Here is a 72,089-nt window from a genome sequence, read left to right on the forward strand (position 1 = left end):
TTAACCCAGCATAATCAGTATTGGGGGTTTTTCCCCCTTAGTTTCTAAAAGATTTGCATCCTCAGCAGTGTGAATAACTATCTGAAAAGACCTGGGATTTTACCCATCTCTTGGCAGCTGCCGGCTCCAAGGAGCAGTGGGAGACATTGCCACCACTGTCACTGCCTTGAAATGACCAGCTGGGGACAGTTTCTCCCAGGGTCGCCAGCACCTGGGGGGGGGGGGAGAGAGGCACAGGATTGGCAAGCATAGAACATGGAGAGATGCAAAGTGATGACGTTTCAATGAAAAAGCAGTGTGAATAACAAACCCAGAACACGTGAGTTGGCTTATTTGCATCATCCCACTAAATAAAAAGAATCACTGACTGAATGACTCCTAAGATCTCATTGTGTAAGCAAAAAGTCACATCTTCCAAACCAGGAGCACCACTTGCCACAGAGCAAGCAACAGAGCTCCTGTGATGCCTTCTGCTTTTCCACCCTTCAGCCTCCAATAGAACTTTGGCTCATAAGTGTAATCATATATCCTTTGTGCCAAACTCTGTCTAGTAGGGGCTCAGCTGTCAAGTCCATTTAAAGCCAAGAACCATAGAAAGGGAGAGCAGGGCTTTCAGGCTGCTGATCAACAGTTCTTTGACAAAAGACTGAACAAGTACTTCACACTCTTCCCCATTTAGGTAAGATCTTCTAGGGGTACAAATGGTTGTATTTGCTTAAAGGCTGCATAAATGCAGTCCTTTATGCAGGCAATAGGTTGTGCAGCTGTAGGATACAGCACACTGATACACACCTACATACACACACATGTGTGTGTGCTACATTAAAAACACATAGTGTCTAAGCCATTGTATTTCTACATACACTGGCCTTCTCTTTTGTCCTCTGTTTTGCTCATAAATTTTCTCTCATCTAAGTGGCCATCCTATTCGGTCCTCTTTCTTGACTTCTTTCTCAACTTTCCATCTTCTTGACCGCAACCATAAACAAACAGTCCACGTTTAGCATTTAAAAGTTGTGTCTTATGTATGTCTCATCTTCATGATGCCTTAGATCTTTTAAATTGCAATACAGCAACTTCGTTATACCATTTTGGAACGAATTGAAGTTTTGGGGTTAATTTCCATTGCCCATACAAGATTCATTCAGCTCCCACTACTGCTAAATGAATGTGGTTTCCCACTATGCTTCTGCACCCACACCTAAGAAAATGTTTCTCCCTTCATCAGCACTTAACCTCTTGATGCAAATTGTGTTGGGATTTTTCCTTTTAAGGGGAAGATGGAAATTACATTAGCAAAAGCAGAGAACATCCCTGGCTGTGCAGATGGACTCAGGGTTAATGCTTATCTGAGTAGTGTCGAGATTGGCAGATTCATGTACCCCTCTGTAATGGACATGAAAATTGTTCAGATTCTGCAGTCTGGCACAAGACATCATAAAGATTTTAGTTCCCTCAGGACATTGCTATAAAGATGATTGTATAGTTCTTTTAATTCCAAAGGGCAAGATAGTCACAAAATGGTCGCTTTTATAGAACCAATATGAATTGGTGTAGGAAAATGGACATGTTAGATCATACAAAAGACTTCATCAAACAAGACAGTCAATTTATGTGGAACCATACCAAGCCGTGGCTCAGCCTACACGCATTAGACTTGCACTCACATGCGCCATCCTCCCCTTCATTTCAGCTTCTTTGTGCATTCTGTCTAATTAATTCCTTCCTGGTTTACAACAAACATTTTATTATTGAACTAGCAAACTTTGGCTTGTGGTTGTCCCATAAAACTGGATCGCAACCCCCTTTTCTGAACTACTATCAAAATATCTCTTTTTGTTTTCTTTTGCCTCATTCCCATTGGTGTGACCCACATTCTTAGCTGAACTTTATTGCCCATTAGTCAATATCCTTTGATGAATCTTGTACATTTTGGTTTGTCTCAGTTTCATTTTTGAAATCCTGCTTCATTCCCCTCCTTCCCTATCAGTTTGTAATCTTATGTTTTGTCTTTTAAAGTCTTGATTTTCAAAGTAGTATTTATTTTCCTGCACATTTCTCTTAATATTCTTTCTATATGTTTTAATCTAATACAGGAATAATACAGGAGGTTTTCCCACATCTAAAAAACCCAGCTTGCCTTTCCCAGTTTGAATCCTCTTCTGGGATGCAGCTGGATATTATCACTCACATTTTGTCGCTGATGTCGCCTCCTGCCTAAAACCTGACTAGAAGCCGAGCTCATATGGCTGATTTGCAAAGCCAGGAAGCTCCCAACTTTGCAAATCAGACAACTGACTGCGGCTGGGAGCTGGGATTTAGGCAGGTTTTCGGTGGGAGGTGGCATTGGCAGCAAAATGCAAGCAATAATATCCGTCTGCATCCTGGAAGAGGATTCTAACCGGGAAAGGTAAGGTTTTTTTAGCTGTGCAAAACCTCTGACATAGGAGCTACTTTTTGCAAAGTCTCTTCAAGCCCCTGCCTCCTCCCCCATTTTTCTGCTTGTCATCTGTCTAATTGGAAATGTTTTAGCAGCAACATCATTGGGAGAGTGGTGAAAAGGGGCTGGAGAAACCCAGGCCTCATTCACCCTATGAAAATAATCTGTGATGAATCCAGATTGAATCCTTGTTGTTCACACACATCCTGAATGCACTCGATGCACTTGGGGCTGGGAGGGCTGGCAAAAAAACCACTTAACCTGGGATATTCGATACCGTTTTTTCCCCCGGAAGATCCACATCGATCTGCATCTTCGGCAGTGTGAATAAGCTTCCAAATCAATTCGGATCACTTTATGTCATTCAGGGGAATGGAGGCTCCTCCATTTTATCCTGAAATGATGGCATGTATGGATAGCAAAGGGGTTATAATGATTCAAAGGGATCTGTGAACCCAAAACAAAATGGGAACAGTAAACCTGATATGCATCAGCATGGTGATCTACAACTCCTTGGGACAAAAAATTGAGTATGATTGCCCCTCCCACCACACTTTCACTGATGGGTTGCAGCAGCATGCCAGCAGGAGACAATTCAATAAAGCTTGGACTGGGAAGTATTGGGCTTCTCCTTTGTCAATTCTCCTATAGACATGTCTGCCTATGTACAACAGGCAATGTAAACAGCAGCTACCTCCAGAGCCCCATTTTGCCTGAAAACAGGCTGCAGACTGGAGTAGGGCAGTTGACACGATAGCTCCTAAGCATCCTGTCTCACAAAGTGGTTCTGTAAAGAGCTGGTAGCAATGAAGCGAACAAGTGGCAGAAAACTCTGAGTGAATCCAACTGAAAGCAGGCTAAAATCTACCTGAAGATACATGGTGGTGCAATAGGGGCAACAAAAAAGGCTTTTTTGACTACAACTATTGGGACTGCACAGAATCGTTCAGCTGAGCTGTTTCTAGTGGTCTGGGATCTGTTACGATCTGGTCCTGAGGAGACCTTAAGCCACTCAACAGTTCACTGTGAGGAATTTGCCCACCATTTTGCTGATAAAATTGCTTGGATTCACTCTGACTTAGATGCCAGAGTTGAAACAGGTTCAGTGAATGTAACCTTGGCTCCCACTTGTCCAGTATTGTTGGATACCTTTGATGATGGGACAGGATCCTTGGAGAGGTGAGAACCACCACATGTATACTCTTCCCCTTCCAGGCTTATTAAACAGGCCAAAGGAGGACTGGTGGAGTGGGTAAGGGAAGTGATTGATGCCTCTCTACAGTAAGGCAGGGTTCCAACATGCCTAAAAGAGGCTCTGGTAAGACCTCTTTTGGAAAAAACTTCCCTGGATCCTACCATACTAGATAATTGCAGGCCAGCCTCCAATCTTCCATTTTTGGGCAAGGTGATGGAGCGTGTGGTGGCTTCCCAACTCCAGGCATTCCTGGATGAGACAGATTATCTAGAACCATGTCAGTTTGGTTTTAGGCCTGGTTATGGGACAGAAACCATTTTGGCTGCCTTGATGGATGACCTACACAGAGAACTGGACAGGGGGGGTGTGTCCCTGTTGGTTTTGCTGAACCTCTCAGCAGCTTTCGATACCATCGACCATGGTATCCTTCTGAGCCGCTTCTCTGGGATGGGGCTTGGAGGTAATGTTCTACAGTGGCTCCATTCTTTCCTGGAGGGAAGTTCTCAGAAAATGGTGCTGGGGGATACCTGTTTTACTCCTTGGCCATTGGCCTGTGGGGTCCCCCTTTGCTTTTTAATATCTCCATGAAACTGCTGGAAGAGGTCATCCGGAATTTTGGAGTGAGGTTTCACCTGTATGCGGATGATACCCAGCTCTATCACTCCTTTTCACCTAATTCCAAGGATGCTGTTTCTGTCCTAAACCAGTGTCTGACTGCTGTAATGGACTGGATGAGGGCAAACAAATTGAAGCTTAATCCAGACAAGACAGAGGTGCTCCTGGTCAGTTGAAAGCCAGATCTGGGAATAGGGATTCAGCCTGTGTTAGATGGGGTTACACTTCACTGAGTTTTAGCTGTGCAAAGACACTTCTGGTCACTTAGGTTCATAGATTTGGGGTATTTCTGGATTCAGCACTGAGCCTGGAAGCCCAGGTATCGGCAGTGACCAGGAGTGACTTTGCACAGCTAAAACTTGTGTGCCAACTGCACTCATTCCTGGAGAAGTCAGACCTGGCCACGGTGGTACATGCCTTGGTTACATTCTGTTTGGACTACTGTAATGCGCTCTATATGGGGCTGCCTTTGAAAGGTGCTCAGAAACTTCAGCTAGTCCAAAGAGCAGCAGCATACAACTCCCTTGTTGCAGCAGCTGCATTGGCTGCCAGTCCATTTCCAGGCACAATTCAAAGTGCTGGTTTTGACCTATAAAGCCCTATATGACTTGGGTCTAGGCTATTTGAAGGACTGTATCTCCCTGTATAAGCCCACCAGAGTACTGAGATCATCTGGAGAGGTTCTTCTCTCTGTCCCACTACCCTCTCAGGTGCATTTGGTGGGAACAAGAGAAAGAGCCTTCTCTTCTTCTTTTTTTAATATAAATTTTATTGGGTTAAGACAAAAATTACAACATAACATACATAACATAACAACATAACACTACTACTTCAGAATCATTCAAAAACAACAACTTCCTATACACATTAAAGCAAAACAGAAAACAAAACAAAACACTAAGCAAAGTTACGACCTCTTGACACATATCTTGTCGAAGACTTATATATAGATTGACTTCCTGAATTCCAACCAAGTCATTTTTTAACTTATATTAAATAGCATTTCTGCTTTGTTATAGGTTATTTTGTCCACATCAAAACTTAAAGAATGCTTTAGTATAAGCTTTATCCATTATCTCTTTGTATTAACATTGGTTTACTGTCTTACCCATTTGGCATCTCCTTTACTTCTTGTCCTGTGCAACAGGTAGAAAAATATCTTGGGCTGGTCTTGCATTGTAATAATATTTAGCAAGAAGGACCTCAGTCAGAATGGTTATATTGCATCCATTGCATGCTCTTCATGTATTACAGCATCCTTGAAATCTAGAATCACCTCCTCTTTTTTTTTTTTTAGACAACCTGCAAAAAAGTAGGGTTAACACACCTGCCAAATAGCTGAAATTCGCAAATGACATGACTCAATTTAAACAGGTCTTGGCTAAACAAAACTCTGCTGCTGATCATTTCAACAGGAAGGTCTGGAAACCACACCCTTTGAGGAGAGACTTAGGGAGCTGGGTATGTTTAGCCTGGAAAAGAGAAGATTAAGGGGTGATATGATAGCCCTGTTTAAATATTTGAAGGAGTGACATATTGAGGCTGGAGCACGCTTGCTTTCTGCTGCTCCAGAGAAGAAGACCCAGAACAACGGATACAAGCTATAGGGAAAGAAATTCCATCTAAACATTAGGAGGAATGTCCTGACAGTTAGACCTGTTCGACAGTGGAACGCACTCCCTCGGAGTGTAGTGGAGTCTCCTTCCTTGGAGGTCTTTAAGCAGAGGCTGGATGGCCATCTGTCTGAGGGTGCTTTGAGACTTTGAGTTCCTGCATGGCAGGGGGGTTGGACTGGATGGTCCTTGGAACCCCTTCGAACACTATGATTCTACTCTCTGCAAAGATGGAAAGCTCTGCATCTGGACTTGCAAAGAGTGTGTTATCAACTATGCAGCGTTTTCTACTGGAAAGCTAGCTTGCATTCAGAATGTGGCTCTCTTCTCCTTACATGTGATAAAGAGTCCTGTGACTCTTGATAACTTGTGTGCTCCAGTCCTATAGCACAAGGACCGTGAAAGATATCATTTTTACCCACTTTGCATCTCCAAAACAACACTGCAAATTTGGACTTTAGAACGGGGACTTGTTAGTCACAGGGCACCAGCTGAGACTCAAAAACTCTCTCTCTGTTTCAGGAAATGCCAGCAAAACCAATCTCATTCCACTTGACACTCCCTTCCTCTTCCCCACATTCTCTCTCGGCTGGGGCAGGGCTGTGAGAGAGCCACTCTTTGATCTCAATGAATCCCAGCTCAGGCGGCTGCCCAGCCTTCAGTAAACAGAAATAAACAAGCTCATGTTTTGCCATAAATATGTATCTTGCAATACACACAAATGCCAGAGGGGCTTTCTTCTTTGGTGCCTGCTGGTTTATTTTCCCCCCACTGGGATCACTACTCAAGCAAGCTCTTTGAACTCTTTTTGCTTCTGAGTCCATGACGGAGGCTGCTTTCCCATTCCATTCCTTTGCCACCATCCAAGCTCAAAATTGGATCTTTGTTGTCTCTCTTTCTCCCTCTCCTTCCCAGCCCCTTCACATTATGAAAAGAAATTAATACCTCACTCACAAACACCCCCCAAAACTCCACAGTTTAAGCTTAATGGGCTGGTTTATAGAAGAAAATGCCTGTACCTCACACAGTTTTACACAGCAACTGCCTGTTTCCGGAGCTTGGAAAATTTATTGTTTTAGACCATGACTTTCAGCATCCGAGCCAACACCCGAATGACAAGGCCATTGGGTAAGAGGTTTTCCAACTCTGTTGCCCTCCACTTCTTAGAGTCCTGTCTTCCCATCAGTGGCAGAGGTAGAGAAACAATAGGTCAAAAGGCCCATGTTCCCCCAGGCCTGGTGTCATCCTATCCAGAGGATTCAGGCCATTAGCCCTGGACCAGGACCAGCCAGTCCAGACTCCAATCCAACATCCTAGACCAATCCCAGCCCAAGAGGGCCTTATTCTACCCCCAAAAGACTGGTTGTTTGCCATGGAGTTTCTAGGAAACTCTGTGGTAACAGACAGCAGATCAGACATCCCCATGTGCCCTTTACCTGCCACCACAGTTGCATCTTCTCTGAAGGCCCCCACCATGGCATCTGACATTAGAAGGGGGCATCTGGCCATGTGGGTGTAACCAGGTGTTGCATTTCTACCCTTATGGGCCCACAATGGAAACCTCCAGTGGTGACAGTGGCAACAGATAAAACGCACATGGCGGCAGTGGGTGCATGGTGCAGCAGCAAGTGGGTGTGTAAATGCCCATCCGTCAACATGCCAGCTCAGGGAGTGACCTGGGTATCCTGCCCATCTGCTCAGGGCCAGGAATTGCCATGGTTTCAGTATAGGGTGTGGTAGCCTTCCACTTATATATACCAGTAGGGAAGTATGTTTGTGGGTTATGGGGAAGAGTGAGTGTTCACCACCCCAAGGCAACAACGCCATGCTGTTCTCAGCTTGAAAAAGTTTCCCAGCCTTGAAATATATTCTTACTGAAAAGCTCAACTGTGGTTTCCTGGGTCAGTTTGACCAACATCTTGGCTATTGGTTTTTCCTGACCAGGAATGACCTTCATTATCTAGGCTTGTGCTTTTCCTGAGCAACAACAGATTTTGTTGTGTTTGATTTCTGGCTTCGCCCTGATCCAACTCAGACATCCACGCACCAGAAATAGTAAGTCCCTTCTGAGCATACATACACACCATGCCTTGAATCCTGTTGCTTAGTTCTAACTAGAGTAGACCCACTGAATCAATTATTGAATAGTGAATCAACATTTATGTAAATCCAATTGATTCAATGAGTTACTCTAGTTAGGACTATCAATAAGGTTCAGACCAGTATGTTTACACATGCATGATAGATCTCCAAGGCCCTTAAATCTTTCTGCCTTCTTTCAGGACTGTGGAACAGACATTAAGCTTAAAGAACTCTTCGGCTGACATAATAAAACCTGACCTATTCCATGATGAGTTGGAGATTTCTCTCTGTTGTTAATGAGTCTGTGAGAGAAGCACAGAGGAACTAAAGTAATTTAAAATGGGGCTCTGGGTTTACAGGTCTACTCCCACCTTTTATTCTCACCGTTTTGCCAGTGCAGCTTCTAGGACATTTACGATTTTGACATCTGAATCACATGCCAAGCAACACTGTACAACTTCTTTTTACTAAATAATCCAACATTATGGCATTTGTGAGAGAGACATTGTGAAACTGGAAACCCACAACCAGCATGTTGGCTACTTAGCTGGCATTAGTATGTGAATTTCAGACATGTACACACATCTGGGCTTTTCTATTCACTCAGACCCTAACCTAATATTACTTAGCTTTCAAAGTTCCCTTGCCCAGAGCTTGGAAGGGTTTCTTTTTAGATTACAAGAATGTTCCAGCCAGCATAGCCAGGTACTGGGAACTGGACTCCAAAAAATGTTACGTTTCCCAGAACTTTCCCTGCCTGGCCATGTGCTTCCTACAAGCAACGTTCAACTCTTCCTCTCTGTAGATGAGGTTATTCCTAAATTACTCCAGTTTCATTGCTCAAAATGTGGAGGATACAGTAAATAATGCTTTATGAAATACATCACCCTCTCAATATTAGTAAAATCATTATCGTTCTATAAACAATAGATAAGAGGGCCACTGTAAACAGGTAAGGAAACCACACATGTTCAGTGTCTGCTATAATGAAAGGTCCCTCCTCTCCAAAAACGCCAGGGGTCTCTTCTCAATACACTATTATAGTGCTATTCTTCCATTGACTGCCATGTTTTCATTCTATGGGATCCCAGAGTTTGTAGTTTGGTGAAATACTAGAGGAGCTTCTGGCTGATAAACTGCAAATCCTAGGATTCCCTAGAATGCAACCATGGCAGTTAAAGTTGAGTCAGGGGTAGGCAACCTTTTTGAGCCGGGGGCGGGGTTGCTGTCCCACAGAAAGGGGGGGGGCCAAAGCCGGGGGTGGAGCTTCCACTCCCGGGGGTGGGGCCACGTGCCAGAGGGTGGAGCCTCCACCCTCTGGGGGCGGAGCTCCCACCCTCGGGGCAGAGCTTCCACCCCCAGGGGCGGAGTTCCCACCCTCGGGGGCGGAGCTTCCACCCCCAGGGGCCAGGCCACCTCCTCTTTGCCGGCCCCTGATGAGGCCCCAGGCCCTGTCAGAGGCTGGGAAAGAGCCGGCGGGGACCGCCAGCGCTGGAGGCCTCCCCCTCTTTGCTGACCCCTGACGCCAGAGGCCTGCTGCCGGAGCCCTCCTGGAGGACCCCAGCGAAGGCAACGGGCCTCTGGGAGGGCCCGCTCGCTATCGAGGAGCCTCCTGAATGGGCCCCAGCGGATGAACGTGACTCCCAGTGGCCCGATTCCCCGCCGAAACCCCTCCTGGAGGAACCCAGCGAATGGCAGGGCCTTGGGAGGCCCGCTGCTGTCGCGGAGCCCTCGCTGAAGGGGGCCCAGGGAGGTCAACGGGCTCCCAGTGGCCCGCTGGCCCCGGGCGAAACCCGCTTGGAGTAGGCAGATGAAGGCACGGGGACTCTGGGAGGCCGCCTGCTGTCGCAGGGAGCCTCCTGAAGGGGCCCCAGCGGGGCAACGGGCCTCCCATGGCCCGCTGCCACCGCCGGAAACCCCCTTTGGAGGAACCCAGTGAGGCAACGGGCCTCTTGGGAGGCTGCTGCTGCCGTCAGGTAGCCTGCCTGGAGGGCCCACACGGGCAACGGCCTCCCAGGGGGCCCGCTGCCGCTGTCGGAGGCCTCCTGGAGGGGCCGCGAGCAACTGGCCTCCGCAGAGGCCTGCTGCCGCCGTCGGGAGCCCTCCTGGAGGGCCCTGCGACGTGCAACAGGCCTCCCAGATGGCCCAGCTGCCGCCGTCGGAGCCTGGGCGCCACCATTTTCCCCCCCCCCCCAAATGGCGGCGAAATCTCGCTCAACCCTCGGGGAAAGTCATGTGAGATTTCGCTACCATTTTTTCCCAAAAGGCGGCACCCAGAGCGGCGAAAAGCCGCAACCGTCGGCGGCAGCGGTGGCGGCAGGAGCAGCCGGGGGCCGGCTCAAAGGCCTCTGCGGGCCGCATCCGGCCCACGGGCCGGAGGTTGCCGACCCCTGAGTTGAGTCATAGCACTATAACTGCATAGCATGAATGGACCACAGGACTGGTGCTACCATCTGGCACAGTGAGGCAACTGAGTCATGCAGCAGATGTTAAGGAGCAGCAGACATAGCCTCTTAGCTGTTTCCCTCTGAAGACAGAGCTGTAGGAACCTTACAAACAGACCATGGCACCTTAAAGGCTCTGATGTGATGAATGACACCATTTGTTAAGCAGTTTTCAAGATCCAGCTGCCAATCTTCTGTACATGAAATGGGGAAGGGATGCCATCTTGTCTGGCAGCAAAATATAGTGAGCCAGCCCTGAGAACCACTCATCATCCAACAACTTATTATTATTATTATTAATGGTATTTATACATCGCCCTTCAGCCCTAAAGGCTATCAGAGAGGCTTAGAACAGAGATGGTGAACTTTTTAGAGGCCGAGTGCCGAAACTGCAACCCAAAGCCCACTTATTTATCGCAAAGTGCTGTGTCCCTCTGGCTTTTTAGTAACAAACTCTGTGCTGGGGTGATGGCACCCATGCCCACAGAGGGCTCTGAGTGGCACCTCTGGCACGCGTGTCATAGGTTCGCCACCACCGACTTAGATGAAATGGCAAGACCAACCTGAAGAGGAAGGCTTTATAGTCCTTACTGTAGGAGTGGTCCAATGAGAAGCTCCTGTTGGCAGAGATGCAAAATGCTACAGCCTGGAAGACTGTTGTAAAGGTGTTACAATTCCTTTAAGACAGGAGTAGGCAAAGCATGCCTCATGGGCTGCAAGCAGCTCCATTCCCTCGAGCCTCCAGGGATCAAAAATCTTTTGTTTCCAAATGCCTTCTAGGGGTGTTAGAGGGTTTTTGGTTTTGGTTTTGTTTTTTTCATTTTTGGGGACCCTTTCCGTTATTAAAAGCATGGTCTAAAAGCATGGACCTAAAAGCTCAGTCAGTATGCTTTCCACACCCTTTAGAGCAATGGTTCTCAACCTTCCTAATGCCACAACCCTTTAATACAGTTCCTCATGTTATGGTGACCCCCCCAAACATAAAATTATTTTCATTGATACTTCATAACTGTAATTTTGCTTCTGTTTTCCTATGATCTTAGGTGACTCCCATGAACCCCCAAAGGAGTCACAACCCACAAGTTGAGAGTCACTGCTTTAGAGAGTATTTGGAAATGTCTGGGAGCAAAAAAAAAAATGTTTGCAGGGGGTGCAGTAGGAGCATGGCCTCCATGTTCTCTCCAGCCTCCTTCTGCCTCCCACAGTTCTTCAACCTTACTTTAAGCCTTATCATACTACTCCAACAGAAGGCTTATTTCTTACACCTGAGGAGGGAGGGTTGGCTCTCAGGAAGAAAGTTTGCAGCAGGAACCATTTTGTCTGTTTGGTGAACATCATAAAGGAGCTTATCACTTGGGCAAATACACCGGCATACTTCTTCTGGCTTCAGTTCTGGATCCAAGATGCCCCCGGATGTTCTCAGACCTAAATTGCCTCCAATCTAGGCAAGATGTCGCCTCCCGGATTAATCCTAGGTTGAAGCCTCACTCAGCCAGCACTTTTTCGAAGTCAGGGAGTTTCCAACTTCAAAAATTGGCCAGCTGTGTGAGGCTTCAACCGGGGTGCATCCGGGCAGCAGCATTGCAGCTAGATCGGTAGCAATTTAGGTATGGTAACATCCCAGGGCATCCCAGATCCAGAATTGAAGCCAGAAGAGATAAGCTGGCTTGTTTGCCTAAGCAATAAACTCCAAAGCACACAGACCTACAACTCCCTTAGAGTCACTCACAACACTTGACCAAAACCTCATAGGATCATAGAACAGGAGCATGAGTGCACTGAAAGTATAGAAGCAAATAATCCAGAGGGGGTCCTGGAACCAAACCCGAGAGGATACCAAGGGCCCATTGTAACTCTTATTAACAATATACAGTACAGTGGTGCCTCGGGTTACGAAAATAATTCGTTCCGCGGCCGCTTTCGTAACCCGAAAAGCCTTCGTAAGCCGAAAACCCATAGGCGCTAATGGGGAAAAAAGCCGCGGCTCTGCCGCGGCTCCATTTAAAATAGCGCCGGAGTTTTTTCGTAACCCGAAAAAACTTTCGTAACCCGAAACAATAAATCCCTATGGGATTTTTTCGTATCCTGAAAAATTCGTAACCTGGGTATTTCGTATCCCGAGGTACCACTGTACTTACATTTTTATCCTGGTTTTACTCCAATGAATTCAAGGTGACATAGTTGGCTCTTTCCTCTCCAGTGTATTCTTACAACAATCCTCTGGCATAAATCAGGTTGAGAAAGACTGACTGGCCCAAGGTCACCCAGTAATTGTCATACCTCTGTGGGAACTGGATCCCCCAAGGTCTGATGTAACACCTATACCAGGTGAGATAAACAGAGAGAGGGAGACATGCATTGAGATTTCATCCCCATTTTTATCTTTACAACACAAGGGTTGTGTATCTTGCATGGCAAGGAGTTGAACTGGATGGCCTTTGTGGTCTCTTCCAACTCTATTATTCTAATAACCCTGTGAGTTAAGCTAGGCTGTAAGATAGTGACCTGGACCAAGGTTTGTGGCTGAGTGGCCGTTTGAACCTACAGTAAGTCTCCAATCAACCACTGTAATCATAGAATCATAGAGTTGGAAGAGACCACAAGGGCCATCCAGTCCAACCCCCTGCCATGCAGGAACTCTCAATCAAAGCATCCCCGACAGATGGCCATCCAGCCTCTGTTTAAAGACCTCTAAGGAAGGAGACTCCACTACACTCCGAGGGAGTTTGTTCCACTGTCGAACATCCCTTACTGTCAGGAAGTTCCTCCTAATGTTGAGGTGGAATTTCTTTTCCTGGAGCTTGCATCCATTGTTCTGTGTTCTAGTCTCTGGAGCAGCAGAAAACAAGCTTGCTCCCTCCTCAATATGACATCCCTTCAAATATTTAAACAGGGCTATCATATCACCTCTTAACCTTCTCTTCTCCAGGCTAAACATACCCAGCTCCCTAAGATGTTGTACTGGATGGATGGATGGATGGATGGATGGATGGATATATGGATGGATGGATGAACTGATAGATATAGGCAGATAGCTAGACAGAAATAGACAAGCAGACAGACCAACATGTTTTAAAACATTGTGTTTTCCTACTCTAAATCTTTGGGATGACATGGGTGACAAATATAGCTAAACTGTCCCACCATTAGCTGTTTTGGGAGTTGAAGAACTGTCACCATTAGGATAGAACAACACGGAGTGAAAGCTGTTGCTGCCTTTTATGTTCCTTCCTTTTGCAGGCCTGTCATTTGCATGAGATATTTATTGCTCTTTCCACATAACAAGGCACTTAAAATTCCACAGTGTTCTCCACTAGCATTGGAAAGCAAAGATTTACCTCTGGCCATACATTAAGCATCAAAGGAAAAGTATTGTAAGGAAGATGAAAATGACTGCACATAACTCCTGTTATTATGTCTCTGTGTCTCTCCCCGCACCCCCACAATCATTTGACTTGTCGGTAATGAGCTTTTGCACATCAGGGCCAAAAAAACAAAATAAATGCAAAATGCTCCTCTTGCCAACAAAAAGAATGTGCACTTATGTGCAACTGTGCCAGAGGGAGCAAGTCGCTCGGGCTGCAACCTTCAAACTACTCCAGTCAGGCCAGGGAGATTCAGATGGTGTCAAAAATGCATGTGGAAGAGGAGGGGGCAGGCAACAGCTCCCAGTTTCCTGACATGAAGCATGTCATCCACAGGCTTCAACATCCACAAAGAGAATGCCAAATGTGCCTCCATGTCGCTTACCTGTCATCTCCAGTAGCCATCGGCCCAACAGAATGCGACACTCCAGTGTCTGATGTAAGGCACGAGCCTGCACACATAAACACCTTCATCAACATCTAGCAAAACTTTCTAGGGATTTCTGAAAGGTTTGACAATAATAGTAACTGGGTGGCAGGGAGGGGGAAGAAGGCAGGCTGCCAGAAGAGCTTTTCATGCCTTCTCCAACTGAAGCGGCAGGAACAAATCAAACCATTTAGTCAGCCATTTGGGCAGCTTAGGGAAACTCAGACCAACCACAATCAGGTAGGATATGGAAGCACTCGATCACATCCTGGGGAAGCTTGGCTTCATCTGCTAGGCCCTGTGGCTTGTGTAAAAAGTTGTCTCTTTAATACTGCCGCTACAATAAAGGAGCAGGTGCTTAACACAACAGAGCAACGTGTTATTTCTTCCCCACAAGGAATACAAGGCTCCACCGTATACCAAGTCCAGGCCAGACTATTTCATCATCCTGCCCAAAATAGTCCACTTTGACTGGCAGCAGCTCTGCAGGGCATTAGCAGAACTAAGCAGAACATCGTAATGAGCTGCAGCGCACAGAGATACCCATAAAGAGTTGTGGTTTGGATGGTAAGGGTATAATGAAACTAAATTTCTGAACTGACCTTATGACTTTGCAATAACATTGCTTTATTGGTGCAATTCATAAACCTTTTGAAGTTACAGGTATACCTCAGTCAACAAAGCAGACGTATTCCTGAGCATTACTACTTTAACAGAAAAATTGGCACCAGAGGTAGAAATGACATGAAATGAATAGGGATAGGTTCCTACAACACAAAAAAAGAATACATGTTTCAGCAATCTTCTATTCAAAACTAAGAATATCCACCTTTAAAATGAAACACATGTCAGGTAAACCTTGCATAAACAAACAAAAACATTTTCAACCTTCTAGAGACCACTTGAAAGCTTCTTCCCAAATGTATCCAGGGAGTGTTATTTATATTTCACTAGCCTTCACGTTTCTTCAAACATGGATCTGTGTTCCTCCTCCAGTGTGCCTTCACCAGTGACAATGCTGCTAAAAAAATCCCACCTAGACAGAGGATAAGAAGGAAAAGAGCAGCCAGGTGGCCATGAAAAGACTTTGGGAAAAAGAGCTTCTTGTCAGAGGCCTTGTTAACTGAAATACATCTGTATTCTTGAAGAAGTCTTTGGGCATTTTGACAGGAATTGTTCAATTTTTATGTCATCAATCCTTTTTTAAAGTAATAACTAGAAGTATGAAAAAAACAACTAGAAATGTAACAAGTAAGATGATTTACTTTTTGACATGATAAAAAGCAAAAATGTTGAATTACTTCTTTCAAGCACTATAATGAGTAATGGGACAATTTACTTTTCAAAACCATGCAGGGTCTGAGCCACTGGCAACAATTTTTGCTATCATCTCATGCTTATGGGATGTGCATCGTGCGGACGCCATGCCCCCACTCTGCCCCAATGCCCACCCTTATGGCCTGTCTGTCGAGGCCCTTAATTCATTTGAGATGTAGTGCTGGAGAACAATGCTGAGGATTCCATGGATAACCAAAAAGCTAAACAAATGGGTCCTAGAGATCAGAAGCCAGAAATCTCCCTGAAAGCCAAGATGGCAAAATTTAGGTTGTCATACTTTGGGCATATTATGGGATGGCATGACTCACTAGAAAAAACAATAATGCTAGGAAAGGTGGAGGGAAGTAGGAAGAGAGGAAGGCCCCATGTTAAATGAATGGACTCTTTTACAGAGGTCATGGGTATGACTTGCAGGAACTAAGTAGAGCAGTGGAGGACAGGGAGTCTTGGAGATGCTACATCCACAGGGTCTCCATGGGTCAAGATCAACTCAAGGGTGGTTAACAACAAACAAAAAACAAAAAGAACAGCATGGTGTAGTGATTTGAGCATTGGACTATGACTCTGGAGACCAGGGTTCAAATCTCTGCTCAAGCATAAAAACCCACTGGGTGATCTTAGGCAAGTCACACTCTCTCAGCCTTGGAGGATGGCAATGGCAAACCTGCCCTGAAGAAACAAAGAAAAGCAAGAAAGCAAGAAACCCTATGCTGTCCCATGAGCCACCCAAAGTCCCCAAGAAGGTGGTCCAAGAAAACCTTATGCCTTAGGGTCACCATGAGCCAAAAATGACTTGGACACACAAAACAATCACAACAAATGAAAACCCAATGAAATCCATGAGGGAATTCATGGGGACACCGTAAGTCAGCAGGTGACTTGAAGGCCCATATACATTCTCACAAGCATAATGGTAATCACCTCTGGGGGGGGGGGGGGGGGGGGCTTGGAAATGAATGCAATTCATTACTTTAAAAAGAATCCCTGCAAGTTCTGCTCGTGCTTCAATTCTCTAATACTTTGCCAATAGCAAACATATAAGTAATGGGACTTACATCCACATCAATATATGTAAGGAGTGGGCTCTTGGGCTGCAATTATCCTGTGACTCTAGAGAACTGCTACCCATCCAGGTAGACAAAACTGGGCAAGATAAATTAATTGTCTGACCCAGGAATAAAGCAGCTTCCTATCTGTGTTTCTCGAATCTATGAACAAAAATAAATAAACTTCCAAACTGCCTGCCTCTACTCCTACTCCCTTTTTCCACCATACATAATGTCAAATGAAGGAGTGTCACACTTGGTCCCATTCACAAACAATCATGGTATTTATGTGACTCAAAGAAAAAGAGGGAGACAGCCTGTTTCTATTCCACTTGCATGGCATCTTTCTTCCCTGCAAAAGGATCTCTTTGCTTTATTGTCATGAGCCTACAATAATTTGTGTTTCTTTTTTTTTTTTTTTTTTTTTTTTTTGAAAAAGCATCCTGAGCTCTGGCAGGTATTAATGCAAAGTGTGCTTTCAGTGGCATTAAAGAGTAAGAGACAGTGCCAGTGATGGCCCATCAGCATCCGGAATCACTTTCAATAATTACAGCTCCATCCTCTTTCAGAGTAAATACATTGCTAATACAGCCAAATAAATCACCCCACTCCAGCCTTTCCTTCCAATAAATAAATAAATAAATAAATCACAATCTCAACTCAACGAACAGCATCCATTTGCCAGAAAGCAATGCCTCACCTTAAAAGTTCACTTCATAAAAAATCATACAAGGAGCTGATGAGAGCCAGCATCTTGCAGCAACTTCATTATACTGAAGTCTTTCATTAACGCCTTCAGTGCCAGCTCACGCTTTCTAACAGATGGAAGATAAAAGGAAGGCAAAAAGAAAGGTAAACAGTATTTGACTGCTACATTTCAGCATAAGAAACCACTCCAAATAGCATGATTTTGTGTTGTTGTTTTTCTGTCATTGCTCCGCTGACATTCAGAGATGTAGCAGGTCAAATTTTGCCTGTTGCTCTATTTCCATATGGGAGAGTGGGAAGTGGCATCTGTTAATATATGTACAGCATGGAGATCTTACAACTGGGAGTGGGCAACCTGCAGCACTCATCCTTTTTTCAGAATCCCTCTGGAAGAGATTAGTTTAAAAGTGGGGCAGCAGCAATGTGACACACTCCTGGCAATCCATTGCAGGGGCGGGTGGGAAAAAAGCAAGAGGAGGAGGGAATAGCAACCACTTTGGACTCATCGGCCAACATGCCTAGGAATTCTGGGAGATGTGGTCCAAAGTACTTTATCCAAACTTTATGCTTATGCAGGGTGAGACTGACTAGCAGCTGAAGAACTACTGAGCCACTCTCTGTACTGCAGGAAGGTGCCAACAGAAGTGGCCAACAGAACAGGCTTTCTTGGGACAAAGGAGAGTAGGAAGGGCCAGGCCAAGGGACAGCTCTGCAGATACTTGTGGCATAATGGAAGATCTTGGGTGAGCCATGCCAGGTTGAGGCCTGCATATAAATATGAATGCATCATTGGAGAGGTTTCCTGGTGTCATCTTTTTTCTCATATGCTTTTATCCCAAATGCTCTTGCACTATAATTATTTCATAACTTTTAATCTGCACAATTTCTGGCAACTTTTCAGAAGGTGTCCTCTTTTTCTCACAAACTATATTCCAGGAGCACATCCATTAAGCCAATTTATAGTGCAGTTCTGGGCATGTCTACTCAGCAGTAATACCTACTGAGTTCAATGGAACTTACTCCCAGGTAGGTGAAAAAGGAATTACACCCGTAGCTTCTTTCTTACATTTCGCACCTTTCCCTTTAATCTTTCCCATGAAAAAAGCACACTCTTTGTGGTACTCGCAATGTATTTCCCCATCATTTCAAACACTCTTTTGAAAGAATATTGATCTTAATTGCCGGATTCGAGGAAGTCTCTCCACTTTTGTTTCAAGGAGACAGCTTTGACTATCTGCTCTGCTTCCTGCTCCAGTTTGACCTGGTTCTCAGTTTTTAATGATGAGACCCACAAAAGTTTTTGACCACGGCCAACCTTAACAGAATTTCTGTGGAGCATTTCTTTTGTTTGATCATCTTTGTCAGTGTTAACAAGCCTATCTATTATCTCTGAATTCAGTTACACCAGCTTAAATCAGCTTTATGTCATTTGAATCACCATTTTTTGTTTGTTTTTATTACACTTGGCTTCCAAAGATGTGCTTGCAAATTGGTCATATCAAGCCTAAAAATTCCAGTACAAATTTTACAGTCTTTTACCTTGGGGAAGGGGCTTTTTCATTTACGATGTACTATAAAGCATCATACACACTGATGGCAGGACATCATAAGCAGCTAAGGCCAGCTTTACCATTTGGAAGAATGATCTGGGGATTTATTTTGTTGCATTATGCAGTAGTTTCTGGGATGCCATTCCTTTAAAAAGAAGGTGGCTAATGGCCAGTGCTTTCCAGTCCCAACCTGTGCATGTTTACTCCAATAAGTCCCACTTTATTCAATGGGGTTTGTCACATCTTATGCTTGTCTAGGATTGCAGCTTTCCCAGGCAATTCTGTACATAACATAGAATCTTTTTTTGTGGGTTTTTTCAGGCTATGTGGCCATGTTCTAGAAGATTTTCTTCCTGACATTTCACCAGCATCTGTAGTTGGCATCATCAGAGAATGCTTGCCTGGAAAAAAGGGGCTCTATATATACTGTGTGAGCCTGGGAATACAGGAGTTATCTGCATGTGTATTGTTCTATGCTCATGGCAAGCCTCAGGCTGGGAGGCTAATGCAAAAGTAGCAAACATTAATCCTCTTTTGCATTAGCCTCCCAGCCTGAGGCCGGCCATCAGCACAGAACAATACACATGCAAATCACTCCTGCATTCCCAGGCTCACACAGTATATATAGGCCCACTGTTTCCAGGCAAGCATTCTCTGAAGATGCCAGCCACTGATGCTGGCGAAACGTCAGGAAGGAGCTCTTCTAGAACATGGCCTCATAGCCTGAAAAAACCCACAAAAAACTTTGGATGCCGGCCATGAAAGCCTTCGACTGCATACGGAATCTTTCGTTTGCTGGACATGCATTCTATTAAAAGTATACAAAGTAAAATAAAGGAAGCAATCCCAAACCAAACTTTTAAAAAGGTGAGTAGGATAAGGTTACTGGACAGCACTATCCCATACCATTTGCCCTCCTACCTCTTTTGCTCTTTTGTTGTGACCTGAAAGGGAGACACAAGAGGCATGAAAAATAGTGGTTTTGGTTCAGTAGGTCAGGTTGGAGTTTCAGGACCTTGGATAGATCTGATCAACTTTTGCTTTCTTTCTCTGCTCTTCTCCCCACTCCACTTACTTTACATTGAAGCAAAATGAACATATCTAAATCAAAAATGTAAACTTATACAAATGCATATAGAGGAAGGCATAAATCCATACATTATACATTAATAATGAAATAAAATAATGAAAACAGAAATGGCACACTGTACATTCATCATCTCATGAGGACATATCAGAACATATTTTATAAACATTGTGTATTAATAAATATTAATAATACATAAATAGGACACTTCAAGTCTCTTGTTTTTCCTGCTATTTGTTTAGGCTTTTAAAATAATATTGTATAATTAGATATATTATATTTAGGCTAGACAGCTGAACAATACTTGTCTAATATTCTTTGGCCAGATGTTAGAAAGTTACTTTCCAAAAGTAATTTTTTTCTCTTATTTTTATAGCATTTTAAAGTTATTGACTAGTCTTACCCGTTACTCATTGCATTACCAATTATTTTTGTGTTTTTTAGAACTGATAGATATAGAATTTGAAGCATTCCTATCAACATTCCTCTAGAATGCCTCGTAAAAATAACATTGAAAAGTAACCAGAAAATGTTACTCATTGCATCATAGAATAATAAAATCATAGGGGCTTCATGGGACATCAAATCTAACCCCATGTTTTGTGCAAGCTCTCCAGCCAGCCATCCCCAGCAGGTAGCTGCCCAATCTCTTTTTGAAGATGTCCAAAGAAGGAGACCCCACCACCCTTCCAGGCCATTGGTTCCATTGCTGAAGCACTCTGACTGTCAAGATGTTCCTTCCAATGTTCAATTGAAATCTGCTCTCCTGCAGCATGAAACCATTAGACCTGGCACTACCCTCTGAAGTGGAAGAGAACAGCCTTGCCCTCTCCTCTCTGTGACAGCCCTTGAAATGCTTAAAGAGTGTAGTCGTGTCACCACTCAACCTTCTCTTCACCAAGCTGAGTAAGCCCAGCTCCTTCAATCTTTGCTCGTGTTTTGTTCTCCGTGCCTCTAATCATCCTTGTTCCCTTTCTCTGAACCTGGACCAAATTGTCTGTATCCTTATTAAAATGAAGTGGATGCAGTACTCCAGATGAGGCCTGACCAGCACAGAATATAGTAGGACTATTACTTCCCTCAGCTTGGAAACTATGCTTTTATTGACGCAGGGTTAAGTAGCATTCACCTTCTTTGCTGTAGCATCACCCTGTTGGGTCATGTCCAATTTATAATCAACAATCATCCCAAGGTCCTGTCGGGATCCTGACAAATCCTGTTATGAATAATGGTTTGCAGTTGTTTTAATTACTTTTCATATTCATAATGCATACAATCTATAAAAGTTTTGGGCTGAAAATTAAACATGTTAAACTGGGCATGGCATATTATAGAAGCTTGGTAATTTAGCAGATGGGAGTTATAGTGTTTGTTCTGGGGAAAATAATTGCCTGGTTAGAGAATGAACAGATGCACAGAATGCACCAACAGATCAGGACCAACAATCCACTCAGGCCGCCCAACCACTGGGACAGTTACTGTTGTTAGATTGTCTTACACACATCCCACTATACCCAAACCACCCCTCTTGTGGCACACCTCTGCAACAGATGGGGCTACAGTGGCAGGGCATCACTTGGGGGTGAGATCTGATGAAAATGCTGAAAAGCCACCCTTTTTCTTCACCCAGATGGCTAGATTTATGGGCAAATGGGCAGCAACCTAGCCAACTGAGAAATCTAAGGTGAAACTGATCACCACCCATCTGGGGAGGGAGGCACCACACTGGTTGGTTCATCTTTACAATGAACAGCCAGTGCTGAACAGCCTGCAAGCATTTATGATCCTCCTGTATACCCATTTTGAAGACCTTTCTGACAGGAGAAAGCCCGCACCCATTCACTGATGCTGCAACAAGGGGCACAGTTGGTCACTGAATATGCTGAAAAATTCAGGTAGCTGGCTGCCCAAGTTCCAGAATGAACTGAGGCCACAAAAATCTCATATTTTCAAGATGGCCTGCATCCAGATATCTTAGAGTGGTCACCGTCATGGGACAACCCTGTAATGCTCATGGGCTGGATTCTCCCAGCTGGGGAAGGAGAAATGGTAAAGAAATGCTCCCAGTTTGCTGGCCACTGCTGCTGCTGCCTCTCATTCCAGTAATTCCATGACTGAATTCTCCTCCTCAATCAGCAGGTGCTGGCCCAAGCTGTTATCTGTTAACTTTTAGATTTTACTCTGGTCCTGGTGCATGGTGCATCAGCTTGGGAGAGTACAAAGAGGAGTTTGGACGATCTGTCAAATCTATCAGTAAACCAAGTTCAGAAAACTGGGCTGCAGCAATTAAAAAGTCAGTAAACCTTTATTCAGTAACTACAGTTCCACACCAGAGACATTCATTGTCAGAACTAGACAGCAAGTGTTAGCAATCCATAATTACACTACACATCATTTCAAAATATGTTGGGGCTCATTATTCATAGAACCATAGAGTTGGAAGAGAGCTCAAGGGCCATACAATCCAAACCCCTGCCATGTAGGAACACACCATCAAAGCCCTCCTTGTGACAGATGGCCATCCAGCCTCTCTTTAAAGGCCTCCAAAGAAGAAGATTCCACCACTCTACAAGGGAATATTCCACTGTCAAACAGCTCTTACTGTCAGGAAGTTCTTCCTAATGTTGAGGTGGAATCTCTTTTCCCGTAGTTTGAATCCATTGTTCCGGGACTTATTCCCTGAAGCAGCAGAAAACAAGCTTGCTCCATCCTCAGTATGACACACTTTCAGATACTCAAACAGGGCTATCACACCACCTCTTAACCTTCTCCTCTGCAGGCTAAACATACCCAGTTCCCTAAGTTGCTCCTCATTGGCCATAGTTTCCAGACCCTTCACCATTTTAGTTGCCCTCCTTTGGACACACTCCAGCTTGTCAACAGCCTTTTTGAATTGTGGTGCCCAGAACTGGACACAGTATTTCAGGTGGGGCCTGACCAAAGCAGAATAGTGTGGCACTATTACTTCCCTCGATCTAGACACTATACTTCTATTGTTGAAGCCTAGAATCTCATTGGTTTTTTCAACTGCAGTATCACACTCTCTAGTGAGCCGGAGCTCATTCTCCACTTTAGCTTTTCTGACCTGCCCTTTACACATGCTAGCAAGTTGTTGGAATTCCTCTTTGGTGATTTCCCTTTCCCTCTATTTTCCCTTTTTCCATCATTCATTGCAAATTCAAAACAACCTCAGGAGTTCCTTCATTTCCCATACTGCTCCTTTGTATCCTTTCATCAGTTCCTTCTCTGCAGAATGGCCTTGGGTGTTCCAGTCCAAGCTGGCCTCTACTACTGTGTTATCATACCAGCCACGCAATAGCCATTTCCTTACAGGAATTGCTTCACTGCACAACCCATCACAGCATTACCACCTGCCCCATTAAAATCATGGCTGGAAAGATGTAAAACACTGCAGCTCTTGACAGCCAGCAGGGGGCCCCAATCTCCTGTAAAATGGATGCAGGGAGGAGCAGCTAGTCCCATTATATGCATCTACCTGTGAATCCAACCCAAGCTGCATCCACACTGGAGAAATACCCCGGTTTGGCACTGCTTTGACTGCTCTGGCTCAAAGCTATGGAATTCTGGGAGTTGGCGTTTGTTGTGGGCCCAGAGTTGATGCAGCCCCAGTTCATATAATTTAATTCCAAAAAGGATCTCCATGCAGAGAAGATATTCTAACATGATCTGAATCTCACCTAAGACCTTTTATCCTTCTTGTGCCAAACTGTTCTTGCCAGGCCTTGCCCTTTTTCTGGAAAGTGGAATGCCCGAAAATGGCTTTCATTTGTTAGGTAGTTTGTTAGATGGGTATTTATAACCCGCCCTATATCTAGCGATCTCAGAGTTAGACACAGATGATATTAGAGAATTTTTTTAAAAATTAAAGTAAGTTAAAACAGCAAACACAATCCATGTGAGTTAAAAGATAAATCCACCATTTGATGAATGTTGGCCCCCAAAAGCCTTGATGAAGAGCCAAGTTTGTTTTTGTTTTTTTAATATCTTTATTCAAACATTTTTTATCCATCCATCTTTACATAACATATCGTTATATATTCTGGTACATAGCTAATTCCATTTCATTCTTCTCTGTTACATTTATTTCTTCTTCTTTTGACATGGGGTTTTCTCTTCTTGTCTTTTTTTTCTTTCTCTTCTTTTTTTTATCCTTTTACAGTTTGACCTTTAGCACTTTAACGCTTTTGTGTTTATTCATACTAACCTTGCATCCTCTCTTGCACCTTTATTTCATTTCCTTCATTTTATTTACTTATAATTAGTAATAACTTTTGCTCTCCAACTGTTTTATTTCTCCCTTCTAATAAGCCTTTTCTTTTTTTTCTCTCCTTCCGTTATTGCTACCTTGTGACTTTACTTTTCTACCTTATTCTCTTCTTTAGCCTCTTATTTTCTCTAATTATCTTTAACATCCTCTCCATCTTCTTTCCTTTCTACATTTCTTTTGCCGTTCTCCAGCCCTTTTTTTCTATCCCTATTCTTCCTCTCTGATGAAGAGTCAAGTTTTAAGTTGATGCCAAAATGAGTTCAGCATCAGTGCTACTCATGCCTCCAACAGGAGGGCATTCTACATCATTCATTCTGTGACTTGACACCCAGCATTTCCCCTCTTAGTCTTACATGTCACCTGCGCTGACATTGGAGGAGCATGAAACTATTAGGTTGTTATAGTATAAAGGAGACTAATCCTCTAGCAGGACCTGACTCAGAACATGCTGTTTCCGGGCTTCCCAGTTCAATGATCTTTAATCTTTGGATTAAAAGGCCTGTGTTGGAGCCTGTTTTTGTGGCTTGTGCCACTAATCTTCATGATCTCACCTTCTCTTTCTCCTCCTGCTCTTCTGAGTCAGTGCCCTGACTGCTGCTTGGCAACAGTGTCGTCTTTCTCTCTCACAGACACAGATCCACAACCACAGTTCTCTCAGCCAGGGCCTATGGAGCTCACTACAGATAATGTGAAGTACATCACCTTATGGCATCCTGGAGTTTTGTTTTGTTTTGGATTTAACAATATGCAGTCAGCATTTGAGAAAGTGCCACAATATGCACAAATGGTCAGGGGGGAAAGCTACAAACTCTCACAACCTGAAACAAAACAAGGATAGCAAGAAAACGGATATGGAGACATACAGCAAAATTGAAACTGAGAAATTTTCGTGTCCTTTCTCCCCACATGAAGCAGAGAGGTCTGTTCAACGGAATGAAAGGCGAACACCCTGTGATCAGGATCCACAGTTGTGGGTGGGATCTACTCCTGTTCGTGTTTAATGGAAATAGAGTGTGCTTTTTTCATGAACTTCATACATAGGGGTTTATTTGTTGTTGTTGTTGTTGTTGTTGTTGACTTTAACTCATGGCAACCCTGTGGATGAGACACTTCCAAGAACCCTATCTTCCACTTCTCTGCTTAGTTCCTGCAATCCCATGCCTGTATCCCCCAATTGAGCCAATCCATCTGGCATCTGGTCTTCCTTTCCTTCTTCTGCCCTCTACCTTTCCTAATGTTATTGACTTTTCCAGTGTTCCATGCCTTCTCATTATATGGCCAAAGACTCAATTTTATCATCTTGGCTTCTAATGAGATCTCTGGTCTGTTCCAAGGCTGTCCATGGTATTCTAAGCACTCTTCTCTAGCACCACTTCTCAAATGAGATGATTTTTCTTCTGCTTCCTTTACTGCCCAGCTTTCACATCTATACATAGTGATGGGGACTACAACGTCTTGAACAAGTCTAACTTTTGTGCTCAGTTGTATATCTTTGCCCTTCAGTAGTTTTTCTAGTTCTTTCATAGCTGCCCTTCCTATTCCCAGTCTTCTTCTTATTTCCTGACTGCTGTCACCATTCCTGTCTATATTTGATCCTAGCTATGGAAATTCTTTATTAATTTAACTATTCTTTAACTATTAATTTAACTATTAATTCTTTAACTATTTCACTTTCCTCATTGTCTAGATTGAATCTGTGGTTTATTAGGCAAGGAATACTCAGAGGTGGTTTTGCCAGTTCCCTAGCCTACAGTACGTGGTATTAAAGGTATAGGTAAAGGTAGTCCTTTGACATGAATGTCTAGTCATAACTGACTGTAAGGGGTGATGCTCATCTCCATTACTAAGCCAAAGAGCCAGTGTTGTCCAAGGACTGCTCTGGCAGTCATGTAACCAGCATGACTGCACCGACTGCTGTTACCTTCCCACTGAAGTGGCACTTATCCATCTGCTTGCATTTGCATGCTTTCGAATTGCTAGCTTGGCAGAAGCTGGGACTAGTGACAGGAGCTCGCCCCATCAGGCAGCACTTGGGCCTCGAACTGCCAACCTTCCAATCTTCCAATCATCAGAATTGGCATCTTAACCACTAAGCCGCTGCATCCCTTGTTATTACCTCCTGTCTAATGGCCTTCTGCAAGGTGACAAAAATATTTTCAAAGGTGTTTATCAGACAAGGGAAATTGGAAGTATAATCCAATGGCAATCAAAACGCAATCATGGAGTTTAACGTTATTGCGTGATAGACTACCACATGCAATTTCGGGCAATGGCAAGCTATTCTTGGGCAATGGGAAATCAGTCCGAAGGCAATCATGGGGTTTCACGTTATTGCGTGAGAGGTGATCACATCCAATTTCGGGCAATGGCAAGCTATTCACGGGCAATGGGAAGTCAGTTCGAATGCAATTCAAATTCACGTGAATTTGCTGAACTAGTGAATTCACGTGAATGCGTTCTGGCCCCATTTTCTTTTCATCGTTCAAAATTAAGAGAAATTCCTCTCATGTGATAAACTAAAGACTGTTAGGCTATAGTGAATTTGATTTTATACTAGTCTCTGGGTTCTTTAATATTTTACGGCTATTTTCTGTTTACATGTTGCCTACTGTTTTAAGTTCCAGTGTTAAAGTTTAATCTAAATATTTTAATGTTCTTTGTTATATTGTAAGGGTTGTATTAAATTGTTAATATGTGGGGGGTTTTCTTTGCTGTTAGACCCCCTCGAGCTTTCCAGAGAAAAAGTGTAGCATAAATCAATCTAAACAATTAAATTCAAATTGCCTTCCTTCTGCACCCTCCCTGCTTATTATTAAATATTTCTTTGAAAATCTGGTCTAGTGCAATGCTGGTATTTTTATGAACATGCAGACTTGGACCTTAAGATGGCCAGATTCAAAGATTAAAGCACCTCTTTATATTTCTTGATGCAGTGGAAAACAAGGCAGATGCAGGTTCATTGCTTAGTAGTTCATGCCCCCACTTCCCACACCCCATACCAAAATCACATGAAAGTCAACATGCACTCATTACAGTATCGGCATGTCAACTCAAAGGGCATTTGCCTCTTTTACATGCTAGCATTAGCATCTTCTCTCCTTAGCTCTACACTAATGTTCGCTGGTAGCAATTGGTCCCTGCAGACCATTTAACTGCAAATGCTGATGGGGCAGAAAACAGCTTTTCAACACCATTATGAGAAGGTTTAATGATCTCTACACTGGAAAGTCTCCCATAGTTCTTTAAGTTGAAGAGTCAGTGTGTGCCTCCCGTCCTGTGTGCTTTTGCCAGCAACAAAACATCACCCAAGCAATTCAGACCCAGCCACCAATATTGTCTGGGCACCATTGCCCAAGGCACAGTAAAAATCCTGGGAACTAGGAAAAGAAGGGGCTCAGAAAGCTGCTTTTTCTACACAGAATACAGGAATATGTTTTGCTCCAGTGAAGTATAAGCTCTATGGACAGAGATCCATATTCCTATTCTGTAAAGTACAGTAACACTGGGGAGGAAGATAGTTTAGTTTCATTTTTCATTAATTTTACATTTGGGTTTACATTTATGCTAATGCAGAGTTATGGGGTGCTGGGAGTTGTAGTCCACCATATCTAAGAAGCACCCATTTGGGAAATACTCTAGGAGAGTTATTAAGCCATTTCAGATTAGACAAACAAAAACAACTCTTCTTTATTCCTTCGCTGTACCAGCTTCCACTTTTCTGCTCTTCAGTCTGTCTCAATACCAAACACTGTACTATTTATTTCACACAAAGACTTGAACCCCCTAAACACTTAACTGCATTGGGCTGAGATCAGGGCTTGGAAAACTTACCTTTTGAACTACAGCTCCCATAATTCCCCAGCTGGTATGACCATTGGTTGCGCTGGCTGGATGTTTGTTTGTTTGTTTGTTTAATCTATATCCCACCTTTCTCCCAGTATGAGACCCAAAGTGGCTCACAAGATAGGATTCTAGGAACTGTAAGTCCAAAAAATAACTTTGCACCTTCCAAATTGTCCTATCAAAGAAAAAAAGAAAAAGGAAGGCATCCTATGGCACAGGGACGTAGCCAGGATTTTAGGAAGGTGGGGGGGGGTCCAGACTAAGTGCCACCATTATAATGGGGCTTGGGCGCGGCGGCGCAGCAGCAGACACCATTCATTTTTCTAATGGAAGGGAGAGTCCGGACCCCAAGAACCTCCCCTTGGCTACGTCCTTGTATGGCAGCTTAGGATCTTTATCAACTAACCAATTACAGTTTAATTGCCAATGAATTTCCAGGTTACAGACAAAGATCTCAGCCATCTCCTGCTAATTGAGACTTTTAGTGAGAGATGTCTAGATTTGAAGCTGGGACCTTCTTGCAGGACAAACATGTTGCTCAACCATAGAACTATGATCTTCTTCCCAAAACATGGTCTCTCTTATTCCAGGCGCATGGATATATTTGAGCAATGAGACCAGGAGGAAGACCTCCAGCAAGTGTCACAGAAAATTCTAATAAACACACACAAACACAGGGATCAATTTTTTCCATCCTGGTGGCCACCAAACATGTTGGACATGACCACTGCCTTCATCCCTAACCAGCAGCATGGAGGAGGCTGTCCTAGATCATAGTGTGCCTGAAGAGGGAGTGACCTCTCCTGCCAAAGGTCTGAAGTGATCATTACTCACTTACAAAGACAAAGTCAAGGAGGGGGCAATGCATCATTGACAGAGACCAGATGAACTAGAAAAACCAGCAAAGAGACGGGAAGATCTCAAGTTAATAGGGTCTAGTTTTGGGCAGGGGAGCCTCACAAATTCAGCAGTCTGGTTCGGAGTGATTCTGAACAGAACAGAGACTTCAGTTTTTTTACACCAAATCCACTACTGGTTTTTCCAGTTTTCCTCATTTCAGCAGTACTGTCTCAGTGTGTGCAGTGAAAAGAGAAGCAGACTAGAAGCCAAAATAATCAGCATTGCCTACACACACACACACACACACACACACACACTCATCTTTGTAGCTTGATGACCAAGAGCAAAGTCCATTAACTTTGAGTGCCAGGCAAGACTCTCTCCCAAGAGGCTGTAGGGTGTGTTTCTCAGAGGGGGGTAGCAAATGCATTAGACATGAGCCCTGTGGTCTGGGAATGAGTCTTGCCTGCTGCTCCTAAGGAAAGCTTTAGAAGGATCCTTCCATCTCAGGCCCATTCCCTAATGCATTTGTGGTCCCCTCTGAGATACATGTCCTGCACTCTGGGGGCAGATCTTGCTCTCTACTCCTAGGAAAAGCTTTAGAAGGATCCTCTGATGTGCAGTGGGGGAAAAGCTGCCAAGCAGACCTCAGCCCCCACCTCAAGCCCAATGCCTAATGCATTTGCTGTTCCCCTCCAAGAAATGTGTCCTCCCCTGCTCTAGAGGAGAGTCTTCCCTGCTGTTCAAAGTGAATGATACCAGCAAGTCACTCCTAAAAAATATACAAGTCACTAGTCAAATTGAGTCAGTGCATCATTTATTGTAGAGTTGAATCCAAGGAGCTTATCGTATGAACTTTAAAACCGGCTCAAGCATCCCGGGCTGCAGCCAGGATACGGGATGGAGGAGGGGATTATCTCGTGCTAAATCACCACCTAGTCACCGGCCGCCATCAGCCTGGGTCCAAGCCGGGGCCCAGCCACGCTCCACCAGCACTTTTTTGAAGTTGGAAGCTTTCTGGCTTCTAAAAACTGCTGGCGGAGCGCAGCTGGGACTCGGGCTGATCATGGCAGCCAGCCATTAGGCAGCAATTTAGCATGCAATAATCCCTGCCTCCTCCTGAATCCCAAATGCAGACCAGGATGCTTGAGCCAGTTTTAAGGTTCATGTGATAAGATCTCAAGTAAAGTCATTGAATCGACTTGAATCTGATGAGTAAATTAAAGTGAAATCTGAGATAAGGTCACAGGTTCTTCAAAAAAAGGGGGGGAGGATCTAAACAATTACAGTTTGACATCTAATACCAGGAAAGATTCTAGAGCAGATCATTAAATAGTCTGTAAGCATGTAAAAAGGCATGCTGTGATCACTAAAAGTCAATGTGTATTTCTCAAAAAATAAGTCATACCAGACTAATTTTAACTCTTTTTTTTAACAGCGTTACAAGCTTGGTAGATGAAAGGAATTCTGTGGATGTAGCATATCTTATTTCTGTAAGGCCTTTGATAAGGTCCCCTATTATATTCTTGTAAGGCAACTAGCCAATTAGGAACCATTCTTTTTCTTCATATTCTCTTCTAACAGTAGCCTCTTGTCCCAAGTATAGATTCCTCCTCAGGACTATCAAATGCAGCGGCACTCCCATTTCTTTAAAAGCATCCCATAGCTTTTTCATGATTACGCAGTCAAAGGCTTTGCTGTAGTCTATACATGCTGAGGGAAGTGATAGTGTCACTTTATTCTGCTTTACTCCAGCTTCACCTGGAATACCATGTCTAATTCTTGGCACCACGATTCAAGAGAGACACTGACAAGCTGGGATGTATCCAGAGGAGGATACCAAAATGGTGAAAGATTTGGAAAACATGGTCTATAAAGAGCAGCTTAGGGGGCTGGGTATTTTTAGCATGGGAAAAAGAAAGTTAAGAGGTAGACAGGTGACATGATAGCCATATTTAAATACTTGAAGGAATATTATATTGAGGATGGAGATCATGGAACTTCTTTTTTTTGGGGGGGGGGATGCTTCAGAGACTAGGGAGATTATCACATTGACATTGACAAATAACCCGACTGCTCCCTAATGGGATGCAGCCAGGATTACGAGATGCAGGTGAGTATTATCACCCGTAATTTGTTGCTGCTGCAGTGGGCAGCTTCATAACTATATCCTGGGTCCTGGCCACACTTCAGAGGCCGCTTTTCAAAGTCGGAAAGCTCCCGGCTTCAAAAAGCAGCCTCCAAAGTGCAGGTGGGACCCGGATGCAGTGGTGGCAAATTACCTGCGATAATACCCGGCTGCATCTCGTAACCCGGCTGTATCCCATTAGGGAGCAGTCAGGTTATTTGTCAATGTGATAATCTCCTAGGACATGAAGCAACGGATTCAAACTACAAGAAAAGAGATTCCATTTAAATATTAGGAGCCTTCTCTGCTGGGTAGGATGGAAATAATCCTGATAGTAAGAGCTGTTCAACAGTGGAACATGCTTCTTCAGAGTGCGGTGGAGTCTCCTTCTTTGGAGGTTTTTAAACAGAGACTGGAAGTGCTTTGACTGTGTATTTCTGAATGGTACGGGGTTGGACTGGATGGCCCTTGTGGTCTTTTCCAACTCTCTGATTCTATGTTGCCCGCTGATAGGTCATTAGACATCTCCTTTTGTTTGACTGTTATTTGGAGGTGGGGGAGTGATTCATTTGCAAAACTGAATTAAAACTTTGTTTTCCAAAATGCCTGGCTTCCCTCTTTGAATAGCTGGTGGGAGCCAAATGAAAGTTCCCAGAAGGAGGTATTCTTTAATTTTGTCATAAAATAAAATGACTGCTCTCTGCCTATTTGTGGCAGTGCGTTTTGCCTGTGTGAAGAGCAGTGCCATAAAAATAACCCATTTTTCCTCCTTATGGGGAATGCTTGTTTGTCATTTTTATAAATCAGTGTTTATAGGTCTAATTATTGTAAATGCAGCACACAATAAAGGTGACTGTGATTGCAATATCTGATAATCAATTTTGCAGCAAGCCTGCTGGGCTTGAAGCCGACAGCAAGAAGGACATTGTACCAGCTTGATGGCAAAAAAGAGAGAAACTAGCTCCTTTGTATTCCACCCCTTCCAGACAGTATGGAAGGGCTCCAGCAGGTTCCTGCTGCTTGCTTAGGATATCCATATTAGAGCCTTTTCATCTTTTGGGGAGGAAGTATTGAATGCTTCATCATGCCTGAAGGAAAACTGCAATCCCTTCCATTAAAAAACTGATAATAAAGCATTCATAAGGAACTCAATAAAGGATAATTTGATGCCCTCTGATGCCAGAAATGTCTCACCCAAGAGAGTCACCTCACTCAACAGGGCTGGGCATTGCCCTATCCTCCTACCCTTCGCCAGTTGCAACCCTGAGTCATTTCTGTGCTGTGACTAAAGGCTGCTCATGGCAGCTCATTGGCCACAACACAGCACAAATCCGTTATGCTACCCTGCAATGCACCAGACTGATAAATGCATTTGGCTGCTTCTGATATTGGTATATTTTAAAACAAATGCTTCTTTTAAACTATGCAATCAATATGATAATGTATGACACAAGTGTTTGAACAGAATGGAAATCTCATTCATGGAAGCTGCAGTCTTGCCCACAACCTCTTCTGATTTCCTTTGTTTATTTTATTTTAATATTAATAAATCACCATTCATCAAACCATATAAGGACAGTTAACAATACGATGGTTGTTATGTGCCTTCAAGTTCACTCTGACTTATGGCAAATCTCTCACGGGATTTTCTTGGAGAGATTTGTTCAGAGGACATTGTCTTCCTCTGAGAATGAAAGCATGAGTTGCCCAGGGTCATTGCTAAGAAGGGATTTAACTCCTAGTCTCCCAATATTCCAGTACTCAAACCTGTACACCACGCTGGCTGTCAGTGAACAATATACCTCTAATAAAAACAGTAAAATACTGTCATAAAGCTATAAAGGCCATTTTAAAAGGACAACCATAAAACAAACTGACCAACTTAAAGTGCACCAGGTGAACAGAAGACATTTTGCCCCTATGCCAAAACGATTATAGAAGTTGGCACCAGCCACATCTCCATATGGTTTGTATTGTTTGAATGGGGTGCTCCAACAGCAGGGATGGGATTTATGTGATCCAAGATGTTTTTGAACTGCAGCTCTCAGCATTTCTCACATTAAGCGATGCCAGCTAGAAATGCTGGAAGTTGCAATTCAACAGTATCTGGAGCACCCCATTATCCCCATCCTACCCAGCAGAGATTTACTCTTTCCCTGAGTAAAAGGCAGCTTAGGAAGAGCCCCTCTGTGGAGTTCATGACACAATTTTAACCCAACCAGCCTCTGTTCTGGTGCTTTTTTCCAGCAGTAACTATAGTAGAGCTATTGTAAAAGTGAAGGGGCCCAAGCCAAGCGGGTAACTATAAATTAATAAGAATCTCCCCAGTGAAATTTTCCTTCAGTCCCCATGTGCCTAGCATTGCAGAGAGTGAAAAAATTAAACACATTTGCTATGTTTGCATTCCTTTGGTAATTTGAGATCCCCATTTCTTTGGATGCCTAAACTATGTTCAGTCAGTCAGTCAGTCAGTTATAATTAAGGGCCATAGAACCAAATTTTACACATTCAATCAAAATGTACGTATCATCAAATTCCCCAAAATAAAATTGCCCACAACTAAACTATATTTCCAAATGTTCAACTGAAGGTTTAAATTATTGCAATGCTAGAAATTTGGGGACTGTAGGGAAATTTCATTTGGAGGAGGCACAGATCTTATTTAGGGAAGCAACTTCCTGATTTTGTGCCCTTCAGCCCAGCTACACCCATGGATCCAGTCAGTGTTGGCGAAGGGCAGAAAAACAAACCTTTTCATCCCACAGTAACACTGGAATTCCAGTCTGGGAAGAGCATTCTTGGCCTTTTCTGTCCTTTCCTCTTGAACTAAGTGCAGGATGTAAACTTTAATACATGGATTTTACCGCACACCTCCATGCCCTGGCTGGAGGCATCTCATGGCATCCTGTACCTGATCCAGACTTCTCCCACAATTTTTGAAAGAATGAGATTTTTCTGTTCTTTGCAAGGTGCATGAGAAGTCCAGATTGCCACAATCAGGTATGGGATGCCTCCTGCCTGACCACAGAGGTGTGCGACAAAATCCATGTATTAAAATGTACATCTCACACCTAGCTCTGGAGGAAAGGATGGGAAAGGGCAGTGCGATAATCTCCATATAGTGGCCAAATCTAAGAGGAGGGGAAAGGGCCAGAGCAAAGGGAGAGTACCAGATGGGATTCTTGCCAATTTGTACATTAACCAAGCACACAAAGCATAGCTCAGTTCTCAGTAAGCACAACAATGGTTTGGTCCAACAGCTTCCCAGCCTTTAAATACCTTCTTGTTTCTGAACACTTAATAGAAACAATAGTACTGTAAAAGAATCTTGCAGAATGGATGAGGCACCCGCACAGGCTTTGTCTTCCTCCGGCTGGAGGTTTCCCATTCCTGCTGCAGACAAGACTGGTCTCAATGGACAAATGGTTTGCACTGCCAGGAAGTGACTACCAGTCAAAGGAAAAGAAAAGCTTAACCTGGATGCTTAACTACAAGATTCACATGAACAAGTTCCTAAATATGTTTGGTGGCAGCAGCAGACAAAAAGGTACATGTAGTTCTTTATGAAATCTGCCTTGCCTTCCACACTGGGAGAAAGATAGGATATAAACTGAATAATAAATAAATAAATTAATATCTGCAAGAGGTTTGGAGACTTCTGAGAATGATTTGCATGTGCCCAACACAACATGGCCCACAGGTGTGAGTTACACAGACTGTGCAAAATAAGCAGTATGTTCTTTCCTGAACTGTTATTTCAGTATTACTTGCCAATAGATTCAGGGGGGAGAAACCTACAGAAATTGGGCCTATAAGAGGTAGGCTTTCATTCAGTTGGAGAAGCAGCTCCTTCTTTGCTGTTCCATTTGAGACCTCAAGATGGTAGCAGCATTGCGCTTCTCAGAAAGAGATTAACACAACTCTGTCAAAACACTTAAAGTTGAAAGACGCCAAGAACTCTGTAAATGTTTTTAAAGAGTTTTCAGCTAGAAAGAAAATAAGACTCTTTGAAAAGGTTGCAGCCATTACCTACCTGCCCGCAAACATCTGAAGGAATGACTTTAATGTCACTTCCTAGCTTGTGTCAAGTTATTAAAAGAAATGTAGGGTCACCATGCCAAGATATGTTGTTGACTGGGGCAAATGACAATTTTAGAATCAGAAAATCATAGAATTGGAAGAGACCCCAAGGGTCATCCAAATCCAACCCCCTGCAATGAAATACAATCAAAGCAGTCCCACAGATGGTCCTCCAGTCTCTGTTTAGAAACCTCCAAAAAGGAGACTCCACCACGGTCCATGGAAGCATATCCCACTGTCAAACAGCATTTGCAGTGGATAGGTTCTTCCTAATGTTGAGGTGGAGTCTCTTTTCCTGTAGTTTAAATCCATTACTCTGTGTCCTAGACTCTGGAGCAGTATAAACAAGCTTGTTCCATCTTCAGCATGATATCCTTTTATGGCTATCATGCCAACTCTTAACCAGGCTAAACATACCCAACTCCCTAAGCCGCTCCTCATAGGACACAGTTTCCACTTTGCTCACCCTCCTCTAGACACTTTCCAGCTTGTCAGCATCTTGAATTGGGCTACCCAGAACTGGTCACAATATTCCAGGTGAGCTGTGACCAAAATAGAAGAGAGTGGTGCTATTATTACCCTTGATCTAGACACTATGCTCCTTTTGATGCAACCTAGAATCACGTTGGCTTTTTTAGCTCCTGCATCGCACTCATGTTTAGCTTGTGGTCTACTAAGACTCCTAGATGCCTTTCACATATATTTTTTGTCAGGCCAGGTGTTGCCCATCCTATATCGGTGCATTTTATTTTTTTCTGTCTGACTTTATCACACAAGGCTAGAAAAGTGTAATTTTAACAGGATAAAAATGTCTTTGGGTGGCCCAGTATTTATCACATAACATCATGCCTATTCTGCTGCTTGTATTCCAATTCATTGCTGTAGTGCCTCCTCCTTAAGTGGAGGCTTTCCCTCGCCGCTTGGCCTCCGCTCTCCTCCGCGGGAAAATGTAGGACAAAATTTTCAAATGTAGGACACAGGGCAAACCTTTTACTGTTTCGCTGAAAATGTTACAATTAATATAGTAGGTTATCAGGAAAGAGGGGAAAATAATAAGAATCAGATTACTGTAGCATAAAATTAAGATGGGAGGAAGGTAATGATAATGTACAACATCTACAGAAGTGTCACAAGAACTGTATTGTGTAACAATGATTAAGATGGATTCTAGAAGTTTGGGGAAGGGAAGTGGGATAAGAAAAAAAAGAAGATAAGCTTGTTGATGGGGAAAAAAACTCTTATTATGTAAAAATCAATAGATTATGTGTAAAGTTTGATTTATGATATTGTGGTAACAGATGGAAATTTAATAAAATGTTATGGGGAAAAAAAAGAAAATTTTGTCCTACATTTTTCCCGTTTTGGAGGTCCGGAGTTATGGCAACCCTAGTCCTCTGGGGTATTAGCTAGTCCTCCTAAATTTGGTGTCATTTGTAAATTTGATAAGTATGCCCCCAGTTCTGTCATCCAAGTCACTGATAAAGATGTCCAATAGCACTGGGCCCAGGACAGAACCCTGTGGCACCCCACTGGTCACTTCTCTCTAGAATGAAGGGGAGCCATTGGTGAGCACCTTTTGGGTTCAGTTGGCTGGACAAGATGGGGAAATAAACATTCTTTAACTATTACTTTCTATTCCTTCATAGTAGGCCAGCCAAGCTGTATTTGGGGGCTCATTCTGCCACATGGGGCCCATAACATTTGCCCCAAAGTCCTCTCCTGACAGCACCATGATATGTGTCTGTGCACGCGCACTCGTCTCGTGTATGTGTCTTCAAGTCACCTATCAACTTATGGTGACTCTATGAAATTCATAGGGTTTTCTTAGACAAGGAATACCCAGAGATGGTTTTGCCAGTCCCTTCCTCTGAAATATAGCCTATAACTCCTAGTATTCATTGATGGTCTCCCATCCAAGTACTAACCAGGGCTGACACTAATTAACTTCCAATATCACATAGCATCTGGTACCTTTAGGGTATTTAGATTCCTAATCTTTACTAACTGGGACTGAGCAACAACATCTGGCTTCAGATCATTGTCTCTGCCTGAGACTATGTGAAAGAACAAGCAGAGTGTCCATACACAGCCAGTCTTTTCCACGGGGCTAAATAACCACCATACTCTGACCCCACAGACCTCAAATTTAAATCAGTTAAACTGATTTCACTTTATGTAAACCTGAGATTCTGAAGTAGTAGAGGATATAAGTATTTGAATGATTGAATAATGAATAAAGGATGATGGAACTGTAGCTCAAAACAGTGTGGCTTTTTAAAAATTTAATTGTAAGTACCAGAATTTTCTCTCTCTTGCTCTTAGCTATCACCCTGTCAAAGGAATCTTAGTCAGTTCATCAGATGAATTTAAATTATTCAATGGATCAAACTTGCATATGAAAAAAACCCAATAATTTAAAAGGGAAAAAAACACAGTTGTTTTCACAAGAGACAGAGGTACCATATCTGAGGACATACATCTCAGACCTCATATATAGGATAGAAAGGGTTTTTTTCTGATGTAGCATTTGACATTGCCTTTTTAAAAATTCTTTAAACTATTGTTTTGAAACTTTTTTAAAAAAAATCAATAAATCTAGTGTACCATTTTGGTCAATAAAATATTCAGGATCAACTAATCTAAACAGTCCATTACATAAATGTTGCAGCCAGTGGTACAGTCCTACATATGCGTGTGAGCATATGCGTGTGTGTGTGTGTGTGTGTCAACTACTGCCTCTTTGAGCATCAATCCCTTACCAGCAGCATCAACATTCCAAAAAATAAACAACATGGGAGGGAACCATCAATTGAAAAGAAAGTGGAAGGCACCAAAGAAAGGGCAAAATGTTCCTCCATGTTTGTCAGGCAAATAGACAACAAGCATGTTGTCAAGTATGCCAGTTCACCACAAAGACTACCAAATGGCACTCCCATCTCCATTCAGATGCACCAGCTCTCTCATTGTAGGCCAGCATCAGTAGGGAGGAACCCTGCTTTCGCAGATCCCTTGGTAAGATTCTACAAGTAGTGTGGCCACACACAAAGCTAAAAAGAGAAAATGCATCGCCAAAAAGGAAGACAAAGAGATCAATGCATCCCAAACCTGTGCACACCTTTTATTAATTTGTTTAATGTATATCCTGCTTTTCTCAAATAGGGGGCCCAAAGTGGCTCCCACTGTGCATTAATATATGTCATTGTGAATGTTCCAGCCAATAAGTATAATTTGAATAGAAACAGAATACTTACCTGTGCGCAGGGTCGGCTCTAGGTATTGTGCCACCCTAGGCGAGAAATATTTTGGAGCCTCCTGTCTCCTATCATGGTTCATTTGACTGCCTTTTTCCTCCACAAATAAAAGCCAAGTGATGTCCTTGCCACCAGGGGAGAAAACTGCCATATTTGATATTGGGAGTTTTATGTTTCATGCTTGACCGAATGTATGATTTGTGTATAGACTGGGGAAAACAAGGGTGCTTTCAGAATACCACCTGGAAAAATTCCTTGTTGGACTACAACTCCCAGAATCCCCTAGTCAGTTGAGTCAGAATGCACAAGAGGGGGTACAGATTGCCTGGGCACCACCAAAACAACAACAACAACAAAACAGCTTCTCAAAATTGAGATTTCAAATTGATCTGCTTCTGTTTTGTTTTTTGCTTAACACTGATGTGTTGAGTGTAGCTGTAAAAGCTGTATTTTTGTCTAGTGATTTGCAAAAAGAGAGGGAACCGAAGGCACCTTTTCTGCCTCTTCCTACCTGGGTGAGGGAAAGCACACCTCGGGGCACACAGGTGCTGCAGCTGTCACCTCAGAGGAGGAGGATTAATACAGAAGGGAGCTTTTCCCCTTTCACTTGCAGCAGTAGCCAGCAGGAGCGTGAGTGGCACCCATGGATTCCTCCAAGCTCTCCCCTGGCTCTGCTGCTTTTTGCTTTTTGCAGGCAGCAGCAGGAGCAACCAGCAGGAGAGTGAGTGGCGTCCTGGGGATTGCCTGGGCTGTGCGCACGCACATGCCAGGCGCCTTTTGCTCTCCCCTGGCTCTGCTGCTTTTTGCTCTTTGTAGAGAGCAGTTGGAACAGCCAGCAGGAGAACAAGTGGCACCCCGGGGATTGCCTGGCTGTGTGCGCACTCTCTCTTGGCCTCCCTTGTCACCCGCTGCGCTGGCACCACCCCTAAACTTTGCCGCCCTAGGCAGCTGCCTAGCTTGCCTATATGGATGAGCCGGTCCTGCCTGTGCAGCTATTAACTTGAAAGTTTCCTTGGGTTTTCCATCTTTAAGTAAGACTTGGATTAGATGGACTTTCAAGTGAAGATCGTCTTCACTCTGATGACCTCTTTGAACGTTGTTGCTCTTGTTATCGTCATCACTGTTCAGTCCATTTCTATCAAACTTATATTTAGCAATAGCTTAAAACTAGTTACAATTAAATAGTTACAAATAACTACTACCCTGTGATTATTTCCTCTTCCCATTAAATATGTCAGTATGATGATTGTAAAGTAACAAGGGATGATTCAATTCTTTTTGTGGTGTAACTGTAAGTTTTTAATTACTTTTAGAGCTATAGGAGTGTGGCATCTCTAAAAGGTGGAGGAGGGATGTCACATGTTTAAAGTGGTGGCTGGTGTTGTGCCTCATGCTTTGTCTCATCCTCTATTGTGGTTGTTGTGATGGGGATCATGTATATGGAAGGAAGGTATGTAAAATTAATGAACAGGTATCTATTCTAGTTCTGCTTTTGAGAAACAAGAATGGTGTACTGTTGAAAAGTTTTAATGGTCACAGTAAATATCTGCTTTTCCAAACCTTGGAACTATAAGCATAAGTAGTAACATCATTGAGCTTGGCCAGCTTGAGCCATGGGGAAAAGGGAGCCGTTGCTTCCTTGACATACACTGAGCCAAAGCAGCGTGACTCCACCTTAGCCCCAGTGGTCTCTCGCAGTCTTACTCTGCACAACACACAGAAGGGATTTTGATCACAGAGGGGGAAACACCATGGCCAAAGATCCCCCAGAAAGCTCCCAGGAATTCTATGTGCTAGATGTAAGTTGACAATTTATTACTACTTTATAAGGTGGATTTATGTGTGCTTCCCCTCTCAATCCCCCCCTCCATTATTTTCAGATCACTAACAACTCTCTCTTTCATCCCATTTTATATTGTGCACATTATAGCTTGCATGAACCAACAGCTTTATCTAATTCTATATTTCCACTTTTTTGTCCATTTGTTAACTATTATTAGCCACCAGCATCTGAGGTCAGGAAGGATCTCTCCAAAAGATACAAGATCCACTGGATGCTCCTCTGTGCCCTTGCACTTTCTCTCATCCTAACCATTCTGGGTGTCTACTATTTTTTGAACCCATCAACTAAAAAAGTAAGTTATATGCCCCACATTGAATTTATTTGATGCTTTATTTTAAATCTCTCTCTAGCATTTCAAACTATCTTGTTTAAAATAAAAAGGATATAAAGCATTCAAGGTGATTTTAAGGAAAGTTTTCAGCCTTCTCTGTTTTATTTTAATTTTTAATAATGAGTTCTTTGCCAGAAAAGCATTCTGTCACCTTCATAGCACTGGCCTGAGAATTAATTGTGAGAGAGCACTTTCCATTTTATTTCAATTAGCTGGCCAGAAGCTGATGGGAAACGCATTATGCCATCACATTAAGGGAAAAGAAGCCAGATTTCAAAAGTGATTGATCACTGCTGACTTTGACTGTATTTTTTATTTCAACATACCTGCTGCAGAGAGGACCAAGAGGCGCTTAAAGCAGAGAGGAATGTCCTACATTGCATTAGTTTTATTAGCTAGTGTTTGGAGAGCAGTGCTTCGTGTTTCATTCAAGGTGATTTTAAAGAAAATTTGGAGCTTTCTCTATTTTATTTTTTAATAATGAACTCTTTGGCATAAAAACATTCTGATTTTTTTAAAGAATGCATACATATGAGGAGAGAACTGAATTTATAAATGTTTAATTTTGAACTACAATTTCCAGAATCACACAAGAAATCTACATATGCTGGGACTTATAGCCCCCCCACCTCCAAAAAAAGGATCTTTCTCAAGCTCTGGAAAAGCATATGTATTCATGTGCCTTTGAGTCACTTGTCAGCTTATGGTGACCCATTCATTTCATACGGTTTTCCTAGACACGGAATACTCAGAGGTGGTTTTGCCAGGGCCTTCCTCTGAAATATAGCATTTGGCACCAGAATACACAGAATATGCAGGATACACAGAAAGAGGACACAATGCTTTGTGCTTTATTTCTCAAAGTACATTTTCCTTTGAATTTCTGTGCATGGGATTCTAGAGTCAAATGCCACCTTCTCTATCCTAGGTTTCCTTCCTTATGTCACCTAAAATTCGATGATTTAGGCCTAGCATGGGAGGATGGGATATAACAACAACAACAACAACAATTCTCTTCCAGTATGTGACTAGGCTGTCCATCTCCAGCCACAAAGGGCAACCCCTGCAAGCTACACCAGGATGTCACTGGGCATTGGAAGTGATACAACATCACTTTGTTGCCACTGGGGAGCTTGGAGTTAACACATTTGGAGGCAGAAAATCCCCTGAAAAGCAGCAAAAATGAGAGGGTTTCTGGAACTGTCATGGAGGTGCATAAGTGGAGTTCTGGGGCTGTTTGTTTCCCACCTCTGGTCAGTTAGTTCAGCTATTTGTACTCCCTATAGAGATTGGGATGTGGGACTTTGCCTCTTTTTTGCCAACATATATGCCTATTTATTTTATTTTATTTTATTTTATTTTACTTATATGTTGCCCTTCTAAACTGGATCCAAGGCGGCTCACAAAAGATACTTGAAAACAGTACAATTTTTAATACAAAATTTAAAACATCGCATTAGTTTAACAAGTTAAAAATATAAAATTACAGTCAGCCTCGCGGAGCTTGCCTTATGTGGCTTTGAGCTTATGCGGAAGGCAAGCCCCAGCAAAAGTAATGGAGCGCATACCTGCTCCACTGTGAGCATGTGCCGCTGCAAGCACACGCTTCCGCAAGCACATGCCTCATTATTTTCTATGGGGCTTGAGCATATGTTCTTTTCCTCATATGTGTGGGGGGGTCCAGAACGGATCACCCGCGTATGGGGAAGGCAGACTGTATTTAAAGGTTGCACAAGCAAACACCCTAGAAGAAGCCTCCCTGCATATTAAAAGCCTGTTTGAAAAGAAAGGTTTTTGACTTACAGCAAAAGAAGAGAAGGGAAGGAGCCAGTCTAACCTCCCATGGAAGGGAGTTCTAGAGGATGGGAACAGCCACTGAGAAGGATCTCTCATGTCCTCACCAAGGGAGCTTATGATGGTGGTGTGACCAAGAGAAAGCCTTCCACTGAGGATCATTCTGGCAGGTTCACCTAGGAATAGTCAATGTGGTGTAGTGGCTTGAGTGTTGAACTAGGACACTGGGAGATCAAGGGTCAAATCCCTCTCAGCCAAGGGTGACCTTAGACATACACACTCTTTCAGCCTTAGAAAAAGGCAATTGCAAACCCTCTCTGAAGAAATTCTACCAAGAAAACCCAATGATAGAGTTGCCTTAGAGTTGCCAAAGTCAGAGATGACGTGAAGGTGCACAACAACAACGCACTATAGATCAACATTCAGTTTGATGGGATCCTTCTGGAGGCAGAGAGAGAGAGAGAAGATGAGTGAAAACAGAAGACCCAAGTGAGTAATAAGACTGGATCATAGAATCATAGTTGGAAGAAACCGTAAGGGCCATCCAGTCCAACCCCATTCTGCCATGCAGGAACTCACAATCAAAGCATCCCCGACAGATGGCCATCCAGCCTCTGCTTAAAGACCTCCAAAGAAGGAGTCTCCACCACTCTCTGAGGGAGTGTGTTCCTCTGTCGAACAGCCCTCACTGTCAGGAAGTTCATCCTAATGTTGAGGTGGAATCCCTTTTTCTGAAGCTTGCCTCCATTGTTCCAGGTTCTATTCTCTAGAGCAGAAGAAAACAAGCTTGTTCCATCCTCAATATGACATCCCTTCAAATACTTAAACAGGGCTATCATATCACTTATCTGTCTCTTCTCTCAGCTAAACATCCCCAGCTCCCTAGGTCTCTCCTCAGAGGGCATGGTTTCCAGACCCAGATCAAAAAAAGAAAGACATCTCACCCCACACCATGCTTTTAGCTTTAGCCCTACTCACTGCTAGCATAGGGCTGCTGCTGACAGATTACTTGCCAGAAGGAGGCAGCCCTTGACAGTAAAGAGGTTCCTCATCTTTACATTATACCAACACAGGCCTCAGTTCACCACAGAACTTCCTTTCCTTCCACTCCTCCCTGTAGAACCTGGGGCTACTGGAGAACCAAAAATGCATCTGTGGAAGTAGACTTAAGTCTACAAAAGCTCATGCTGCCAACTTCTTTTTTTCAGTTAGTCTCAAAGGTGCTACAAGAGCTCTCTGCATACTGATTCTACAGACTAACACAGCTATATCTTTGAATTCTAGTGGGGTTTTCTTGTTCTCCAAAAGTTTTGGGGGGCACCTGGGGATGGGTTGAAATGGGAAAGGGAGATTGTTCCTTTTGTGGCTGGATTCCACTGGTCTACCCCAGTGCTTTTCCAGGATCACCGTCAGAAGAGTACTATGCCCTGGAGTTGGCCATTATTGGGTGTTTTTTTCCTGGGCTCTGTTTTTCATGCTCCGCATTCAGGAGTTAGTTCTAAGAAGACTCTGTGAAAAGCAGCATCTCAAAGGCAGAGGCAGCAACCTGACTCTGATGTCTTTGAGGGGGCAGCAGGGAGGCTGGTGCCAGCTAGGAGCTGTCTGGATTATACACACCCTGCCTTTGCTTTCTTCATTGTTTGACCTGACAGTAACATCTGTTTGCAATCAGCCGCCTGCTATTCAGAAGCCAGTTCTGGAGAACGCATTTTCATTCCATATACATCAAATCTTTTTGCCACGTCTCAGATATGTATTAAAGCTTAGACTAAAAAATAAATCCAGTTATTAGTCTCAATTAGAGCAGACCTACTGAAGTAATTGAATTTACATAAATGCTAATTTACCACTTAGCAGTTGATTCAATGGGTAAATGTGACTAGCAATTGGATTTAGGCTCACAAGTCCCATTTCTCAGCCTGGAAAACCCATGTGTGTTGGTGTACAACTCCCATTATCCACAGCCAACTTTAAAAAATCTTGGGGACACCAGGTTGAGGAAAGCTGATATACTATGAATAGAATGAGAATATATATTGATATCCAGCTGACTTCCAGTCAGTTCCAACAGGTTTCCAAAGAGCTTCACCCCATGCAACATCTGTACAATGTCATCTATGGTCTTACAGAATGTTTTTAATGCATGGACAAAAAGGAATGAACTCAAAGCTAACCTTCAGATCAGAGAAGCCAAGCCCCTCTAGATGTTATTGGACTCCCATTCTCAGCCAACATTAACAGTGTTTGGGGAGATGGGAGTTGAAGTCCAACTACATCCTGAAGGCCTTGGTTACTTTACCAACCCCTAGCATTTGATAAACACCACTGAGTGAGATCTCTCCTTTCATTCCCTCTGTCTCTCTGACATCAGGAAGCAACTTTCCAGCCATACGTGGCCTTCCAGGAAAAACAAAACTACACTAGGACTTGATTGCTAAGGTAATGCCAATTTTTTTGCAAACCCAAATAAAGTCAAGGAGAAAAACATGCTGAAAAGAATACAGCTTTCATCCTTTTTTCAATAAGCAAACACGCAGAAGAAGGCCTTGTACTTTTTTCTGGAGTCATGCAGTCAGTTTCCCAAGAAACCCAGCATGACACAGAAGGCAGAGTATACAGACTAATCCACAGTATAAATTCAAGGCAATTCCATTATTTTTAATTCCTCATCTGTGGCGGTGGCTCTAGCAATAGGAAGTATAAGATAACTGCTTAGGCATCAGCTGCTGCAGGGCTGCCATGACCATTTCTCTTAGAATCACAGAATCATAGAGTTTGAAGAGACCACAAGGTCCATCCAGTCCAACCCCCTGCCATGCAGGAACTCTCAATCAAAGCATCCCCAACAGATGGCCATCCAGCCTCTCTTTAAAGACCGCTAAAGAAGGAGACTCCACCACTCTCCGGGGGAGTGTGTTCCATGGTTGGACAGTTCTTACTGTCAGGAAGTTCCTCCTAATGTTGAGGTGGAATCTCGTTTCCTGTAGCTTGCATCCATTATTCCAGGTCCTGTTCTCTGGAGCTTGCTTCATCTTTGGTGTGACACCCCTTCAAATATGTAAACTGGGCTATCATATCACCTCTTAACCATCTCTTTGCCAGGTAAGGTTGCCATTTTCCGTTTTTCCCCAGGACAATCCCAGATTGGAGCGTCCCAAAAATGGACATTTTTTTACCCTCCAATCCCAGATTCCTGCTTTGTTTCAGGCCATATTTTGTCAATCTCCAGTCGACTGGAGAAAATGTGGCCAGAAGTCATCTCCTCCTCCTCCTCAATGGACTTGGCACCCTCTGTTTGCCTCCTCCTGTGGCTGAGGCACGGTCAGCAAGGCCTCCTTGGTGCCAGGGCTGAGGTGTGGGGCCTGAAGGGGAAGCTGGGGCTGCAGATGGTGGAGTTGCCCACCACTGAGTGCCTCCCAGACTGCATCTTCATGGAGGATGTTGCCGCGAAGACAGCCCTCATACGTTCAGTGGCCCCTAGCAGGAGCAAAGAAGTAACCTGGGAGATGGATGGGGGGATTCTCTCCTTCTGTCCTTCCTTCCTTCCTTCCTTCCTTCCTTCCTCTCCCCACAGAGAAAGGGAGGGGATGGCCTCAGCAGCAGAGGAGGACAAGCCAACACCAAGATGGAGGACCTTTCCCCCAAAGGTAGAGGGGGGGATTACCCAAGAGAAGGTACAAAACACTCCTAGAAATGCATACTTCTTGGCCATGCTCAAAATGGAGGATGTTCTGAGAAGCATGAATTTATATTAATGTTTTTGGCTTTTAGCTAATCGTTTCCTTTTCTTGAATGTCCTACATTTGGGCTTACATTTTGTCCTACATTTTGTCCTGGTTTTGTGGGAGAGAATTGTGGAAACTCTATCTCCAGGCTAAACATACCCAGCTCCCTAAGTCTCTTCTCATAAAGCATGGTTAGCTGACCCTTCACCATTTTGGTCACCCTCCTTTGGACACACTCCAATTTGTCAACATCCTTTTTGAATTGTGGTGTCCAGAACTGGACACAGTATTCCAGGTAAGGCCTGGCCAAAGCAAAATAGAGTGGCACTATTACTTCCCTAGGTCTAGACACTATAGTTCTATTGACGCAACCTAAAATCGCATGGTCCTTTTTTGCTGCCGCATCACACTGTTGCCTCATTTTCAACTTGTGATCTACTAGGACTCCTAGATCCCTTTCACATGTCTTGTTAAGCCAGGTGTCCCACATCCTATATCTATGCATTTCATTTTTTTCTATCTAAGTGCAATACCTTATATTTCTCACTTTTGAAATTCATTTTGTTCATTTTGGCCCAGCTTTCTAATCTATTAAGGTCATTTTCAATTTTGATCCTGTCCTCTGGGGATTAGCTACTCCTCCTAATTTCGTGTTATCTGCAAATTTGATAAGTATACCCCTAATTCTGTCATCCAAGTCATTGATAAAGATGTTGAATAGCACTGGACCCAGGAAAGAACCCTGCGGGACCCCAATGGTCACTTCTCTCCAGGATGAAGAGGCGGCATTGGTGAGCACCCTTTGGATTCAGCCAGCCAACCAATTACAAATCCACCTAACAGTTACATTGTTTAGCCCACATTTTGCTAGCATGTCTGCAAGCGTACAGTATCTTCAGAATCCTGCCGACGGAACAGTATACCTGCATGTGCCAAATCATCTGCCTTGCATCCCCTAAAGCCTGTGATGCAAAATGTGTTCCCTCTCCAGATATTATTGTGCTGCAAGGCCCATCATCCTTCCTCATTGGCCATGCTGGCTGGGTCTGGTATGAGTCCCAATTTGACAACACCTCAAGAACCAGACCTAATATACGCCTGCTATAGGTTATGCTGCTGCCCTCGAATGTGGTAGAGGGTGCTGGTGCATTGCCAGTGTTAAAATAATATTCCATTTCCAATCTAGTAGGCATATTTATATGGCAGTAGGAGTGGGAAGGGGAGAATCATATCCTTTGGCACAGGCAGAAAAATATTTGGATCTGATCCCTCTCCTCAGCAGGAACAGAAGTGGAATGAGCAAGAGCAGTGTGTACATGAAAAATATGATTATGAATCACACTGTTCTGATATGTAAGGTGATTTTTATTGAAGCTTTAGTGAAGCTTGGTCTTTAATGAAAATGCTGGGCATTTGGCCTTTCCTTGTACCGGGAATAAGAATCCTAGAACCCATTTGCCAAGACAAAAAACTAAGGATAAAGAAGGTTCTTTCAGCAACTCCATGCCCAGGAATCCAAATAGTAATTGTCTGAAGAGCCTGGGGGAGATGAGGAAAGGATTTGGCAAAACCAACCTATTGGTTTGCTTCTGCTCCTCAGCTCAGCTTCTGCTCAGCTTGTACATAAATAAATAAAAATAGACCATCAAAGAAAGTTGAGCCTATTAATGAATGGCTTGCTGCTGACCGTTCAAACACAGTCTCCATCTGGGGAGCATGTGGAGCCCCCAAGGCTGTTTTTAACTCTCCACAATCTATCCCCATTTCTGGCAAGCAAATAAATATATACATACAGGAGAATCCTGCCTTCAGAGAACCTCTCACACCTTGTTTTCGCAGAAAATGTTAGTGTTTTCAGAACTGGATTTCCTCCCCAAGCCAGATATAACTTTCCAGTGCCTTTTAGAAGACCCAAGGCCCAAAGAGGGTCCTGGGACCTGATAAATGACTCCCAGGTCCCTCAATGCCCATGTCAGCTCTTACAACCTTATGGCACTGACTGTAAAAAACATTCATAGAGAGGGCATGACAGCAAAAATGATATAAAAAGTTTAGCCTGGCAGATCCCAGTTAGTTTAGGTCAGATTTTTTAAATGGAAAGCCAGAATCTGAAAGGACCTTCTCCTGTCCCCCCTAAGGAATGTGCAGAGTGCCTGGAAAAATGCAAACAGTTTGGCTGTGCTGATTAAGAGTTTCTAATCCAAAAAAGAAAGAAAAATCTGAGCTCCAAATAAATTTTACATCACAAAAAACGATATATGTCTTCAGTGTGACAGAGTGCCTCAGTCAAAGGAAGCTGACCTAGGGCAAACACTTGCAACCCTACAAAAGAGGTGGGTGGGTGTAATGATAGAAATATCTTCAGCATACGATTGGAGGCAAACACATGTTTGTTTTTAAAACACTGAAGTTATTTTTGTGGTTTTTTTTAATTTTTGGAAATTTTATTAACAAACATATATTCTTTTCACATACAGACATAAAATCATCCTAATTTTCATACACTTCCATACATTCACGCATTCTTTTCTTTCTTTCCAATCATTTCTTCTCTTCTCCTTCCACCTTCTTCCTTTTACTTCTTTCTTCTTCACTCTTCCAGCTTCATTCCTTCCTTCCTCACTCACTCCTTCCTTCTTTAAATCTAACATTCTCCCCTTTCTCCTCATTAACCTCTCTTCTCTTCTTCCTCTCCGTAACCTATCCATCTATTCAAACCTTCATCCAACATACTTTAACCCTCAAATTAAATTTCTCTTCTTCCCTAAGTAAAGCTATTTTGGAAAACTTGCTTTCACTGTATCAGACTTGCTCAATCCGCTGCCTTCTAAACATGATGATGATGATGATGATGATGATGATGATGATGATGATGATGATGATGATGATGATGATTTATAATCACCAAAGGGCAGAACATCAAACATATATAATCAAGAAAAAAAACTAAAATACAACACTACAATATACTAAAATACTATACTAATATACTAAAAACAAAATCCCCATCTTCTGCTACCCATCTTGGCCACCCCAGTCACACTCAGCAGCTTAATCCGGCAAATCATAGAAGAAAACAAGCAAAATCTTCCTCCAGCCAGAGGTGCAAAGGAAGACCATTTCACAAAAGTGGAGCCAGACCCTGAAAGTCTCGTAGCCTTGATAGAGCATTGGTGGAGCTGACAGTAATCCTTTGCCTGTAGATCTTTGCCTGTAAATTCCTAGATGGTACGCAGCATGCTACCTGGGCTGCCAGAGATTCAGGGAGGTTAAAGTGCAGAGTCTTAAAAAGCAGGACCAAAAACTTGTAAAGATCCCTGGCCCAAATTGGTAACCAGTGGAAGCATCTATAAAGGGATGAGACATGTGAATATTTGGGGAGATTTAAAACAGCCCCAAATGAATGATAACTCTCATTATCTCAAGCTGCAGCAGCAAATGACTGTGCAGCCTAGGAAGGATGGGAATGATTCTGGGTTCGTAAAAGCTTTTTTATGCCATTTTAAAGTCTGCTGATACTCTGCCTTCCCCCTCCCCCACTTTCTCTCTCCCCCTGCCTCAAAAAAGTTTCAAATGGTACACTCAGCCACAGTCATAAGAAAAAGTTTCCCCATGAGAAAGTTGGAATTACAAGATCCTTTTCCAAAAGAAAAAGAAAAAGTCTTCTGATGCCTCTCTGCCTGATGTGAAGCACAGCTTGTTCCTGGAGAAAGTCTGGCAAGTTAACATGCCAGTCCTTTCCAGGATTTCATCTTAAATGTTCCATAGTATGAAATGCGTTGGTGGGAAATTTTCCAGAGTTATCTCTCTGACAGCTACAAATTGAACGATTGCTATGGTTTTGACTAAAATGGCATCGTTGGGGCATTAAATAATAATAATAACAACAACAACAACAAAAAACATACAATACAGTACAGTAAAATAGCCCCACTGTCCTCTCCCTCATTAAAACAGATCCACACAATATAAATAAATTTCATCCATTCATTACTGTAGGTATTCCTCTTAAGGAGCAACTCACACAAACTGCTAAGCCACTACAAAAATGTAACTCCCCAAGCTCTGCGACTGACTCACCTGCAGGAATAGTACCTGGCAAGCATGCTTGACAACATGTGTGAATTGTCACTTTTGAACTTATGGAGACAAAGGGCCATATTAGAACCAGGCCCTAAATTTATTATTTATTTGTAACTCACGTTAATATCCTGCCTCAAAAGAGCACAAGGTGGAATACATGGTTCTCTTCCTCCATGCTTTACGCTTTCAGGTCGATTGAAAGAGGTTGATTTGCTCAGAATCACCCATGCTCTATCCACACTGCAGAAATAATCTGGTTTGAGACCACTTTAACTGTCATGGCTCCATGCTATGAAATGAGAATGATACCACTGTCCCCCACCACTATTTTACTCTGGCTCCAGTGGACACTGGTGGCCCATGCTGGGTGAGGGATTCACAGAGCTGTTGAACCAAAAAGGTAACTTTTCCAAGGTCAGAGAAACACGAAGTCGTTTCCACAAGACTGAAGGGTGCCCACCCACCTCTGTCTTAGATGACACTCTTTTGCTGCTACACAAGCATTGCTTCTCTGCTCTCTTTTCTACTCAATTCATTATTTCAGATCTATGACATGGAGCATACCTTTTTCAGCAATGGGGAGAAGCAGAAAATATTCATGGAGATAGACTCTCTTGCCAGAACCGAGATCTTTCAATCTGGAAAGGGCAGCAAGGAAGTCCTGGAAATACACGACTTTAAAAATGTACGTACAGCTGTTTTCCTCTGTTCAGCATTGGCACTAACATTAGCAGACTGAGGCAGTTGCCTCTCATAGGAGACAGTGTGGTCTCAAAGATCAGAGTTTTGTGCATTCTGAAGCCAGACCTCTGTTGTCTAAGCTAACCTCCGCTCTAATGTAAAGGCAGAATTTAGAAAAGCTAATTTTTAACATTTAAAATGCACAGAATCCATGTTTATGAGATTCTGGGGTTTGCGGTACAAAAATGAACATTTCCATGACTCTAGATAGAGGATGTCAGCTTCTACGCATGGAATATGGAGCTGGGCTTGTTCTTTGCCTCAAAGTGTCTTGTGTCAAGCTAGCCTCTGGCAAGAGTACCTCAGCAAAATACCGTATCACGTTAAAAATAAACCTGGCAGAGAAACAGAGAGAAGCACATTTTTCTTTCTGTCTCCACATGACATCAAAACACTTTTGTGCTCTTTCAGGTGTAAAAGCATGAGAGAAAGTGGTAAAAAGTCTCTTTTGCCAAACAGATTTTTCCAGATTGGCAAAAGGGACATTTTTACGACACTTTTATCACCCTCAATTGCTTTTACAACTGGAAGAGAACAAAAGTACTTCCACGTTATGCGGAGATAGAAAGATGAACACGCTTCTCTCTGTTTGCCTGCCGGGTTTGTTTTTAATGAAGACATTATTAAAGAAAGCACAATGAATGTTCAACGCTCACCAGGTTGGATCCAGAGTCTGCCCTACACCAATGGAAGACATGTGCAAGTACATCAATTTATTTTATTGCACAACTCATGGTACAATATTGTTCCATGTACACAATAACCTGCCATTCCTATCTTGAAACAATTTCATGGAATTGTATTGCCATTAGCCGCTCTGAGAGCCTTTAGAACTGAAGCGTGGGGTATAAATACCCTAAATAAATAATAAATAAATAATTACATCTTTTCCATAAACTTATATGGGATCCAACATACTATTTCATGTTTACATTTATTAATATATTTGTATCAACTGTTCAAAAAAAAAGTCAGCTTTTATCATAACTAGGAAATTGGTTTGGGCTCCTGGGCTGAATCTCTACCCATCTGATCCCATGCGGGTGGGAAAACACAACCATCTGCCATCCTCAAATAGAGCTTCTAGTCAGTGTTGCAAAAGGGATGTGGCTCTGCTCCCTCTTGCCTTCTCCATATAGGGATGAAAGGGGAGCAAAGTGATTGCTGCAAAAGCCTTTCTGTTCCCATGGCTTGGGTCTGGGAAACTGTCTGGCATCAGGTGAACCTGCAGATTAGGAGAAAGCAATGCAAACGCCAAACCACAGGATGCCTACAGAAAGCACTGAGGTCTCAGTACCTTTCCCTACTCCACACTTTTCCTCATCAGGAGAAATCACTGGTCTGGTTTGAAGCTGAAGACAAAAGTGAGGACGACTCTCCTCTCCCTGATTGGACTGGAACCATTTTAAGACAGAGGTTCCCCTTCCCTGCTTTAAGTGCTGTATCAAATGTTACATCTACCAATAAAATCATTGTTTTGCTTTACTGAAAACTAAAATGGTGTGTTATATTCTGAATCTAGCTATAACCATATGACTGACGACCTGTACCCCTTTCCTTCCATTCCTCCTTCACCTGCCTAATCTTCTACTCCACCAGGGACTAACTGGCATCTTTTTTGGTGGGGACCCAAAGTGCTTCATCAGGAGCCAGATTAAAGGGATACCTGAAACATCCAACATCAAAATGGAGGAGCCTGAGGTATGCCCAAAAAAAAAAAAAAATAACCTGCTGAATTGCCAGAGATTGCAAACAGCATAAAGTGTTGTTATTGTCAACTTCAATTTATGGAGATCTTATGAATGAGCTTGTCTCACAGCTGTCTCGCAGTGGATGCGCCATCGGCGTTTGAAGCTCAACATTTCCAAGACGGAGCTTCTTATCTTTCCACCTAAGTCCACCCTTCAATACTCCTTTTCTGTTCCTGTTGATGACATTTCTATTCGACTGGTCCAGGAAGCCCGCAGTCTTGGTTTCACTTTTGATTCTTCTTTGTCTTTCATCCCCCACATCCAGGCCACATCCAAAGCCTGTAGATTCTTTCTTTACAACATTGCCAAAATCCGTCCATTTCTCTCAACCTCCACTGCAAGGCTCTGGTCCATGCCCTGGTGGTCTCCCAATTAGATTACAGTGGTACCTCGGGATACGAAATACCCAGGTTACGAAATTTTCGGGATACGAAAAAATCCCATAGGGAATCATTGTTCCGGGTTACGAATGTTTTTTCGGGTTACGAAAAAACTTTTGGTGCTTTTTTCGGCTTTTTCGCACGGAATCGCGGCTTTTCCCCATTAGCGCCTATGGCAATTCGGCTTACGAAGGCTTTTCGGGTTACGAAAGCGGCCGCGGAACGAATTAATTTCGTAACCCGAGGCACCACTGTACTGCAACCTCCTTCTGGCAGGGCTTCCTCTCTCTCATCTTCATCCTTTAATTTCCATTCAGCATTCAGCGGCACGCATCATCACATCCGCACGCTGCTTTGACCATGTTTCTCCTTTATTATCATCCCTTCACTGGCTCCCCTTTCCATTCCATATCCAGTATAAGCTTTTGTTGTTAACTTTTAAATCCCTGCATGGGCTGCCCACTCTTTAGTTATCTGATCTTCTTTCTCCTTACATTCCCATTCGTACCCTCTGTTCTAGTAGTCAAGGTTTGCTGTCCCAGCCTAGGATCTCCACTGCCCCGTCCCGGATTCATTCCTTCTCACTTGCTGACCCTTACTCCTGGAACCTTCTTCCCCCATGAACATGGGTCATCACTTCACTGACAGCTTTTAAATCTGAGTTGAAGACTACCCTGTTCAGGGAAGCATTCCCAGGCACTGTGTGAATATTTATCTGATATTTGATTAGATAGTGGATGTTGATGTTTTAATTGTTGCCTGCTTTTTAACTAATTCTATTTTATATTACTACTTATTGTTTATATGTATTTTGTAGATTGTACGCCATTGGCAGGTTTTATATTTTTATTGATTTGATTATTTGTATGTAAAGTGAGGTGTACATTTACAGTGCTATAAAAATAAATAAATAAATAAATAAATAAATAAATAAATAAATAATAGACCTCCAAGTCACCCTATCATCAACAGCCCTGCTCAGGTCTTGCAGACTCTGGGCCACGATTTCTTTCATTGAGGCTATCCATGTTCTCTTCTTCTTTTCCTACTGCCTTCTACTTTACCAAGCATTATTGTTTTTTCTAGTGAGTCTTGTCTTCCCAGGATGACAGTCTCAGTTCAGTCATCTTGGTTTCTACGGAGAATTCAAACCTGATTTGTTCTATGATCTATTTATTGGTCTTTTTAGCAGTTCATAGAACTCTTCTCCAGCACCAGATCTCCATTCAGTTCTCTTCCTATCAGCTTCTTCCACTGTCCAGCTTTCACCGCCATGCATAGAAATGAGGAATGCAGTGGCATAGATAAGCCTAACCTTAATATATATCTTTACACTTCAGGATCTTCTCTAGTTACATCATAGCTGTCCTTCCAAGTCCTAGTCTTCTTTTGATGTCTTGACTTCAGTCTCCATTCTGATTAATGACTGAGCAAAGCTATGGAAAATCTTGTACTATTTCAATGTCTTCATCCTCTACTTTAAAATTATGTAAATTAAAAGTATGTACCTGTAGTCATTATTTTGTTTTCTTAATGCTCAGCTGTAAACCTGCCTTCTTTCTTTATTTTTTTCAGTAATCATTCCAAGTCTAGGCTATTTTCTGCTGGTAGAATAGTGTCATCTGAATATCTTAAATTGTTGATATTGCTTCCTCCAGTTTTCATGCTGCCTTCCTTTTAATCTAATCGAGTTTTATGTATGATATTTTTAGCATACTATTTAAGCAGATAGCGTAATAAGATGCAGGCTTGTCTCTTGCCAATTGGAAACCATTCCGTTTCTTTGTATTCTGCCCTAACAGCAGCCTCTTGTCCTGAATCCAGGTTACTCATTAAGACAGTCAGATTCTTCAAGAGCAATCCATAGTTTTTCATGATCTATACAGTAAAAGGTTTTAGTATAAAGAACAGGCTAATTTTCTTTGGAAATTCTTTGGAAATTCAAATTACAAATTTCAAAGAAAAGGGAATAATCCCATTAGCTTTCAAATTGCTCACAGACCAGGCAGATATGATCAGCGTGTGTTAAATGCCAAGCCAAACATGTCCAGATGGAATCAGTTTTAAACCTGAAACTGGCCCAAGTTAGTCTAGTGAAGAAAACAATGTGAAATTTTTATCCAGGATCCATTCATGACTTCTTAAAATACAAATGTGTCCAAATAAGCTCTTTTGTTTTTATCCTGGTTTTGATTTCTACACTGAGTGCTTGGAAGAGGGATAGAATCATAGACTAGGTACTAAGCTTCGATGCAATAATTTTGGGACTACAATTTCGACAGTTGTCCATCCAGCTAGCAGAGTCATGAGAGTTGTGGTAAAAAAGTAACTTTCCAAGATCTGAAGGATTCTAAGAAACGGGGTGACCAACTATTTGCACATTTTTAAAAAAGAAGAAATGTGTCACCAATAGAAATAGGACTAAAGGGGGTACAACACTGCATACAATTTGCATTTGGCTAATTTATATGTAGAACTACAACACCGATTGGGTTACCCTTCAGATTTCAGAAGGACATATGCCCATTTTTTTCTGAATGCAACTGAGAAAAACACATGTTCATCTTTGAATGTAAAATGAAGTATATCACTTTAACCAAAAACAAAACTCTAGCCTAGAAACAAAAAGCTGGTAAAATACCTCTCACTCAAATTGCTTCTTTGAGGTAACAAATGAAGTGCAAGACTATTTCATTTCTTTGCAGGAAGAGGAAATTGCAACCACTTATTTCGAGCAATCTGTGGTCTGGGTTCCAGCGGAGAAACCTGCTGAAAGCAAAGATTTCCTGAAGAATTCCAGGATTTGGGAATTCTGCAGAAATGTAACAGTCTACTGGATCCACCCAACCTTGCTAAAAGGTAAAACATCTTCTTCTCTCAATCTCTACCACCATCATGTTAATGCCAAGCTAGAGTTTAGAAAAGTTACTTTTCTAAAGTTACAGCTGGGTGGGGAATTCTTGAAAGCATCTTCATAAGAGTAATGTTTCCAAGTTCTGGCAACCTCTTGGCTTTTGCGGCACAGTTTCCATGTCACCAGAATCCACTTTTGAAACTGGGAAGCAATTGTGCATACCCAAATACAGATGCACCATTTTAATGCAAAGTAGATGACATTCAGAATCATAGAGTTGAGCCTCTTCCAACTCTATGATTCTTTGGAGCAACTAATTTGTTTATGAAGCTAAAAACTGTTTCCCAGCTCGATTTCCTTGCAGGAAGTAGCATGCAGCTAGTTTGAGGGATGGGTTATAAATGAGAGTAGCCCTTGGAAGTGTTGCTTTTTTGGGCTACACCTTCCAGAATGCCCCACCATCCTGGTCATGCTAACTGGGACATTTGGGAATTATAGTCAAAGAATTTGATTATTTGACCCACAATATCCATAATCCTTTACCATTGGCCCTGCTTACTGGGACTTCTAGGAAATAAAGTCCAAAACATCTGGTGGAGGGGGCAAAAATTCCCCACTTTTGCCTTACAATGTTCTCATTTATGCAGCTAGAAAAATTCATGATGGCCATGTGCCTCTTCTTCTTTTTAAGAGACAGGAGTCTTTGACTTTGAAAATGAAGGAGAAGTGGAGAATGGGTTTCCTATGAACAAGCAAGAGTGGGCTGAAGATCATCAGGAGGAAAAGAAAGGAGGAAGACCAGGCAACAAACGTCAGGCTCGACAGCTCACAGAGGAGGACTTTCCAGTGAATGACTACGTAAGTTTCTAGGATGAAATAAACAGTCCTCAGGTAGCACTGAGCTCTGAGACTGAGGCCCTGTTCAGACCAGCCTGAAAGGCTGGCCTGGGGGCAGAGTCGGGGTGTTACGTCTAGATGACACACACCCCAGCTCTGCTCCCCAGGGCACTAGGATACCGCATGCTGCTCCAAATGGCAATGGCATCCATATGACGCAGTGCCAAAGAAGCGCTATATAGTCATGCTGCCGTGGCTATGACGCCCTTTCGGGGGTGCAAAAAGGAGCCGCTTTTTGTGACTCTTTTTCACGCCCTCAAAAGACTGGATCGGGGCTGCAGCATACGGTTGCTGCTGTCATAATCTGGCTGGAAAAGGCACGGAGTCTGAGCTTCAAAAGGAGAAAATATAAAGTATGTATTTTTATACAGCCCCATTCCCCTACCTGTTTGCCTGCCCCTTTCCTGCCACCACCTTGGAAAGTAATTTTTAAATCTTGTTTTAAAAATGCTCCTCTGGGTATGTCACTCCAACTTCCAGCATCCCTAGTGGTCATACTGACTGGAGAAAATGGGAACTGTAGTTGAACATACACAGAAGGTATCAGATTGAGAAAAGACTGCTTTAAAGCATTACAAAATTAGAATGGCAGGGAACATTGCATAGGTGGGAGCAATGAGTTTGCACCTGCCTTCCGCAATGCTGCCCTACATAATAAGCTGGGATCCCTCCCAATAAATAATTGTCCAACACTGCCTTGGCACCAGCCTGAATCTACTGTGTTCCTGGAAACAAAATCAGGAATGCATGTGTTATTTGTCCTTTTCATTTTCCTCTCTAGACAGAAAACGGACTCGAGTTCCACCCGCTGTGGGATGAGAGGGGCTACTGTTGTGCCCGTTGCCGCCGTGCTCATCGATATTGCCAGCGAGTGTGTGAGCCACTACTAGGTTATTACCCCTACCCTTACTGTTACCAAGGTGGACGCGTTATCTGCCGGGTAATCATGCCATGTAACTGGTGGGTAGCTCGTATGTTGGGACGGGTATAAACATGCTCAGCAGAAGAAAGTAAACATGCCACAACAGTGCATAAAACCTTCCCAAACCATTCCCTACAGGCATTTGTGCTATCAGTACTCTAAGTGCCTTTCCATCAGTCCCATGGGGACACCTTGATGTAGAATGGCATAAAGAAACCTTTCACTCCTCATCAATGCCAATCATACATGTCCACCCTCAAGCACTAGCCTGGACAACAAGATGGCAGGCAGGGCTGAAACAACCTCCAGAAGGTGACAAGAAACCTGTTTACTGAATATTTCAGAATTTTTACTGTGCCCAGTATAGTTTCAGTATGTTACCATTTTTGGGGGGGGGGGGGGGAAGGCATATGCTGGCAATACAGAGTGCCCCCATTTCAGTCCTTGTCATCTCCAATTTGTTTTTGTTTTTTTTTAAAAAAGAATCAAATATAAGACCCTCACCTGAAACCCGAAACAACTGCTTCCAGTCTGAGCATGCAATATTGCACTAGATTAAAAAAATAACTTGGTTTAAGCCAGGTTCCTATGTTCAGAGGAAATATAATTTCATGTTTTTTTGGTTTTTTTGGCAAGGATAAACATTTACTGACTGCAACTTCTGTCAGTGCCCACACAATCAGTGATAAGGTCTCATGGGAGTTGCAGTCCAACATCCTCTGGAGGGACACACATTCCTCATCCCTGAATTAATGAAGATGGTCTCTGACAAACAGTGGTGATACATGCTCAATAAATTTTCTTCAGTATACCTGTATACATATTTGGTGCTTTGGGAGGCATGCTTTGTTTCTGGATTTTAGAATTGATGTTCCCCTTCCCCATATTATTACTAATGTAGATCTTTGCCCCCCATAAAGCCCAAACCAGTAGGTATCCCGTGTGCTGCTTCTTTAACGCTAGTTGTAGCTAAAAGATTTCCATTTTGACTAATGGTGCAAATCTATCATATCCCAAAGCTAGCATGTGTGCACATGTATACACTGACTGTCCAATACAGTCTGTATAATTTCCCTGCATACTTTACAGACATGATGGCCCTATACTGATAGCTGATTTCCAAATTAACTGTGCTTTTGCCCTATAGTGCAGTAACTGCTGCCACCTTGTGCATTTTTATTTTGTGGTTGCAATCCAAAAAATGCTCAGCCACAAGATGCATCAACATCTCCTTTTCACAATTTAACTCAGAAAGTAGTCTTATGGGGCTATACAGATGGGCAGCATGCAGCTGCCCCTTTTCGCCCTGGATAAGTGCCACAGCAACCACATGCAGCTCCTTGGAGAGAGCAAAAAGAAGCCACCCCAAGCAGCTTTCTGTAACAGGCGTCATAAGCTCCCTTCTGCAGTGCACCATTTGGGCGCTGCAGCAGAGGTGCATCATCATGGCACATGCTGTCTAAAAGGGCACATGCCAAAATGGCGTCCAGCGGCCCAGGCGGTGGCGTAAGGGCTTGGAGCGTGCAGACACTCAGCCCTCACCCTGCCCACATGCCGGCACATAATGCCAGTCAGTGTGGCCCCTAAGTTCTCTGAACATTTCACTAAGCCAGAATCAAATACAGTCAAGCCAGGTTGCTAAGAAGAGGGGGGAAAGCCATTTTCCACTCAAGCAGCATTTGAAAGCTCATCTGAAAAGCCACAGGAGGGCAGTCTTTGCCAATCCATTGCCTGCCTGCACTAGATTACCCAGCTATCTGAGAGCCAGAGTGGTTTGAGTGCTGGACTGTGACTCTGGAGGCCAGGGTCTGAATCTCCACTCAGCCATACAAAACCCACTGGTTGACCTTAGGCAAGTCACATTCTCTCTCTCAGCTTCCTTTCAGAGGAAGGCAAAGACAAATCCCTTCTCAACAAATCTTGCCAAGAAAACCCTGTGATAGATTTGCCTTAGGGTTGCCATAAGTCTGAAACTACATGAAGGCACATAACACACATCCAGCTGTCTGCCGTAAAAAACAAAACAAGATGCACTTTGCATATTCCTTCTGCCAGCCCTGTGTCCTATACTTTCAGAAAAGTGCAGAAAACGGATGCTTTACTGAAAGATAGCTGCAATGCTATATACAGTGGTTCCTTGGCTTACGCAGGGGATCCGTTCTAGACCCAGCATAAGCCAAAAAACCATGCATTCTTTCTCCCATCGCGTGGCTTCTGCGTAAGCAGGAAGTCACATATGGGGCTTGTATTAGTAAAGGTGAACTGGCAGACACACAGTCCAGCATTAGGGGGACATACATATGAATCTCCTATTTCCTAAGCTATAGGACAACTTTGACAAGAAAACAGCGTGTTCAGGAAGACTCATTCCATTTTTATTCCTGCCAGAAGCCCAAACAAACATTAGCAATTATTCTTTAACCTCCAGTTCATTGATAAAAAGGATTCCTCAAACTTAGCTTGGACATTTCAGCAGGTGTTTTTTGCAGAGAGGAGTCTAGACAGTGTCTTGTCAGTTTCAATGTTGGTGGAAAAACACTTCCAAATCATTCAATTTTATTTTTTCAAGAAGAAAAATGTCATAATAGGCAGAGAGAGAGCTGGGCCTCTAGGCATTCATCTCACATACTGATAAATGCACTCCGGACAGCCGTACAATTACATTTCATATATCACAGTGCCACAAATTTTCCTCTGTTGTTGTTGTTGTTGCATGCCTTCATTTCTGACTTTTGACATACCTAAGGTGACCCTATCATGAGGTTTTCTTGGCAAGATTTGTTCCGAGGTTTCCCTTTGCCATTGCCTTCCCCTGAGGGTGAGAGAGTGTGATTTGCCCAAGATCACTGAGTCTCCAGAATCATAGTCCAATGCTCAAATCACTACATCACACTGGCTCTCACCATAGATTTGCCTAGTTAGGGTTAAATAATTCTTTTTGCTAATGTAATGTTGGTACATTTAAACACTTTTTAAAATGCAGCATCTCCACCAGACACAGCACCAACGGAAGGCATCTGGCTCCCCCACAATGAATAATTGATGAGTTGACTTTTTAAAAAGAAAATGAAATAGCCCACAAAGGCCAAAGGGAGCCCATGTGGCACCCACAGATCAATGGAGGCAACAAGTGGCCCACTGGTCACAGGCAACTCCCCCCCCCCCCACACACACACACCTATCTGCAGCCCCTGTGCTGGGCATCGCAACACCGAAATTAGCAGCACAGCCATCCTTACTATATTCCCTCCTCAGAACAAGGCACCTGGGATCTCATATGACTTGTTGAAAAGGAGAACCAAACTCTTAGAAATCTCCCAAAGAAACAATTCCACTTTACAATATAGGCCTTGCTCCCCATTCACCTCATTTTAAACTTGAAATAGGGAATTAAGACATCCCTTGGTATCCATGGACTTACCACTTGCAGATTCAAGCATCTGTGGATGGCAAGCCCGTTGTCCTCAGTGGTGGCATGTGTATGTGGCCATGCCGCCATTAGGAACAAGTCCCTTTGTCCCTAATGGAGGTGTGGCCATGTGCACACGCCACCACTGGGGACAACAGGGGCTGTCCCTAATGGCAGCACTGCCATGTGCATGCGCCGCCATTGTAGTCCCTTTGTCCCTAATGGTGGTGTGGCCGCATGCACATACTGCCATTGGGGACAATGGAACTTGAGCATCTGCGGATTTTGGTATTTGTGGGGGGGGGGGCAAAACGGATCCCCGTGGATACCAAGGGCCAACTGTACTTACTTCAGCTGACAAACTTCAATGATGCACAAAAGAAGCAGGACAATGTGGGCAGGGGATAAGACTGGTGACCTCGACTTGCTCAGATCATCCACCTCTACCATATATTCCAAAATAAGCCCAAAGGCCCATCTCTCTTCCCAGACTTCAGATTATTAAAACTATGAAGCCATTCATGTTTGGCAAATATTGTTTGTGTGTATGTGCCTTCAAGTAGCCTGTGAACTTATGGCAACCCTGTCAATTTCATAGGGGTTTCTTAGGCAAGAAATACTAGTGAACTCTTAATTTGTTTTGTCATGATCAAATTAGGCCTTGATATTCTTGCCCTATATTCAGTTTCTTCTATTACTGTTCATCTTTGAAGCTTGCTAGTATGAGGCATCCTCTATATATATATATATATATATATTGCTTTAAATCCATTTTGTTGTGTAATCTAAGCAATGGTAAATTCTAAAATATATACCATGGCTTGTCTCTTTCATTATTTACTTAAAATATTTATATGATGCATATAGATGCAGTTAATTCTGAGACTGACACCTCCTTACACCACTGGATTCTTATACTTTTTGAGGATCCCATCTTCGCAGTAACTCTTTGTTGTACGATGCCTAAAAGGCATGATATAAACATCTCACTGGAGCAAATGTGGCATCTCACATTGGGGCACTTATTTTGACTCGGGCCAAGGTAAGTCCGAGAGAAAGCCAAACTTTTTCTGGAGTGTGGGATAGGAAGGTAGTAGAATAAATCTGGCTTAGAAACAGCACAACAGCCCATAATACAAATGTGTTTTGTTTTATTTGATTTGACTTTTATTCCAATTTGAGCTTTCTCATTCCAAGTGTAAGGATGGAACATGTTTGATTCCACACATACAAGTACTTCTTCAGACATGAAGTATTTTTTATATCCCACGATATGCTGGAGTTCTTATCAGGATCAGGAAAAAAAACTTCACAATTCATATAATGCCAGGCATTGGTTTTGGTTTTAATCTACAGCATGAGGATTTAAGAAAGGCTGACTGGAACAAAGAAGTCTTCGAGGCATTTCTAACAGCCTGTAGTTGAAGGGTTCTTTCCTAGTTCCACAGAAAAGGAGAACCACAGCTACAGGAGAACCTCTCAGAAGGACCTACCTCCATCCTTGACAGGAGGGACCTCCCAAGAACAATAGAAGGAAACGCCTTTGATTTGCAGGCGTCTGCATTAGGGTGTTTTGGCACCCCACCCTTTCCTTTCCACATCCTAAATATATTTTTAAAATCCCACAAGTCCCAAGAAACACACAACCAAGGGAACAGTTAAGACACTGGCAAAGCAAAGTGCTTACCCAAGAGAAAACAAGTAAAAAAGGCATCAAATCAAACCATGAACTCCAGAATAAATGGTATGTAATTATTTATTACATTTTCAAGGCAAAGATGATTTCCTATTTAATACAAAAATGTGTTTAAAGCATCATGTAATAATACTGCTGATCAGAATCATGCCCAATCCAGCGGGGTCACTGCTGTTAAGGCTGAACCCCACCTCCCCATGCACAGAACCTCACAATATTTTCAGTCCAATTAAAAAGGCTTTATTGAAATAAAACTTTTGAACAGCATTATTAAAAAAACGTGATTCAGGAAAGAAAGAAAGACGAAGGGATTGGGGAAGCCTTATGCCAGGCACAAAAATTTGTGGTGAGAAAACTAAGCTTATTTCAAAAGGCACAAGACAACCATTCCTTTCCCCCTGTTCACAGGTCCAATTATGGAGAGGGATTCAAGAGCAAATAACAGGGTAACTACTTTCCTCCAGTGCTGACCATGATAAAGCCAGAAGACTGCTTTCCACAGAAAACAAGCAATGATGAGAATCCTGCAAGATACTGGCACAGTGCACCCGCATCATACGCGGGTGCCTTTTACGTGGCTTTCAGCTTATGCTGAAAGCCGCACAACGGAAGAAATGGCAAGCACACTGCGACGCACATCATGTACAAGCCCCATTATTTTCAAAGGGCTCAAGCATACGCGCAATTTGCCTTACGCGGAGGGGTCTGGAACAGATCCCCGCATAAGGCAAGGATGCACTGTACTAATGGAATAACATACGTAGTTTGTATCTATACAAACAAAAGCAAAAAGCAATAGGGGTACTAAAAGGTGTTATTTAGGGAGGACAGAGCTTTGATAACTTACTTTGTTGCACTACAATTCCTAGAATCTGTAGCCAGCATAACCAGTGGCTGGGGATTTCTAGCAGCTGTACTCAAACCAAGTAATATTTCCACGTTAGCATACAAAAGCAGCTCCAGAACAGACTTGTTTTTGTTGTGCCTTCAAGTAATTTCCAACTTATGACAACCCGAAGTTTCTTCAGAGATTTGCCATTGCCATCTTCTGAGGCTGGGAGAGTGTGACTTGCCAAAGTCACCCAGTGGGGTTCCAAGGCTAAACAGAGGTTCAAGCCCTTGCTTCCAAAGTCTGAGCATATAGAAACAGCTCCAGGGCAGACTACACCCCACTTTTCCAAGAGAATAATTCAAAATAAAGTTTAAACCACATTGTACCATAACCATGTTTTACTCAGAGGTAAGTCCCACTGAAGTCAATGAGATTTACTCTTTTTGGTTAAGAAAATGTAAAACTACAGCCCTTAGTAAAACTGCACTTTAGCCAACTTCTTTCTTTCAGTTAGTCCCAAAGGTGCTACAAGATCTCTCTACATACTGATTCCACAGACTAACACAGCTATATCTTTGAATTCTGAAGACTTTAGTGTTCATAAAACTGAAACTACTGTACATATAGGACCCTTAGTGTCATACCAGCTGCTGTACTTCACAATGACATCCAAAATCCGACATGGGGAATACTGGTTCACTGCTTCAAAAACAAAACATCCTTTATTCATTAATTTACTCAAATTATGTACTCATTTTCTGGCTGTTATTGGACAAATGGCATGCATTTCACCTTATAATGGGCTAGCAAAAGATATAGGTCGAAGGAGGAGGTCCCTCCCTTGTTAGAAAACACAAGAGGCCCAGGTTCTGGCAAGACAAACATAGGTGGGCAACCCTAGCAGGTCTGGGACCCAAATTTTGGCTACCAAATGGAAAAAGTCATCAGAACAAGGGGAAAATGTGTTTGCTTTCTGTAGTGTCTTGAGTTTTAGCAGCAACCTAAAGAAACTCATTTAAAAGTAGCACTATTTGCTTGCTGTAATGGCTGTTTCTGCTTTGCCACCAAAATTCAGCAATACAATTTGCCATCAAATTCCAGTGTGCTTTTCAGGAACCCACCCAAACTGCCTGAAAAGCCACACATCTACCATACTGCTGTTCTTTGCTCTAAAGCAGTGATTCCCAAAGTGGGCAGTATGCTCCCCCGCAAGAGGACATTGGAAAGATCCAGAGGGGTAGTGAGGAAAATGGGGGCAGCAGGAGGGCCTTCAGTCAAAGTATTGACACACAAAAAACAGAAGAGGAACCAGCAGCCTTTAGAACCATGGTGGAAATAAGGAATTAGAGCACATGGCAGCATGAGAGAAACAGCAGGAAAATGAAACTTTCACATTTGGGACCCTGCTTAAGCTTTGTAAGCTTTGCGGTGACTTGCTTGGCAGGTTTAGAGCTGCACTGCTTTCTTCCATCAGGCAGTCTGAGAGAAGAGGTAGCAGAACAAACAATCTCCGGGTGCAGAGGAAGAGCTGAAGCTGTGTGGCATGGCATGTCTCTCGGGAAGGAGGGGAAGGAGTATCTGGGGCCAGTTCTTGGAACAGTCCTTTGCCTTTCTTAGATTGAGAGTCCTTCCTAGCTGGGGGAAAAAGTGGGAATCTGGCTACACCCCTCTCTGCCCTGACGAAAAAGGACTGATAGTCCTTCCTCACAGCTGAGAAGATTCTGCCTTTGCATCTGGTCTTCTTAGGAGCAACATCCAAGCAGTGACCAAGAAGCCTCTCTGCCTCTACATGAGATTGTCATGAGGCTAGCACAGGTGAGAAGCTTGTTGGCTACTGCTCAGCCAACTGCTTGGTTGTTGCTCCCAAAGTGACTAGATGCAAAGGGAGCAGTGACTGAGCAGCTGGTTGAGCAGTGAATGAGAAACCTCTCACCCCCTCAGGCGTTTGCTGCAAGGCCGGCACAGGAGAGAGGCTTCCCACCTACTGCTCAGCTAACTGCTTGGTTGCTGCTCCCAAGATAACTAGCTGCCCAGGTGCTGCTCCCTTTGCATCCAGTCACCTTGGGAACAGCTACCAAGTGGCCATCCACCCATCCTTCCTTTCCTTGGAAGCCTGATGCAGACAACAGGGAGGAGCAGGCCCGAGCCGTTGCCACTACTGTATTCACACATGAAAGGCGGAAGAGGAGAAGACAATGGTGAGCTGTATGTGACTGAGGTAGACACCACTTTCTGGCAGGCTGGTAGACCTAATATCAAAAAATAGATGTTAGGGGACGCTAGGGTTATTGCCCAAGTGGAAAGTGGGCAGTAGCCTAAAAAAGTTTGAGGCCCACTGCTCTAAAGTATTAAAAAGTTGAGCAGCAGCCACCAAGAATGCTGATGCCTGTGAACGCTCATTAAGAAGAGGTGCATCCAACACATATCAAATAATATAGTTGCAAAGTGCAGAATGCATAATTGCTGGGACTTTCAGTTCAGGCACACTGAAGTTTTTGAGGCTACTTTGGTTGTTGTATGTCTCCTTAGTATGGACTAAAACACATTTTTAGGCCAAAGGCCTCTAACAAGTGACAGTTTTTTCATGACTGTTTTCATGACTTGTCATTCTTACTTCTAAATTAAAAGATGCTATTTAAGGTACAGTACTAAAAAATATAAAACTATAAATAAAGTAAAGGCAAGTGTCCAAGAAACTATGTAGCCGGCCCTGTAATAAAACTTCCTTCCTTCCTTCCTTCCTTCCTTCCTTCCCTTTTTATGGTAGTGTGTTCAAGAATCTGCAAACTTCATAAGGGTCAAATTCTACAATTCACAGCATAGCTGGGGCAATGCAGCAAACTACTATCTCTGACCTGAAGGAGCTATGCTAACAATCTGCCCTACACTATCTGTTCTATCCACCATTCCTTCAGAACAGACCTGACAACAACCCAAAATTGAACACTGTACATATGTAATTGCACTCAATCCTTTCCCTCCTTTAAAAAAACAGGTCCAGAAGAAAGTGATGTCATCAAACAGGATTCTAGGAGCTTGGGTTTCCAACGAAGTTGTTCCCAAAAGATTTCTTTTTGCTTTTTTGTTTTTAATGTATAAAGAAAGTGTCCCAAAATTCTGGAATGAAAGAATGAAGAACAACAAATTACATGGAAAGGTTGACATTCCAGAGTCCAGAAGATAATTATGGGTAACAATAGTGTTGTTCAAATGAGTTCTTCCTGTTGTTGTAAATACAAGACATACTGTGGTGTATCAGACTAGAAACTCCCAGTAGTATGGAACCAGAAGTTTCCACCAAGCCCAAAAACAAGGCAGGCACACAATATGTCTCCTGTAAGCAATACTCAGTATTGAAATACCTCTGTTTAGAGGTAGTATAATACTGAATCTTGGTTATCACATTGCTCCTTTGGTGTTATTTTTTCTTTCCCACACACGTAGTCTTCCCTTGTAGAAAAGGTGCTCCAACACTGGGATCACTTAAGTACATTTTGTCCACCCTTATAGTATTCTCTCAGAATATAGCCAGAACTTTACCCAGTAGTCTAAGCATGCCTTTGCTTTGCACTTGAACAATGGTATTTCCATTTGTAAGCTTCAGCTTCCCAGCAAACACACAATCACACAAACCTAGATGAATCTCAGCTGAGTTATAAAGTCAGAAAAACTTAAAATACAGAAATGTGGTCCAAGCCAGAGTTCACTACACTGGGATACCTGAACCAGTGTCTTCATTATACTAAGCAGCCCCTGAGCCAAATAAAATCTGATCTCCATAAAACCAAATTGTTTAATCTGCATATTTTATTCAGTTCTTTTTCCCCCAAGAGAGCAGCAAATAGCTATAATGAGGCACTGAAGTCATTCTCTTCCAACACATCTATTAAATTCTGTTATTGGAGAAAGGGTAGATGAAAAGGAGAAAAAGAAGCATCAGCTTCCTATTGTCAAATTCACAGTTCACCAGGCACTGCACATCCCAGCCTAGCTTCACCTCCAAAAGGACTAGACATTTGGCGGGGAGGGATTTTTAAGAGGCCAAGACTCTTGGAATACTTAATTTGACTTGGATGCCAAAATCTGCACTTGCCAAAATCATACCATACTCACAGGACTGCAAGGACATTTAAAGGCTACTTCTCCTATCTGAAAAGGCATGCACTCAGTTCAGTGTGAAACTATACTGTAAAATATATATGAGTTAGGGATCATGCCAAAAAGATTCATACCTTTGTTGCAGCTGCAAGCCTGCAGGACAGCAATTTACACCATCTCATATTGATTATTTGTGATGGCTCGGGAGAGGCAACAAGCAAGGAAGATTCCAATCAACTGAAAGAAGAGGCAAGATTAAGGGTTAATGGCTAGCCACAAGCTAAAAGTCTGATGTTTTATACCCAAGGACTTCAACTCTCAAACAACTGCTGTGGCTGGGCAATAGACCAAAACAAACTGAACCACCAGCTGTTTGAAACAGCTGAAACTGAGATGAGATTTTAAAAATAAAAGAAGTTCCAACAAGCTCTTTTATTCCATCTAGAGTATAGATAAGACAAAGATAATCTATCTTGGCCTCCATGGATACGAATTCTTAATACCCCACAGGTTGTCAGATTGTACTCCATGAATCATCCACCGTTTATGAGTTTCACACTGATATCCTTGCTAATTTGTAAATAAACCTTCACAGCTGCAAAGAGCATGCAATCCAGTCTTTCAGCTGGGCTATACACAATGAATGGCAAATAAAGACATTAAATTATGGATAGTATTTATTTTTACTTTGCTTTTCTGGCAAGATTGATTTGCAAGTGCATAAAACATTGATTTCCAAGTGCATAAAGCAATGGTACAGCACCCTTCCATTGATCTGGAGTCTTGTCAGGGCCTCAAATTGTGAAAGGCTGTGACATTATATGTGTGTGTTATGTTTTTGAATGCTCTCCCAAGTAAAAAAACCTGTCTGTAAATAGTAAGCAGCCACTTCAGAGGAAGAGGGCTTGCTTTAAGCTGGAAGGACTAAAAAACCAATTACCTCAACTGCCATCTGAAGTGCTATAGCCCAGAATTTGATCACTTCATTCTGTGCAACATGAATAAAGGTTCTAGCTGCTGCAATCTGAACTGAATTATACACTTTTTCTTTTCTTCTTTGCATGCAAGATCAACCCACAGAAGACTCCAAGAGCCAACTCTTCTCAGGGTGAAATATGAACATAATAAAGAAAATAAAACATGCATTGGAAGAAGAAATGTGATTGTTGTTTCAAATAAACAAGAGAGAATTGTACTTTACCTCCTGCCATACCAAGCATGTGAGCTATCCTGTATTGTACCTGGATCATTTAAACACTAGCTTGTAAGAGAGAGCCTTGAGACAGGTGTGTGAGCTTCAAGAATCCAACTCCCAGCAGGCTTTGGTAGCAAACTGCTCCACCGTAATATTGTAGTTTTGCTGCTGCCAATGTGTTGGAAATAGCAGATTGGTACACACCATGCCGTGCATCTCATATTAGGGCTGGCAACCTCATATTAGTGCAGTGTGTACCTGGCTATGAGCCAGCCACCTGCATTCTATGTGTGAGAGAAAACGGAAAGTCTTATCAACAGAACAGCTACCCATTCCAGAGCTGTTGACTGCCTCCACATTTCTGTGCCTTACCTACAATCATACATGAAGATGGAGGGGGGTGGGGATGTGGAAGGAATGAAAACCCATTAACACAGAAAAAGATAAGCCTGAAGAGGGCTCAGAAAGAAAATTTTACCTGGAAGCATGCAGTGCCAAAGGAGATTCCAGCTACAATGCTCATTTTGGAGTCCATTGTTTGTATCACCAGATTGAAACAACCCTGTTGGGACAGGAGACAGAAAAAACAATGTACACCTGAAAGCTTCTGTGCAACTGCTGCTCATGAAAAAAAGAAAGCAACTACATCCCTGAAAAGCTTAACCTTGGCTTCAGTTAGTCCAAGAACTTCACGGAAAATGGCTCTTGATGCAACCCAAAATCAGCAAGGAAACTGCCATTGCAGGTTGTGTCAATATTATCAATTTTACCTGAAATACAGCCCCTTGTTTGCAGTGTACAGTGTGCCCATGTCATACGTGGGGACACCTTACATGGCTTCCAGCATATGCTGGAAGCTGTGATGGAAGAAGCAAAAAATAATGGCGTGCGTGCCGCCATGGGCACAAGCCCCATTATCTTTAATGGGGCTTGAGTATCCGTGGAATTTCCCTTACTCTGGGGGTCCAGAACAGATCCCCCACGTAAGGGAAGGGACCACTGTACTTTGAAAATTGTTGCTCCCAGCACACAGCAGGACTTTCCCCTTTTCTGTTACAGACAGCATAGTTTCATGGGAGCAGGGAGACCTGAAACAAAGTCAAAGTAGCCACAAAACAATCACAGCCATTCCATCATACCAGTCTGGTACTTGTTGTCACATTCAATTGATCATGGATATTAGTCTCCTGTTTCCCCTTAAAATGAATTAAAGTAGGAAGCAAGCAAGACATTAAATAAAAGAACTGAAAGGTTATCTCATTTCTCTACCAGAGAAATTCTGGCTGCAGGCAATCAGTTTCCACTTCTTTGTCCTCTATCATGTCCATTATCAAGCTATTTCTTGAGGAGTGTGGTGTTGCAATCAAGACCAAATCTCATTATTATAAGAGTAAGTCTTGATTTAACAGATTTCTCCCTATTCAGAGGAACACAATTTTTGAGTTTGCTTACATTCTCATACACCTTTCCCTTAGCTTTGTCTAGATCCTTCCGATCTCCAGCTGTACAGTTGTCGAGGGACTTGCAGCAACTCATGGGAATCCCATTCTGCTTGAAGTAGTCAGTTGTATTCCAGTCAGTGAAGCTTGAGACTCCACAGCAATGCAACTGTCACAAAACAAAACAGGACATAAAATGACCTTTTACCCGAATCTCTGCAACTATTCACATATGGTTTCCTTCAATGATCTTTGCATGTTCACACATGAGAAAAAAAGATTTTGATAAGGCAGTTTCAACAAATTTTAAGAATTCTGATCCCACTGGAATTTTACATCTGTGTCTACAGTTTCATCTCTTTTCACTCACACCATCACCACATCATTCCCCTGGTAGATTCTTCACAGTCAGTGATAAAACATATACACAGGTGAACAATCCTTCTGAATGAAAGGGCTTCCAGATATTTTGGATTGAAAAATATAATAATCCTGATGTGGATGAAATGATAGAATTTCTAGAATCTTATTTTTGAGCCATCTAGGCTAGGACCAGGAAGCACTACCAATTAAGTAAAATGTGATTATACAACACTTCATGTGATTATCAACACACTACAAGATGAACCTTAGCTTAGCTTTCTCCTGTTCAGGCCAATGTTTGTTTTAACTATGACAATAGCTTCCTCCTGCCCCAAGTTTTAGTCCTGCCAACCTCATTCATGGGAGGACCTTGAGTTCATAAAGGCTGTGCCATGTCAACCTTCTCAGGAGTAAGGAAATCTGCCAATGCTGTCCTTGGGGTGAATTTAGCATCAAAGGTGTGATGGACTGCAATGACAGATAGCCATGGCCCTGGATTAATGGAATTCACTCTTTAGAGAGGCTTACTTTGTTATCCTTTAATCTTCAATTGTTAGCACAGCAACAAATGGAGAAGTACCCAGTATAATGAAGAAGCCAAGCAGGCCTTTTAGCAGTAGTACTATGAAGAAGAGACAAAATGGTGGCTCACCATGGTCTGGATAGTATCAACTGCATTACTGCGTTCATCTTTGGTCCCGTTGTACTTCTCCACAGCAACCTCATAGTTTTTCTTGATGCTGTCTTTAATCTGCAAAGGAGAAAGAGAGATCACTTGTAAAAATTTCACATGTATTTAAAAAAAACTTAAATAGGAATTTGAAGCCATCAAATTTGCAGAAGAATAAAACCATCACATCTCAAATTTAAAAAGCACTAGCATATGTGCATAAAAACACATGATGTCTCAAAAGATGTGTTTCCCAGGTGCAACTAGGATATTACCTCTTCTAATTCTTGTCCCAACTAAGGATGGACAGATCTGACTATTTTTAATCTGTGTCACTTCTACAAGAGATCACTCACAAGTCTGTTCTGTTTCTATATTAACCCTTCTAGCTCTGATTCTATTATTCTAGTCTGCATTTTTAAAAACTGTACACATTTTGGTAGCTGCTTGTGATAGTTTTATACTAAACTGTGATAAAATACACATCTTTATAGATACTTCTGCATTTTTTTAAAAAAGTGACTTGCAAGATTCAGAGAAGTGTGGAATGAGAGGAACAACCATGCTCCCATCTGTACAGTACAAGTAAATGAATTTGATTCCAAACAGACACTGAACAATACCAGAGAGCATCCTACATTATATGTGCCATGACATTTTAACACTCAGCAGCTGAATGGCCAGACATAAACAAAAATCCCCTTTGAAGGAACTGCTGAAATCAAT

General features: G+C 42.8%; 2 protein-coding genes across 3 annotated transcripts in view; one reads left to right on the forward strand and one right to left on the reverse strand.

The window, feature by feature from the left end:
• The first annotated feature begins 40,068 nt into the window (after nucleotides 1-40,068).
• TNMD (tenomodulin) lies at nucleotides 40,069-57,986 on the forward strand. 2 transcript variants are annotated; one of them, XM_042479044.1, is made up of 7 exons: nucleotides 40,069-40,139; nucleotides 40,341-40,475; nucleotides 50,661-50,801; nucleotides 52,457-52,558; nucleotides 55,694-55,847; nucleotides 56,534-56,700; nucleotides 57,521-57,986. In XM_042479044.1, the coding sequence occupies exons 1-7, from the start codon at nucleotides 40,092-40,094 to the stop codon at nucleotides 57,728-57,730; spliced, it is 957 nt and encodes a 318-aa protein (XP_042334978.1). In that variant the 5' UTR covers nucleotides 40,069-40,091; the 3' UTR covers nucleotides 57,731-57,986. The 2 variants fall into 2 exon arrangements, with proteins under 2 accessions (XP_042334978.1, XP_042334976.1); XM_042479042.1 differs by lacking the exons at nucleotides 40,069-40,139; nucleotides 40,341-40,475 and adding an exon at nucleotides 45,882-45,982.
• Nucleotides 57,987-62,808: 4,822 nt separating this feature from the next.
• The window catches only part of TSPAN6 (tetraspanin 6), a 16,231-nt gene continuing 6,950 nt past the window's right edge, over nucleotides 62,809-72,089 (reverse strand). The window contains exons 4-8 of the mRNA XM_042479045.1: nucleotides 71,346-71,444; nucleotides 70,344-70,499; nucleotides 69,370-69,453; nucleotides 67,831-67,933; nucleotides 62,809-66,715 (exon numbers count right to left, since the gene is read on the reverse strand). Coding sequence (XP_042334979.1) covers nucleotides 67,865-67,933; nucleotides 69,370-69,453; nucleotides 70,344-70,499; nucleotides 71,346-71,444 — 408 coding nt within the window. The 3' untranslated portion in view covers nucleotides 62,809-66,715; nucleotides 67,831-67,864. The remainder of the gene's footprint in view (nucleotides 66,716-67,830; nucleotides 67,934-69,369; nucleotides 69,454-70,343; nucleotides 70,500-71,345; nucleotides 71,445-72,089) is intronic.

Source organism: Sceloporus undulatus, chromosome 7 (genome assembly GCF_019175285.1).
Source record: "Sceloporus undulatus isolate JIND9_A2432 ecotype Alabama chromosome 7, SceUnd_v1.1, whole genome shotgun sequence".
NCBI classification, from domain to species: domain Eukaryota; kingdom Metazoa; phylum Chordata; class Lepidosauria; order Squamata; family Phrynosomatidae; genus Sceloporus; species Sceloporus undulatus.

Bases quoted from the DNA above. Each gene is read 5' to 3' on its own strand.
- TNMD (XM_042479044.1), top strand. From the start codon at position 40,092: ATGGCCAAAGATCCCCCAGAAAGCTCCCAGGAATTCTATGTGCTAGAT. The intron at 40,140-40,340 runs GTAAGTTGACAA...AACTATTATTAG, and splicing joins AGGAATTCTATGTGCTAGAT to CCACCAGCATCTGAGGTCAG. The intron at 52,559-55,693 runs GTATGCCCAAAA...ATTTCTTTGCAG, and splicing joins TCAAAATGGAGGAGCCTGAG to GAAGAGGAAATTGCAACCAC.